The following is a 72,089-nucleotide window of genomic DNA, read 5'->3' on the forward strand; positions in this document are numbered from 1 at the left end:
ACTGGTGAATGTCCACTGGAAACATTTAGTATTTAAACTAGCCTGAACTGAGATAAACTCATAAGAATATCCTGTCCTCTAGAAAATGTTTTTGAATGTTTGGAGATCCTCAGTGGAATGATGAATGAGACAGGTGCTGCAGGGTTTAAAGGTAACATCCGAACAGCTCTGAATGCAGAAAGTCACATGATCTGAGTCAAACATAAGAATCTCTCACTCAGACTCTCATATCACCACCCTTGGTTTAAAATGGCAAATTGAAAATGTTGACAGCATGAAACTGATTTGATCACTATAGCGGGAAGAGACTGCAGCAGCATGGAATGGTAGGCCTAGTTGTAAGAGGCAATATGGACAAATATACACAAGCCAGTTTGTGTTTTCACACATATCAGTTGAACAGTGAACTGAAAGGGGAAAAAAGATGTTACCCCCGTTCTTATTTTTTATTATTATTATTATTATTATTATTATTATTATTATTATTATTAGGCATATTATCATATTATTCCCAGGATTTACAAAGACGAGTTTGTATGGATCTTTAATCACTTCATGGGAAAAGGCACGATACTACTGCACTTCCCACACAAGTTCGATTTTTCTAAAATGAAAGAAAAACGAAAAAAAAAAACAGCCGTTTTTTTGAAGGCAGCCTAATTGTGGCACTTTTCAAATGCAATTTCATCATTTTTTGCAATTGACACCTGCTGTCTTCTCTGAAGAAGGAAGCTTTCAGAGTCCGTTTCAGAACTCCCCATCCACTTTATGAGATGACTTCCAACTATTCAGAGCATGTCACATAGCGTTTCTTTTACGCAAGCAATAAATACGTGTTTTTATTGAGGACATCAATCCAGTGATAATGCATGGCTATGAGATATAGATTGCTTTATTTAAAAATCCCGAGGAGATTGTTTTATGTCACAGATGTAAATCACGTCTCCTTCCCCCCTCCCGTTGTATAGTACACTGCTTTGTTAACTGTTACGAGATATATGCTAATACGTTAGAATATTTTATAGAAGCCGTAAAAAATTTGAAATCCATAATTTGTTAACGTGTTCCATGTGAGAAAGCACAAAAAAACCAAGCTATGAATACCAATTGAGATGTTCTTTGTTTAAATATAATCTGTCAGGCACCAAAAGAGATGGAACTTTTTTCCTATTGTGATATTAACTCTTTTATAACTATATCAATGGATCTGGGAAGAGCTTTCCCCGAATGGATACAGCTGCAGCGAACTTACCCTGGAACCTCACAACTTGCAAGGTCTTGTCCCAAGGTGCAATATCTGCTCCCTGTCCTTAATTATGATTCCTTTGATTTACGCATACGTGGCTCGCTTATCTAATCTATTTAATCTAGATAAGAACCCAATCAGTGGAGGGGATAAAAATAAGCCATTCATATTTAATGTCCACCATGCCCTGGCGCTAATGAGGAGCCACGGCTAACAGTGTTCCAGAACTGCCAACACAATGGATGTTATGGGCAACAGAACTATATATCTAACCTCTGCTTTAAGGAATTAAAGGCTATTTTAAACTATAACCATTTCGCCGTCGGGGTTGTGCTGTGCTTGTTAGCCCCGCGGACAATTAAGAGAGAAGGGAGAAAACAGCAAGCATGGGTGTGGCGACGGAGACGACTGTGAACCGCCTTCCTCCCCCCTCTCCCTAACGCCAAACCGAGGAACCGGGATTGTACATTATCTCGCCACAAATTATTTCTCGTTTTACAAGCCGTGACTTCCCGGTGGGAGATGCCGAGCTGTAATGCTGTGCGTGCTTGCAGGCCCCCCGCTTGGCTCCTGAAGGGACAGTCCTGACCGTGCGGGCACTTTATTATCCAGCCGTAGCAGGGCTCTATATCACCCACAGCGAGGGAAGCCAAAGGCACGATAAAGAGTCCCTCGCACCAGCCTATTAATTTTCATATTTATTATTCCTCCAGAAACACTGATCGCTCACCATCAGACGCTGTTTTCGTTAAACACTGCCAACACCTGGGATACTATTGCATGCGTTATTCCTATGGAAGAGCTTTATGCTTTGCTACCTGAGAGAACATTATATTTTTAGCTTGAAAATATGCATGCATTTTTAACGTGCATGCAGGAAATTCTGATTATTTGTCCAAATCACATTTCCCCCTTTTGCCCCTTGTTATATAGTTAAATGGGGAACAACACTACCTAAAAAGGGAAAACGAATCTGCTTGTATTCAACATTTGAGGTTATATTGGTGTTTGTAGGGATGAATGGTCTATGTTTTTACAAACTACTTGATTTACATATGAGATCTAACTAAACATCTTTTTTTAGTTCATTTACATATTTTCTATTTTTATGTATTGTGGGCTCCAGAATTATTGGCACCCTTAATAAAAATGAAGGAAAAAGGCTGTATATAATAAACAACACAGATAATGATCTATATATTATATTCAAACATATAGGAAAACTATATAATTTTATTTCAATACTAAAATGAGAATTTCCTCTCATGTTTGAATGTTCTAAATCTTTTCTGAAAACCATCATTGTAAATAAAATCAAACAAAGTAATTGTAAATAAAATCTTACTTAATTTAGGTCATCTCAGTCTAAATGAACTATATTATGTCATTCCATCACTTCCTACTTCACTACAGTACAGAAATTTGGTAACAAGCATGCAAAATCTCTTTGTCATCCATCACCATGGGAAAAGCCAAAGAACAGTCAATTCAGTAAAGACAGATACTTGACCGTCACATGTCTACAAAAAATGGTTCAGTAAGTCACTTAGCACTGTAATAATAATTTTTTTTAAACATATGGAATGGTTGAAAACTTGCCAGGAAGAGGACACAAGTGCATTTTGTCCCCATAGACGCCGAGGAAGATGGTGAGGAAGGCCATAAATAGCCCAAGGATCACATTTAAGAATAGCAAAGATCGGTTTTATCTTGGGATAACCAAGACCAAAAAGAACCATAAAATGGCACCTCCATACCAAATAAACTCTTTGGAAAGGTGGCATTAAGACAGCCCTTAGTGAGCGTAATAAGCAAAACCAAGCTTCTGGGGTTTGCCAAATGTCATTGGAATTATGACTGGAAGAGAGGGCTATGATCAGGTACACACTATCGACATGTTTGGTGACAAAAGAGGAATGCTTACAAGGAGAAGCACATCATACTGTCAAATATGGAGGTGGGTCAATTATGTTTTGGAGATATTTTGCTGCCACTGCCAGTGGTCCAGGGGCACTATTTAAGCTCAATGGCAAAATGATTTCAGCAAAGTACCAGGACCTTTTTGTAGAAAATCTTGTTGTCTTGGTCATGGGTAGATTGTATTGCCAGACACTAACTCCAAACATACATCAACATGTACAAAGTAATGGTTCATAGAAAATAACATCCATGTTATGCAATGACCATCTCAGTCTCCAGACTTAAATCTTATCAGAAACCTGTGGTCTGAAGAAGAAGAAGAAGAAGAAGAAGAAGAAGAAGAAGAAGAAGAAGAAGAAGAAGAAGAAGAAGAAGAAGAAGAAGAAGAAGAAGAAGAAGAAGAAGAAGAAGAAGAAGAAGAAGAAGAAGAAGAAGAAGAAACTGGCACAATAAGAATGGCCAGCCATCAGCTAATCACTGCTCACGATGTGATGCTGTACTTTTCGATGGGGCATTTTCTACCTTGTTTAGTTAAATGATTAATTGAAGTGACCTAATGGCATCAGAATATCTTTTCTTCTTGTTGTTGATTTTGTCTTAGTCTGAACAGATACAAGGCTTTCATGTAAATTCTAAAGAGCCTGACTAAAGCACAAGCCAAGGACTTCCATTGATTAACAGGCATTATGAACACACTATAATTATAAACGCACTGATGAAAGATTAAAAAAATTTTTTTTGAAATAGTATTGTTTCTTTCTTTGCGTGTTAGAGAGGGAGACACAGAAAGAGAGAGAGTGAGCGAGCAAAAATTGATCAATTGAAAACTATGCAGTGAACATTGAATCCATCCATGTGCAGTTTACCAGACAGATACTAGTGTACTCAGCTGCTTGGAGAAATATTTTTTATACATTTTGTATCATTTCCTTCTGTATTTTAGGAAAAAGGTGATTTCATGAGGGTGACAATAAATTGTATCATTAGTCAGGTGATTTTGCTAATCCAGTAGCCTACCTACGGGGACCCCCCCAAGGATATTAATTGTAATGTAAGCTAAAATCCCTGTGGATCACATGCTTTATAACAACTGGTGACCCTGCATAAAGGACTAGCAAACATGAAACATGAACTAATATTCATGTAAATTAAGACTACTAGCGTAGTTATAGGATGCAATGTGTGCATCAATAGAGGTACAGCATTAAGTGAGGAATGCATTCACTGTTACCCTACAGCAGGGAGACTCAAATCTGGCCCTTATGGGCAGTAGTACTGCTGGTTTTCTCTTCTGCCTGATAGTCAATAGAAGACCAATCATCTCACTGACTGTTCAGAGATTGTACTCCCCTGGTGCAACAGTTTAACTCAATCCCTGCAGAGAGGGGCGAAATGAAAACCAGGTATAATAATGGTCCTACACTATGCACAGTAGTGCAGGCCCTACAGCTAAGCACAGCAAAAAATGGCAAAATAATGATCTTGTAACATTTATTGCCTTCATCCACCAAATCTGACCTGTCATTTTATATTGGGTTATTCCCCAGTCTCAAGTAATTGCAATATTGTACAGTATCTCATTTCAATGCATTTGTTTTGCAATTCATTGTTAATGTTCTAAATTGGCCCAACCCTGATATAGTAGTTGAACATGAAATATTGTTTTAATATGTTAAAAGCACCCATGTGCTGCCACAAGTGCTGGATCATTAGTCTTCATTGATGATGGGACTGTTGACAGCAGTAGCAGAATGAATTCTTAAGTGTATAGAAGCATCTTACCTGCTCAAGTTCAAATAAATGCCTCCAAACTCATTGGACAGTGGTGTATGTATTTTGTTGCTGCAATATCTATATTCAACACTGTGTTTTATACCATTTCAGAAACACACAATTCCACTTTTGGAATTCACAGTTTCTCATTGTGTGAACAGAACAGTGGTGATGAAGATACCTTATGAAAGTGAACGTTTATCTCTTCGTTTATTACCGGACATCGGGTGAGGGCTACAAGAGCCGATTCATTTCACCGTTCATAATTCAAAATTCTTTAATTATCGGAATATAATTAGATGTCTGAAAGAGTAAACTCATTGCATTGTTTCATAAGAAATTGAAATATCAGCTCTTTTCCAAGTTTTGGTCCTAACTTTTATTTCTGTCATGATTACAATTGAACAAAGCTCAAACTTGGTTGAGCAAGAGGGGGAGACAAAAATGTCCAGCATTGATCTTTCTGAAGGGACTCCTTAATGGCCTGTGATGAGAAGAAAAGCTGCTGCAGTACCTCGGTACCAAAGTTGCTGATGAATGAAAGCAGTGGATGAACTCGTTACATGCTCTCTCAGACATATTTTCCTAGGCTGACTGTTCCACCTCTATTGTTCTCTCTCCTCCAGTTCCAGCCCTTGTCACATCTGCGGTTAATCACAGTCCCCCATTTAGAGGGCCAGAGATTCCTTTCCGTCTCCTTCCCAAGCAACAACTTCCAGGGAATGTTGCTGAAGCACTGTCAGCAGTGCGTCTGGCATCCTTCCGAAGTGCCCTCCTGCCACAAGTCCCACACCCTGGTCCTTGGAGAGCCGCAGGGTCTTCTGGTTTTAATTTTCAACTGAACCAATTCAGATCCAAGAAAGCAGTGAAGACAACTTTGAGTAATCAACTGCCCAGTTCATTGACCAATTAGCTGCTCAGCCAGCTAAGAAAACCAGAAAACCCTGTGGCTCTCTAGGCCCAGGATTGGGGTCTGTTGAAGTCCTACTCTGCGAGTCTCAGGATGTACTTGTGCAGCTGGTTGGCGAATGCTTCCAACGAAAACCTTTCCAGCACCCTCTGCCTGCCGGCCTCCCCCATCTCCCGCTGAAGCCGAGGGTTCCTGACGAACTTCTCCATGGCCTCAGCAAAGCTCTCTGCCTCGGGCTCGCAGAGGAAACCCGTCTCCTTGTCCGCGATGGACTCCAACGGGCCGCCGGAGTTTACGGCGATGACCGGGCACCGGGTGTACATGGCCTCCACTGGCACGATGCCGAAGTGCTCGTTGCTGGGCGTGTAGAGGACGCAGGTGCTGTGGTGCAGCAGGGAGGTCTTCTGCTGGTCTGAGAAGGAGCGCAGGAAAGTGATGTTGTCCTGCAGGTTCAGGCTGGAGGCCAGAGCTTTCAGCTCTGCGTAGTGCTCCCTGTTCTCTGCCACACGCTCGTCATAGCCGCCCGCCATCACCAGGTGGACGCTCCCCCACTGCTCTGGGGTAAGTTTCCTTTGGAGCGCGTCTAGGGCCTGCAAGGCCAGGGGTAGGTTCTTCTTGCGCTCGTAGCGATTTATTGACAGAAACATCCACGTCTTCTCCGGTACCAGGCCGTCCAGGTCCTCCACCTCGGAGTCGAAGGCCGTGGGGTTGAGCGAGGGGTAGAGGATGTCGGTGTGGATGGCCGACAGGCTCTTGAAGGTGCGCCTGAAGACCCCGGCGGTGAATCGACTGTTGACCACCACGCAGTCTGCCATGCCAGTGGTGCGCTCCTCGAGCCAGTCGATGGGGGCCCGATAGAGCCTCTTCAGGGCAGAGCGACGCTGGGTTAGCAGCTGGTCGGGGAAGTGGCAGTAGAACAGGACCTTCTTCCTCTGGCGGGCCAGCCTCAGTACAGGGATGCAAGCCGACACCTGAAGAAGGTCAATACAAGGACTGGTATTGTATTTTATCAAGCATTTATTTGGCCTTTTAGCCATAACGTGCCAAAAGGCGTTCACAGCACAAGAACAGTTTAACCTCAAGATCCTGGATTTAACTCATTCTGACTGTTCTTGCCCATGTGCCATCATAAGTACTGCACTGCCTCAATAAATAAATGACAATAAACATTTTGTCCATTCTAGACATTGTGTCCAATGAGTGTCTTTTTATCCATTGAAACTTTTGAAACTAGGGATGAGTCAACATCAGTATCAGCTGATAAAACGAAACATTTCCACAATCAGCCAATGGCAATGGTCAGCTCCAATTAGGTCCTGTCAACCCTGTAAACAACAACAATGCCCCAACCCACAGCACCTCGTTGAAATCCCTCCCAAAGCCACATAAAGAGCCCCAGACATTAAGCCTTGTGCATACATCCTATTAGTCAATTATCAATGATGGTAATGGCACCCCCTAGTAAAGATATATTATTTATTCCACAACTGTTAAAACATCAGACAAGAACAATACTCATCTTGGGGGAAGTGAACAACAGAAAGCAATGTCTCACCTGGTCACAGAAGACAACATCAAACTCCACCCCACTGAGGAAGATGAGGTAGAGGGCCACATAGACCATGCGCAGGTATGCGCACAGGGCGTGGAAGTAGCCAAAGATGCTGGTCGGCAGCCAGTCGCCCACGCAAACCACGGGGAGGTCAGGGTCACGGGTCTCGGAGAAGCAGTGCTGGGGGTCATAGTGGGCGGTCCAGATCTGCACAGCACAGCCTTTGGAGCGCAGCGCCACCGCAGCATCCACCACCAGCCGTTCTGCCCCCCCGATACCCAGGTCCGGGTGCAGGAACACCACCCTTACCATCCTGATCACAGACAGAGAACAGCCTTTTTATTAACAAAGCCAAAGCAGCAGTGTGAGCAGTGCATATCTTGTTCATTTCATTTCAAATCCATTGTGGTGGTGTATAGAGCCAAAAAGAGGAGAATTGTGTCGATGTCCCAATATTTATGGACCTGACTGTATATACGGTACTGAAGGTGGGTTCCATCAGACAATTTTCTATCACAAATGACTTGAGTTTTTAAAGAAAGCTATAGGAAGTTGAACATTGTGTACAGTCGTTACATTACAGCACAGGGGTCAATGTGACAGATAATGCAGAGATGGCTACAGAAAGGTTGAGTGGTAGGCTAATAATCAGAAATGGCGCAATCTTATTCTGTATTTTTTTATTTTATAATTGTTCTTTCTACCTTTCTGTTCTGCAGGCTCCTGGGTTTCTTAAATATAACATTTGCAAACTGAGCTTTTACTTTTGTCTGCGCCCTCCCTTTCACTGGCCCGTCCTCTAAGTCTGGCAACCGAATCATGTCTCGTGGGTCACTTACTGTACAAATACAATCTGTCCTGTCAGGCTCATAACCTTACAGTGCAATGATCTCAACCATGTTGACTCGCTGTTCAGACATTATTTTGCTTAACAAGGTAACAAGTTTACAGCCCTTCTACTCCACATTACTAACCATATATTGCTTAAATAAGGTACTTCCTCTGATCATCCGACAGTGCAAACTCTCACCTCTCACGACAGTGCAAACAAAATATGTCTCTGACATAACAGCCTTCTTCCACAATGGAAGAAAGTTGCAGTCTCATTTTGCTGTTTGATACCTATCCCTAAAATGACCTTAAACAACACTTCGCAACAACTAGAATATGCTCCTATAAGTTATCTTCATAACCAGGAAGTAACACTAAATTAACTAGCTCGACGTGATTTCAATAACCAGACATGATACAAGGTATTGACAACAAGGTACATAAACTATAAAGTTACAGTTAATTCCCAAGGTGACGCTGGCTTGCAAGTAAGATATGAACTGTACTATATTACGTGCACATTTGCTGTACGAACTTACCCTTCTTTCTCTTTTAATAACACACGTCGCTTTAGGATAGCTTGCAAAAGATCCTTTCCAATTGAGCTTCAGACGTCTAAATGCCACTACTGGACTTAAGGTACCATGTTGGCTCAAATATATTTTAGGCTGACGTTAAAAACCTCCAGTCTCAGAGCCAAAATGATATCAGTTTCAGGTATTGCCGAAGCTTCCTGTGAAATCACTGGGATTTGTCTCTAATGTTGCCTCTATAATCATACGAAAATAATTAACGTTATATAGACTACTGTAGGGTAAATTAATAATATAAATATATGTTGTACAAGACTATATATGAAGTTGATGTTTTGAATATAACAACAATGATGTGATTTATTTTAATTATATATAATAAGTTCAGGCAGTTATTTTGGCAATCCAAAAGGGTCCTTCGTAGTGTTGTCGTGGCTTTTCAGACGGTCGTCATCATTCTGGGTTTTCTCTTGTGGATGTGGCTAAAATCTCGTCCATTTGACTTGGAGACATCAGCTGGACGGTGGACATCTTTTTTAAGTTGTTTTAAGGACACCTATACATAAGACATAAAATGGTAAGAATTCTATTTTTCAATTTCAATGTATAGTGTTTTCTCTCAATCATACTAGTGTGTGGACACGCTTTAGCTTACATGCAACCTGGGTTGTTTGGTTGGCGAGTTGGATAGCTAGCTAATTTCCTCTCCGTTAGCTAGTTTTGGAGCTTAATGTTTCTACCTAAGCCAGATGGAAGCAGCTAGTGTACATAATACAATAGCATACTTGATTCTTTGGATTTAGTTTATTATGCTCGTTGTGTCTGTATTTTGTCGTGATACACGTTTTTAAATTCGGTGAGAATTCGCTTTAGCGGTAGCTAGCTAGCTTACGAATTGCAATTATACTTTGCAGACGTGGCCGTTTTTATTGTTGGTCAGGCAAACTAATGGCTGTGTAATAATCGCAGTTGTATATAATTAGCTACATGGTTCTTTACAACGTAGTCCTGAACACCAATATTGAATGAAATTGGGCTCTGTAGCTATAAACTTGTAACGGTGAGTTGGCTGCAGTGGCCCTAAAACCGCTAAAGATACGTGTTATTCATTCATTTGAGTCGTAGCTAACTTTAGACGGCGTAAAAAAGAGTAAAACGCACTGTTTTAACAGTACGTTAATTTTCTAGATGTCACTTAATCTAGTCAATTAGTGTGTGTTTTATTGAGAAACTATTGAGTTGGTGTCATTTAGTTTTTAACCAATGTACTGTAATGCATGTTTTTTTCTTTTTCTTTTTTTTCTTCCCCCACTGTCTCCTAGCCTGGCCCTGCCGCAAGTGCTACAAATGTGGGCGCATCCAGCCGGTCCCCCAGCAAAGCTGTGGCCCCCAGAGCGGCAGGCTCCACAGTCAGACAGAGGTAAGGCCCGTACCTGCACCATTCACCAGTTTGATCCTCATAGCCTGGCTTAGTATAGTGTTTCCTAATGACTGTGTGTAGCAGTCGCTGCATGGGGCATGGCTCTTATCTAATGTTGGCTGGGATTGGTCAGCGTGTTTTGAAATGCACAAGCTTCTTGAGGATTGAAGACTATGAAACTTCTGTGATACTTCACGCTACACCAAGTAAATGGCGTTATGACAATCTATGTGGTGTTTATTAGTCCATCAATCCTGACTCATTTCATTGAGTTTTCTGAGACAGCTGGTCCAGAATGCTGCAGCCCAGCCCGCCTGATCACCAATCAGCCCAGGTCGGCTCATGTCACCCCGCTTCTCATTGGCCTCCACTGGCTTCCCATTGCCGCACGCATCCGTTTCAAGGCCCTAGTGTTGGCATTTCAGGCTGCTAAGGGGACTGCCCCACCTTACATACAATCCCTGATCACTCCCTACTCCCCAGCTAGACCACTCCGGTCTGCCAGCTCTGGTCGACTTACGGTTCCCTCTCTACGTGCACCTGGCGGTCGAGCTGCACGTTCACGCCTGTTTTCCGTTCTGGTTCCTCAGTGGTGGAATGACCTGCCTACCACTGTCAGAACAGCAGAATCCCTCCCCCTATTTCGACGCAGACTCAAAACCCACCTTTTCAAACTCTACCTTAGTCCTCCCTCCTGATTTCCCCTGCCCCTCCTTTCTGATATCCCTATCCTTGTCTAACCCCCAGATGCTCTGACTTATGGTAGAACCTATGCACTTGTAAGTCGCTTTGGATTAAAAGCGTCTGCCAAATGACTAAAATGTAAATGTAAATGTAAAACTTAAGGCGGTAAAGACTGGTTAGGATTAAGTAATCCTTGTAAACTAATAGGGACTGTTAAAACCAGTCTTTAAATTACTTGCTTTAGGTTTGCTTAGTATACTGCAGCTCAGCGGATACCCTGCTTGTCTTTCCCTCTCTTAGGAAAGCCACCAGCAGTGGGACAAGGAGTGCGGGACGGACAGCTGCCTCAGCGGGCACTGGGGGCATGTGGCGCTTCTACACTGAGGACTCTCCTGGGCTGAAAGTGTGAGTAACACACACACACACACACATTCACACCCTTGCACACACACTCAATGTCAAACTTGCACTCACTTCTGCACTTTTGTTTCTTGGCTTTATTAGCCCCTCCCTATGCTACATCCAAAACTATGTTCTCAAAATCTTTTTGTTGTATGCACTTTTGCTAGCACATCTGGATAAGTGCGTATCAACTATACATATTCTCCCATGCTTCTCACATCTGCCCTTTTATCAGTTAGAGACATGGAGGTTATTCTGTCGTAAAAAGTTGCTGTGAATATTCACGCAATGAGCAATTCCATAGCTATTTATTAGACTTATTTTTGAGATTTATTCTTCTGCTGTAGCCCATCAACTTAGAGGTTTGTCACGTGTGTTCAGAGATGCTCTTCCGCATACCACTGTTGTAATGTGTGGTTATTTGCATTACGGTCACCTCCCTGTCAGCTTCGACCAGTCTGGCCCTTCTCTGACTTTTCTCAATTAACAGCGTGTTTTTGCCCACAGAACTGCTGCTAACTGGATGTTTTTGTCACATTAGAGAACTGAAATGAAAGGCATCCAAATAAGTGGATAAAAGATATATTTTAATAATTGTTGATCTAAATACACTCAATTTTAATTTATTAATTTATGCTACCTCATAAATTGAGTTTATTTAGTTCAACAATTGACAACAGTTGGGCTAATGCCGTTTCGGCCAAACACTTATTTGGATGCCTTTAATTTCAGTTCTCTTGTGTGCTTTTGGCTCCCTGGTGGTATAAAATGGGAGTGGGGGGGTTAAAAAAAAATTCAGACTATTCAAGGAGACCAGTCAAGCGACTGCTGTCCTTAACAAATGCGTACATATAAAAAATATCTGTTTTTTGTCTCCTGCTACAAATCTACAAAAAATGCAAAATAATTGTTTCTGGTCAAGGCCTTCCTGATCGTTTATTATTCTGTTATCCAAGGTCTCAGTGATGCAAGTCTTCCGTTTATATTATCATATGAGTTTATTTCAATGCCAGCTTAATGCAGTTATAAGTCAGGTCTTTCTAAATTGGATGTTATCTGCACAATGACACAAGAACTATGAGAATTATTTGATAGCCAAACATTTTATATACAAATGCCCTTTATACTGATTAATGCTACTAAGCTTCACTTTGTTTCTTTATTTGGTTAAAGGGTCAATTTACTTTGACATTTAATATTTTTAAAGATTGGAAAGTACTCATGCTGTATGTGTACGTTTATGTTTTTATAAGCGTACAACCCAACTAATAGTTTGTGTCGATCATTTATTCCCAATAAAATGCGCAAGTGCTCATTTGAATGATACAGTGCGTTGTTGCTGGCTATTTAACATTTCACTCAGGAAATTCACAAACTAGCATCACCTACAGAAGCAATGGGCCAATCTTCGGTTTGTTCATGATGCCTTCAGGAAAATCCACTCACTGAGCACTTTATTAGGAACACTATACTAATACCAGGTGGGCCTCCCTTTGCTTTCAAAACAGCCTAAATTCTTTGTGGTGTGGATTCCATGAGATGTTGAAAACATTCCTTTGAGTTCCATGTTGACATGATTTGCATCATGCAATTTCTGCAGATTTGTCAGCTGCACATTCACGCTGCAAATCTCCCATTCTATCGCATCTCAAAGGTGTTCTATTGGATTCAGATTCGGTGACTGGGAAGACCACTGAAGAACATTGAACTCATTGTCATGTTCATGAAACAAGTTTGAGACAACTTTTTTTATTGTGGCCATGAAGGGATGCACATGGTCAGCCACAATGCCCAAATAGGCTGTGGCATTCAAGCGATGATTGATTGGTATTAACGGTCCCAAAGTGTGCCAATAACTTTCCTCACACCATTACATCACCAGCCTGGACTGTTGGGTCTATGGATTCATGTTGTTGGTCAGAATTTGGCGCCACCTGTATGCCTCAGCAGAAATCGAGATTCATCAGACCAGGCTATGTTTTTCCAGTCTTTCCAGGTTTGGTGAGCCTGTGCCCATCCGTCTGCGGAACTTCTGCTCACTGGATATTTTTTTGTTTTTCCACACCGTTCTGAGTAAACTATTAGAGCCTGCGTGAAAATCTGACGCCAACAATCATGCCATGGTCTAAATCACTGCAATCCAATTTTTTCCCTCATTCTTACGGTTGCTATGAACAATAACTGAAGCTCCTTACCTGTATCTGCATGATTTTATGCATTGCACTGCTTCCTCACAATTGGCTGATTAGTTAATGGCGTTATAATAAAGTGCTCAGTGAGTGTATGTCTTTCACTTTTCACAAAATGCAGCAATGGAACCATTTTCAAGATCTGCCAATGCTTGAATGACGACTCAGATCTGTTGGTCTATCATCATATGGTTCATATGGTACTAAGTGGTTGTGATGTGATGGGTGTTGATGGTTGGATAGGGAGTTCTAGTGTCTCTCAAAGCCAGGCTTTTCATTGAAAAAATGGCTCCTGTGAAAGCCTTTCAGAACAATGCGGTGTATGCACCCTGTGGCTGCAGCTCCTGCCCCTCTGAGAGCCTGTTAATCTGTTCTCATCAGTGATGAACAATTCAAGTTTGACCAGGAAAATAGCCCTTTAACAACTGGAATGTCCAACCACGCAATTTCTCTGTCGTTAGTTTTCTCATTAGGCAACATTTCTGTGGATTCGCTCGCTCCGTTGTTGGTATTCGTTTTATTGTAGTGGTAGAAGGGTCGTTGATTTAAGTCTTCTCCTCACTTTCCCAGACCGAAGAAGCGGTCTTTAAAAATGAGCTATTCGGTCAGACCACTATAACTGAGGAAATGGGAAGCAAACTTAAGTGAAGTATAGTTCTACTGTGCAGCTTGCTGATTTTTTTAATTTTAATTTTTATCTTCTTTAAAATGATGTTAATGTTCGATGTGTCATGCGCTTTAGACTTTAACACATTATGAAATGTAAAAATGCCCCAATTTAATTTAGCATCATGGAAAGAAAATATGACAAACCCACTATGGACTAAAGCGCCCTATAGACAATCCGTAGAAAGGTTGAGAAATCGCGATGACAGTCATGTGTCTTGAAAAACAATCATACAATCTAACGCTGGTGTCGCATCCGTCTTAAGCGTGATGTAACGTGCAGGTGACATGCACCCAGAAGGGGTTAAAGATGTGCACACTTGCTGTTCTGTGTGAGTCATGGTTAAAAAATTCTGCTTGTACACAGGATGCGGTATTTCACCGTGCTTGGATTTGCTCGGGCTGCTGTCTCTCTTTGGTGCCTGCCGTGTTTTGGGATTTATGAGACCAAATAATTTTACTTATCGCTACCCTAATAGGTCTATTCAGTCCTTGCGTGGCCCGCTGTAAGTAAACGTACACTAAAACATCGCCTTTTCTGGATAATCTCCATGCTGCAGTCAAAGGCTGTCATTAAAGCGGATTTGCATGAACAGTTTTTCAGGTATTTGCATTTTCGACGGCGTGGAAAACCTCATTCCCCCGCATTAGTGTCTGCGCAGACCTGTTAAGCGCCGTCTTGTAGCGGCATGTGGATACGGGCCGGCGCGCAAACTTGGTTTTACTCTGAGTCACGAGGGCTCGTCGATTCCGGGCCGTTCCGCCAGCCAAGCCTGCACCCCTCCGACATCATCAACAGGTGAAGCGAGCGGAGACGCGGCACCGCCGTATTGATGTGGAAAACGCAGATGTGATTTTAGGGATTTGGCTGCGGCAGGCCTCTGAGCTTAATTAGAGCTCAGCATTGTAAAGGTCACATCAATTAGAGGCTGCAGGAGCGGGGCTGTGGAGACCGCATCACTGCCGCGGCTCCTAGTGACCGGCTCCTGCACCGCTGTCCCTGGGGCCGCCCGCCCGCCCGCGTAATACACTCCCTAATTACTCACCCTGCGCTCTCGCACCTTTTGTGCAGCTCTCCCCGAGACTTTCCCTGCCGCTCACCTCCTCACTGCCTCCTGCCCTCGTCTGACCGGTTAGCTGAGTGCCGACCGTTTTTAGAAATTAAACTTCTGTCTTTCTTTTTTTTTTATAATTATTTTGGATTCAGACATTTGCTGCCTTTACTAAATGGAGTTGTTGCATGTCGTTCTGTGTGTCATTGGAGCAGAACTGTTGTGCGTCTTGGGTGGAATCGGCCACAGTGCCTGTAGGCGTATTTCGACGGATTCAGCGAAAGTCGTCGGCCGTTTTGTGCGACCGTGAAAATGGACATGCAGTACAAGCGAACACGGGATATATGTTTTTGTTTTTTATACTTTAATGTATGTATTTTTTTTATTTATTTCATCTAACATTTTGAATCTTGCTACATATGTCTTTGAATCTTTGGGAATGAGAAATGGTCCGCATATTTCATAACCGTGTTTGGAGTTTTTATTTTTTCCTTTTTATTTATTTTTTTACATTGCAAATGAAATCATTCAATAGACGGAAAGGGCTTTGAGGGATCAGTCTGTCTGTCATCGGGACTCTGCTATATTTTCAAATGTACTGGTCAATAGAAAAAATCCATATGTGATTTCATATTCCGCCAGATCAAATCAACCTGCCACCCCCCCCCCCCCACATACACACACAAGCTATCTGGCTTGTGTCTACCTCTGTCTGACACGACTCAGTGGATGTACTTGTTTCTTTTGGTGATGGACAGTTCCTCCGCGGGCTCTTTCCTGGGGGCTCGTCGATGAGGCCTCCCGGGGGTGCTTCACGTGTAGCGGACTGGAGAGCCCTGTGGGAAGTGGAGCTGAAGAATCGGCCGTCTAAGAGCTTTCTGCTTCGCTAGCCTTCGCGCCGCACTGACCGCCCCGCTCCCCTCTCCCCGTGCATGCGGCGGTACACTTAGCAAAAAGGACAACGCCGCCATCGCGGCCGAGGTAGCGCCCAGACTCTTACCCCACGTGTTCTCAGGGGCTGAAAGCCCCCCCACAGTAACCGTACGTCGAGATTACCTGGTTGGCTCTCGCCGGAATTAGTCTCTGCCCTAACTGAGAAAGAACCCTCCGGAACTTTTTGACCGAGTTCACAAGTGCTGAGGTACTGAAAGCCTTTTTTGGTTGAGTCCCTCTGAGACTCTTTGAACTGTGCTGCTGATGCATAGGCCTGTGGTCTTAAGTCTTTGCCTGCATTCCCAGTGAAGTGAACATGGTAGAAGATGACGTAAGAGTGAGGGTAACTTCCTTTCGTGCTCATTCATGGGTATCCTCTTCAGGAGGAAAAGTGAGGCATTTCAAACTTGTGGATATACAGTATGTAAACTGTGGTTGATGACAAATCTGGGATTGTGAAATTTGGCTTGCGTACTACTTGTGGTGCTAAGGCAATTCCTGTTTTATTACTCGCTGGTTCTGACCTCGGTGTTGGTTAGTGGTGTCCCCCAGTGTATGCTGTAGCTCAGCTGTGAGCGTGTTCTTGGCATATTTTCCCGCAGCGTTTGCGTTGATTTTCAGCACTGATGTGGTCCCTTGTCTCCCCCACAGTGGTCCGGTTCCTGTCCTGGTCATGAGTCTGCTGTTCATCGCCTCTGTGTTCATGCTGCACATCTGGGGGAAGTACACCCGCTCGTAAACTCTACCCACCTCGCCCCTCTCCGCTCAAACCACCGGACCTGGACCAAACGCCGTCTCTGCCGAAACCTTGGTGACTGCAGGGCATCTGAGGACCCACATCATGCCCCTCCTCTGTTTGGTTCATCACGAGGACCTTAGCGCCATCCTCAATTAATTTAATGGATTGATTTCTTTCCCTTTTTTTTTTTTTTTTTTACATTTTTTTTTTTTTAAACCCAGTCCTGCCCTTCAGTTCTCTTTTGGGTTTTTTTCTCCACCATTTTTTTTTCTTTGTTCATAATGAGAAAATGTAGTTTTTGTTAACGTCCTTTGTACAAAACAATTAAAGCAACGAAGGTTGTACAATAAAACAAGTCTTATGTTACTGTTGGTTGCTTCTTCTTTTTTTCCCCCGTGTGTGTGTGTGTGTGTGTGTGTGTGTGTGTGTGTGCATGGATTTGCCTGTGTGTAGGGAAGACTGGGCTGACTCTTACGCAAGTGTTTTCATGAGCTGCAGCATTTGCATATCTCATTGTGAGATGAATGCACTCATGCAAATAGAATTCCATAAATTCCAGGTGTGATGCCGGATTCGCCCGTAATTTCTTAGTGAGTTTTGCCCTCTTGCCGCAGTTCCCAGCCATTCACTCTCTTGCGTGTGTAAGCATGTGTGGCATGTATTCCAGTTCGGGCAGAATTCTACGCTGTCTTGGGGGCACGGAGCGAAGGTTCACAGCAGAATGTATCCCTGTGTTTGGGAGCGCTCAACGGCCCCAACCTCAAGCACGAATATGAGTTAAGCCGTAACTCTGTGTGACGTACATTTTATGTGCTGTGTTGTATCAAAAGGAAACGAAGGAGGGGGCCGAAAAGGATATACACTGAAGTGTTTGAGCGGGTCCAACTGATGTGTGACGGCCTGTAAAACGCTTCACGTCAGCCTGGAACCGGATGTCCGTGTCTTGACTGCTTCTGAGGCACGTCTTGACGCAAATGCTGTGAAATGCCTCTGCTATGGTTCCAGCCAGTTACAACACTGCTTGCGCGTACTATGTGCTGTTGTTTGTATGGAGCTGTTCAGCTATCAAAGTTGACAGCGCTTACACCATGTATTGTAAGGTCTGTTGGTAGAAGCCACTGTACCGGCAAATTAATTTGACAGTTTAAGGTGGAATGTTTTGAAGACCTGGAGTTGACGTAAAACCACCCTGGCACCTCTTTAGTGGCCAGTTCTAGTGCGCAATAAGGGTTTTTATGGGCTGTAAGCAGTAGCTCACGTCATATGTATGGCCGGCCCTTGCAAGTAACAAATGTGCAACACCTGGTTCATAAGGTCAGTGCTCTCACCACTGGGCTGTGGAGCCAGTTTTTGTAGTTTACATGCTATATAGAGCACGCCTTGCTACCGGAAATGCTAGCCTCCGACTGGTACCCTCAATACACTGCAGCAGTGAACATCTGTTCATCAGACCTGTTTTGACAGTGCACAACGTCCCTTCTAACCCAGAGAGTGGCTGTTGTAGGCACTCCCTTGCCTGGTGGAACACCCCTGCTCCTGTCCCCAAAAAACAATTCCATGCACCAAAACGGCTTCCAGCCATTCCCAATCTTTTTGATTATCCTCTACATTTCTCTGTATCCTCAGTATATATTTTATATAATGGTCTACTTAGGCACAATGCCTTCTGTACGATGATAACCATGTCATCAGAAACCGCATGAGTAGGACTCAAGGGGTGCATGAAGATGCTCTAACATACCCATAGATCCTCAGCTAATTTCCTCCAGATTTGTTGGCATGTGCTCTATCATTTTTTTCACAGCTGTGTTCACAATTTCCTACCCATACGTATAATTTTGTTATTTAGCTGATGCTTTTATCCATACTGACTTGGGAGTTTGTTAGACTAAGTAAGGGACAATCCCCCTTGATATGGGGTGATGGGCCTTGCTCACGGACCCAACAGCTATACAGATCTTATTGTGGCTACACCAGGGCTTAAACCACCAACCTTCAGGGTCCCAGTCTAGGCTGAAGGCTGCCCCCCCTTTTCAAATTAAATATGCAAGTTAAGTTTGTTTTTCTTTATTGATGATTTTGGAATTCCCAGACATAAACCTGGGCTTGGCTCATGGCTGCAATGACCTTTGGTCAATTTTGTCGAGCGCTGGCTAGTCTTAGTTTCTTCTAAAGTGCCCAAAGTCGACAAAGCAACAATAGAGTCCAGTGGCTAGGCTATGCAGTCACTGACACTTCATGCACCGCATTCATGTCAAAGACTAGCAGCTTTGCTGCCGACTGTTACATTGACTTTAATCAATAAATTAAGTGCTTCGTCTGTGTTGCTCCTGCTGTAAGTGAGGAAAATAGCACACTGCTAAGTCTCATAATGCTCTGCTTGGTCGTGGAGATGAAGGTAAGAGGTGGGTTAATCCTCTTGCCTTGGGCCATTCAGCTGAAGGTTTTATCACTAATCTGGCCTGGCTCAGGTACAACCAACCTGCACCTATTAATAAACAAGCCCAGAATGCATTTTCCTCCCTCTTTATTCTGCACTCTGTGGCCCACCTCACATTCAGCTGAAGAGACAGTTGTGATAAAGTGATTGGTTCCCTCCCACTTTAATCATCCATAGTTTTATGGGACCTAGTATAAAATCCACCCCAAATGACAAAAGGATACCCACTGCAAAACTCAAATTGTGATGAGAACACAAAAAAAGTTCAAAAGTGTTTTAATTAAAACAGGACGAGAGCAGAGAAATAAATAAAACACTTTGTCTCCTGTAGGAGGCGCACTAGACTGCTTTTGAAATTCCTCTCGCAGTGACGGAGGCTGGGTTGTGCTCTGTGTCGAAAGAGAAAGCCTCTTCCCTGCACTCTTAGTCCATGACAGCCCCAACTCTTCAACTCTTTATTAACCCTTTATTGAGCTTATTGCACTCCTATTGGGTTCAAATCAGTTTCAGTTTCTTATTTTTCAGTTTAGCATTGTGACAGGTGTTACACGCATGCATGCGCACGCACGTTCCCAAACACACACATTTCTGCAATGCTTTAGGCTTTAATGCAGTGCAGGTGGATCCAGAATATGACACCGATTTGTTTAATTTGCCATGTGGGCAGAGTGCATTATTCATGATGTCACTGCCGCTTTGTGCATCCCTGGGGCAGAACTGCAGAATGACAGGTTTAGGCAGTCCCTCTACGCGGCATCGCAAAGCCAGAATTATTCAGTAACTGCAATAAAAAATGGATTGCAGAAGCATGTCTCACATAAACTTAAAAAAGGGGGGACTGCCTGTTCAGGGATGCGCTTGTTTTGTTGTTGTATTTATTTTGTTGCGATATCCTTAGGGACCCTTGTGCCTCAGCCCTGCCATGATATGTTGCTTGCCCTGTGGCCATTGAATGTCACTCTGATAGTCAATTAATAAATGTAAACATTTATGGTTCACTCGTGTCTTTATTGTCCCTTGTTTGGTCTGGATTCAGTTCATATTTTGCCTTTATATTATGTTGTAACTACTATGTTCCAGTGTTGGTGTAGATATTGTGACTATTAGATCTTGATACAGGTGTTCGCTTGTTTACTGGATTGTGACAGCATCATTTCCAGGGATTTCAGGTCCCAGGAAGAAACCGCCAAAAGGTGAAGATGTCTATTCCTGTCAAACTAGAATCTGGATAAAAATGCCAGGCTTGTTTCCTGTCTTGTGTTGTGTTGTTCTGTGCCTCCTTGTGTCGAATTGCAGGTAGTGTGCTATCACTCTGTAGTGTGAATGTAAAGAGTATCACAAAAGAGTCACACCAATTCTGCATGCTTGTACTTCAGCATCAACACACAAGTGCCTTGTGTATTTGTACTGAACCACTGTACTGTATATTTAAAGCTAGAACTTTACCAAAGGACAGGGATTCGTTTTTGTGTCCGAGGAATGTTGTTTCTTCTTTGTAAGTCCCAAGCAGCTGTTTCTGTTATGTTCATTGCATCCCTTTGTACGGTGGGTAGAAAATGTACCGGACCAGGGGAGGGGGGGCCCGGGATGCTAATGTCAGACCGGACTTAACTTGCCCGGGTGGCAAAGCCGCAAATTCGGAGCGGGAACTTACTGTCACCGTGTGGTGACAATTTCCATGTTGCAAGAAGGCCCACTAGGGGCTGTGTCAGCCACCCTCACAACCCCCCCCCCCCCACCCCCCCCCCCACCCCGTGGCACCGTCAGTTTTGAGCCGGCACACCACCCACAGAAAACCATGCAGAGCTCCACACCGCCAATCAACCACCAAGCCAGTCACCATGCTGCCAGAGAATGGGCACTGGCATATTTAGCATTTAAGAGCTAAATAGAAAACACCTGCTGTTTCATTTTAACATTGTTTATTATGATTGCGAAAAGAGAAACAGTACTTAAAATATGACTTGGCCCCTCTGTCGAGGGAGATTATAATTTACAAGCCTTTTCCAAAAGGATTCTTTTCAGCGATCCTGGCGCAGTATTGAGGTTCTTATGAAAACAACAGGCAGCTACCTTTGCTTAATCAGATCAAACAAATGGAGGTACCGAGAGAGAAACTTACAGTAAGTAATTTCCAACTGTGCGAAGGTATCAGAGAAGAACAAGTGGCTGCGTATTGACGGAAAATCAAGTTCTTCGAAGCATTTACAGTACATTTGTAGGTGAGGCAGTATTCACAGATATATAGACGATGTGCAATAAATTCTTTACATACAATATGTTTTAGCTTGGTCTGAGCAGGCAGTAGACCACAAAATGTTTCGATCTAATCAGAAGATGGTGGTAACATTTAGAAGCACATAAGCTTTAATGTTGCCCCGTGTAAAAAAAAAAAAAAAAACTGTGGAAGGGAGCTTCAGGTAAGAACAGTTCTTGGAATTAAAGGCCATGTTCTAGTGAAGACTATGGCAAGTTCTTACGAACAGTCTGTTCTCTGTCTTTCTCTTTTTCTCCTTCTTCTTTTTTTTTTTTCTTGTAACCATTTCCTGTGCAAAACCACTATATGTCGCAGGGGACAGTCCCAGAGATGGGAGGCCTGCAAAACAAACTGTCAATTACACACCAAAGCCCATGCATGCGCACACACACACGCTCACTCTTACATGTGTACACACACACACACACACACACACACTCTCTGACCTGTGCACTCACATGCACACACTCATACACACACACATACACTCACTCTGACCTGTGTACACACCCATACACACATACACTCAGTCTTACATGTGTACACACACACACACACACTCACTCTTACATGTGTACACACACACACACACACACACACACACTCTCTGACCTGTGCACTCACATGCACACACTCATACACACACACATACACTCACTCTGACCTGTGTACACACCCATACACACATACACTCAGTCTTACATGTATACACATATGCACACACACACACACACACACTCATACACTCACTTTGACATGTGTACACACACACACACACACACACGCCAGACTTGGGTCAAATACGTAATTGTTTTGGATTCAAATACTTTTCTACTGTACATGACCACACATTTTTGCATGCAGGCACACACACACACACACACACACACACACACACACACAGGGCAAGAGAGAGAATGAAATGGCAACCATCCTACAGTGTAAACAACTCTTTCTCTACAAAGATGCACAAGTCACAAGCACAGACACTAGCTTAGGAATTACATATACATGACTACAGAAACTGTAACGAACAGCATGTATTGTAACACTATAACACAAGTTCATTCCTCAGAAAATGTAAACAGGTCAGGTGCCAGGAAAAAAAAAACACACACACTTCCGCCAGAGTGTCTGTGCTGCCCATCCCCCAGAGTTTTTCACTTGTCAATAAATTATTGTTGAGTACGTCTGTTCTGAGTGTAGACCAACTCTCTTTTTGTTTGTATGCACCGAACAACCAATTTGTCAAGACTAAAGAGCAGCATGGTTTACTCTTTTTGAACAGGTACCAAAGAATGCTTTTCTGTTTCTTTTTTATTTTTTCCTCCCGGAAGACAACTTCTTCTGAGATAGGTTTGTGCAGAATGCTTAATAGAGATCATTAGGAAGTCTGGTTAGAAGTGGCTGAGTAGTAGTACTTGCTTTCGGTCTCTCTGAGACTAGGGACTAGACCAGAAAGGCACTAAATGTTACCTCAAGCACCCAGTAGAGACAAAATATCTTAACACAAAATAGCCATTTGATCTAACTACATGGTCAAATTGTAACAATATTCAAATTATTCAGATAAAATACGTCTATTCTTACTAATTAAAGAGAATCTGCATGTTTTTCAATATATTCTCCACCTCAGTCCAGTTAACAATCATTACACAAGGATTATACTGTTATCATATTCACTACATTGATATGATTAGAGGGAAGTATTTTGCTGATATAAGTTATTTAAATTGTTCTTGTAAAATTAATTCACAGGCCACACTTTATTATTTTTCACCTGTGCACCCCTAGGTGTAGTGATGTATAGATGTGTCGATGCCTTCCTATCACCCAGACATATTGGCCATAAGGATGAATGTGACCACGGTGACCATATTTCTGCTTAGTGTAGGTGTGCACTGTTTGCACATACATGGTTGTAGGCCTGCAGGTGGAGGTACTTCTGCGATTGGAGTGCTTCTTGACTATTAAGGTGTAGCCTTTTGTTGTCAATGTAAAATTCAATGTTATGGTGAGAAACAGGGTCTCTGGAGAAAACAAACTCAACCACACCTCAAGACTGGATTCTGTCAGTTCATGGAGGACATGTGTTGTGTGTAAGGTGTGTGTATGTGGCGTATGTATGTTTCTGTGTGTATGTGTGTGTGTGTGTGTAATGATGTCTGAGGGTGGAAAGAGAGAATGCAGAGGCCCCTTGACCCTCTTGGGGGGATGTGGGCGGGGGGCTCTGTGGTGGGGTGAGGGAGGAAGTTAGAAGTGAGCAGGCTGTCGTGGAAGCCGTGAGCTAGCAAGGGAAAGGATGTGGACCCTACCTGCATCTCCTGTGCCCTAACATCCGCCTCTCATCTTCCCTCTCTTTCCACTGCTGGCTTAAAGAGGCTCCAGACAATGCGAAGAGAGAGAATGTTCCACCTCTCCAGTGAAGAAAAGAAAGGAAAAGAAATAAAGAAGGAAAGTGAGGGGGAGAGGGGTTTTGTCTGCTGTGGCCTGGAAATCTTTTGCGCAGTTAGACTAAAAGGCTGTTTCCAACTGCCTTTTTGTGGTTAGGGCCCAGTTTTAAGCAGTTAAAATCTGTTTCAAACAATAAAGTGCTCTACTGGAAAGCTATAAAAACAATGATGACAAATATCAGCATATTACAATCAGGAACTTAAACTGTAACTGATTAGATAATTTGAGCAATACATTTAATGAGAGAGAGAGAGAGAGAGAGAGAGAGAGAGAGAGAGAGAGAGAGAGAGAGAGAGAGAGAGAGAGAGAGAGAGAGAGAGAGAGAGAGAGAGAGAGAGAGAGAGAGAGAGAGAGAGAGAGAGAGAGAGAGAGAGAGAGAGAGAGAATAATAACATACAGTGCAGCTTTGGTAACATGCTATTCATACAGCAGTTGGAAACTGATAAAAATTAATAAAATTTTACAAAAGAGAAATATTTCCAATATTTAGTGACTGTGAGGGTGTTTGAGTATATCCTCCTAAGACCAGGCAATTAATTATTGTCCCCTGTAGGGGGCATGAGTATCTACAACCATATACGCACAGTCTACTGTGAAACCTACAGTAGAATTGGCATTCAGTAAAATTACATTTTTTGAAATATTTACAAAATATTTATTGAAAAGTATTGCAAAACTTTTTTTCTGCTGTGTCTCAGGAGGATATGTGTATTTACCAATGTACATTAATTTGTAGTCATTTGTATTCATTTATATTACAGTGTGTACGATTGTGTGTGTAAACATTTGCATTGGTGCATGTGTGTCTGTGTGTGTGTGTGTGTGGGGGGGGATGTGTTTGCCAAGTAGCTAAGCTTTGCCAGTGTTGGCTGAAGTCTGAATCAATTGTTGTTTTTTTGCTCTATCCTCTTGGTCTAACCGGTTTAGTGTGGTTGAACTGGGCTGGAATAAAGCTGTGCTCTCAGAGGGCCAGGGAGCGAGGGAAGGGCACCAGGCTGGGGGAGCGTGCAGCGGATGGGTCCTCTTTCCCTGGATCATGCGGTCGACAAAGCGCGGAATGAGCAGGCGGCCTCGATCGATTCCGCGCTCCAGTCATTGCCGTCAGCCTCCTCAGGGAACCCAAATCCCCGGCCCTCACCCCGCCCTCCCCATCAGACACCGGCTCCCTCTCCTCCCGCTCCGCCTGGTCACCGTGTTGCACACTTCAGCTGTTTCACTGAAAGGACGACGTTACAGTCGTCTGGCAGACGCTGCTGTCCAAAGCCACTTCCAATGGGCACTATGGCAAACGGCACCAAGGATAATGACAAGCACCTGAACAAGCATCAGAGTGGACAGTAAGACAATAGATGCCAAGCGCAAAGCTGATCAGACTCAGGCACTATGGACTGAATGAGATAAGAAGGACCGTCTATGTAACAATCAAACCATGAAGGGCTTAAAAGGAGGCACCACAGGTGATATTGGCTGGATAGGTGAATTTTGAGATTTTCTTTAATATTTAGCTTCTACAACTATTGTAGTTTCATAAAATATATGAACCAATGATTAGAAACAGCCTTATGTGTTTAATTTAGATTAGAAAATTAAAATGAGTTTACTTTAGATTAGTTTGAAAATTAGTTTGTCATAGGGTACCTTATCAAATGCTTTTTGGACATCTACATATACAATATCATAAGCCCTGCTTACATCAAAACACTTCCCTTACGAAAACCATATTGGCTGTCCCTTAGAATGTTATTATTTTCAAGAAATAATTCCAGTTTGTCTCTAATGCTAGATTCCAGTATTTTACATATGATGCAAGTGAGACTGACAGGCCTGTAGTTTCCTAGATCAGTACGGTCCCCTTTCTTATATATTAGTATTATATTACCTTGTTTCCAATCATCCGGTTTCCATTTTCTAAAGATTAAGTAAAAAAATTATCTCACATAACTCTTTGAGTACCCTTAAGAATATGCCATCGGGGCCTGCTGCCTTATTTGTCTTTAGTTTATGTCATGTATCTACTTCTTCTTTATCCTACTATCTCAATATTGGCTAAGACATTCTGAGTGTTGAATAGGCCTTCCAGCCTATTAGTAGCCTCCTCCCTGTTAAAACTCTCAACAAATTAGCCATTTAAGGTATCAGAAATATTTGTTCTCCTTTGTTATTCTTAATACACTTAACCACTGTTCAAATAGCCTTTTCCTAACCTTAGTTATGTTTTAACCGTAGCATGCATATTACAATATTCTGCCTTATTACTCTCAGTACTGTCCTTTTTATATATCTTATACAATTTATTCTAACTTACATATAGCTTCATTCATCCAATTTTTCAACATACTTTTCTGCACTTTTAGAATGAATTAGCACTGTGCATCAAGTATAGTCTACATTATATTATATTACTTAAATTTGATTGTATCTTTTTAAAGTTGGCACGCCTAAAGTCCTGGACTTGGAGGAGCCCCTCTAAATTTGTCAAAATACATCAAAACTTATTGTGGAATGATCACTTGTCTCAAGTGGTTCCATTACCTCTATACTGGAAATTCTGTCAGAATCATTACATAACACCAGATCTAGAATCGATTGCCCTCTTGTAGGCTGACTGATATACTGTGTCAAAAAAGGTAATTTATACCATCTAAAAATTCCTCCTCTCTTTGTCCGGTCATCAAATTCCAGTTAATATTTGGGTAATTGAAGTCTCCCATGATAATAGTCTCACCTCCCTTACAAGCTTGTTTTACATTCATAAAGAGCACTGTACTCACACTACTGTCTGGCAGTCTGTAACACACTCCAAATATCCTTACTAGGCATGTGTTGGTAAATTTCCGGAATTCTTTGCACATTAAGATTTTCTCTTAAATTAACAGTCACATCTGTTTTATGGGGTATTTTATGTTGAAAAATAGCAAACAATTCAAATTCAAATTCAGTTTCTGATATATTACATTACATGTCATTTGGCTGACGCTTTTATCCAAAGCGACTTACAGTTGATTTAGACTAAGCAGGAGACAATCCTCCCTTGGAGCAATGCAGGGTTAAGGGCCTTGCTCAAGGGCCCGACAGCTGTGTGGATCATATTGTGGCTACAACGGGGATCAAACCACCAACCTTGCAGGTCCCAGTCATGTAAATGTACCTTAACCAATACACTACGACTAAGAAACTGAATAAAAGTCATGATACAAAAATATTCTGTGTCCAAATTCTAAATATAAAATGCCATTTTGATTGGAGGTAATGATTTTTTTAATGTCATACAGTAAAAATGAAATAAACATTAGCACACATAGAGACACATCAAAAAATGTGCTTGTTGTCCCAATTTGCTAATCACAGAATACTTTCACCATCTGCACGCACATACACTGGCACACACACATATGCGCGCACACACACACACACACACACACATACACACGCACACACACACACACACACACACACACACTCGAACCCACACACATGCATTTTTGTCTGAAGCTGCCCAAAAAACTGTACTGCTTGAGCAACTGAAAGGAGCCAATGGATATTGTTGGTAAATGCCCAGCCAAAGTCCCAGGTGTGCATCTCATTCATTAAACAAAGGGGGAAAGGACTGAATTGGGAAATAACTTTATTGAACAACTGTTGCCATCTATTGAACCACCGCAACAATAACAAGTTGCATGTTTGACATCAGTGTGTGGGTGTGTGTGAACTTTATTGAACAACTGTGCATATTCAGGTAGGCAAAAACAGATTGGAAACATGGATGGGGTAGCAACAGCTTTGTAAAGATGTGTGCCAAATACATTGCAGTTTCATTTCAACTGCTGGACTAGTTTTGCATAGCCAAACAACAAGACTCACTAGCATACAAGCTAGTCTAGCAATTCATTCATAATGAAATATTGGGGGTGACATATATCCTTGTCTGCCCCCAAACCTGTGCATGAGTCTCACTCAATTTCACTGATTCAGTGAATTTCAGTTACACACTCGATACTTTACACCATTTTATTTTGGTTACAATGCACTTGAAACACGTGTAACATTGAAAAACATTAGAAATAAATAATAGAGGAAATGGTGGAGAGACGCCGTTCAGATCATCTATGGTCATTATGCTCCTGCAGACCCAGGAGTATTCATACTGCTGTTCTCAAAGTTTGAAAAGTCTGGTAGTCTGAAAGCATATATGGGTATCTGAATGGTCACATGCTGATCACTCTTACTTGAGGAGGACTGGTCTATTCTGTGTAAATATAGATAAACTTCAACCTGCAGTTGACCTGCAAACAGGCACATGGCGAATGACATCACCTGCCAGCACTCCAGGACACTAGAGACATATCCCCATTTCTGTATGAGTCCTCTAATTGTAATGAATCCAGTCACTGAGGGCTGAGATTATGTAAAGTGCTTACATCGCCCCCTCACCATCAGCAGTCACACCTTCGTCTGACTCAGTCAGTTTGGAAGGTTCCAGTAGTAACCGAGCGTTCCCCTCTAACCTTCACGAGATAAAGTTCTCAAGGTGTTCAGTGATGTGTCACTGTGGCGCTAAAGCCTCACCTGAGGGGCTCGGTGGTCATATGATAACCAGGACAGCATTTCTGAGGAGCTGTTCACATTCTGTGTGAGTCTGGATGACAGGAGGGCAAAGGCTGTTTTTTTTTTGGTTTGGAACTTGCTGGAACTCTGGGCTGAATCGCCCCGAACAGCTCGGTGTGAGTATGATGAGCCGTAAGGGGAGCGGGCCTGGTCTTGCCCCAGACTCGCTGGAAGCAAGAAAAACACGGCACCCCCCTCACTCCCCCGCCTCCTGCCAGCTGGAAGCTTCGAGGAAGGGCTTCTCCCACCGTGGTGTTTTCTGGTACAGTCCTGCACAACTAAAATAAACCCAAACAGCAGACAACACTCTTACCCAACAACCTGGGACTGCCCTCAGCCATAGTCAGGCAAACGACACGCTGCCAAGCCTTCTGAGAGTGCCCCCTCATGACTGAAAATGGCATGAGTGGCATGCCATGACGCGGGCACTCAGGGGGGTCATGTGGACCTTCCAGCGGGTGCCGGCTAGAACTAGACTGGGAGAGTTTGACCGGCAGCGTGAGGAGAGTCTCTTAAAACAGCTCCAATGGGGTGATGTGATACCAGCCAACAGGGGTAATCAGGTTTCAGTCTTGTGCTTTCTAATATTAAGGCACACTGTGAGGGGCATGGCAGGGGTGTGTGTGATTATTTTTAGGAGCTATTTCTTTCCACTCCTTGTGCAGCTGTACGTTGGGACAGGTTATGTGTGCTCCCCAGCAACGACTTGGCTGAGGGGGGCTTGCCCTCTGCACGTAGCCAAGAATCATGAACTGTACAGGAGATGCAGGTTATGAATAGGACCCCACATGGAATACTGACCTAGTCAGCCACATGACACTGGGGTCATGGGAAAGGCTGACTGCCTCAGGACTGGGGCACAAGGGCATCGGAGGAGGGGTGTCATGGCACGAGTTGGCACACTGATACTTGTGACCCTGCCACATCAAGTTTGTTGGTCTATCCATGCTGTCGACTCTCGCTGAGATGTGTGTATGTGCAGGCAAGTCTGGATCCCCTTGTCTTGCGCACTCTTTCTTTTATTTTTTCCCCCCTCGCTCATTTCGCAGAGTTTGGCATTGCTGTGTCTTTTTGAAACTTTTCACAGGGGTGCGATGCTATAAGGGCTTTCCTCCGTGTGTAGAATCACCCCTAGTGACGCGGCGAGCTCTTCGGACGTGGAGCCGAGAGTGTAGTAGCTTCCTTGGCTTCCTTCCTGGTCTGGGTGACGTCTGTCTTCCTCCTGCAACGCGGGGAGGGCAGCGGGGGGGGGGGGATTTTCCCTGTCACGTCCCCGCGTACGCATTCTCTCAGCGGTTCCCTCCGAATCTCCTCCCTTCCTCCCCGTCACTGCTTGTTTTTCCCCTCCAGCCATGACAGGCTCAAACTTTCGCTCCCGGGTCCTGTGACGGGATGCCGCTCGGCTGGGTTCGACAAAGAGCCTCCCTCCCTTTGCCCTTTCTCTTACGTTCGCTTTCTGTGAAACAAATGTTTTGGTCCTTCGCCAGGATACCACTCGAGAGCAGGCGAGTAGGATCAGCTGTGATCCAGGGGGCAAGAAAGAGCCATTTAAACACATAGGGGGATATAGGGGGAAAGCACAGGAAACCGTCTGTTGTGCGTTTAGATTGTTTTATCGAAAGCTCCGATACCAGTCTGACCGTCTGGTTCTTCTTACACTAATGGATACGAATTATTAATATATTAGTATTAATGTAATACATACATGATAATACATGATGCCTGTGCTGTCAACCTAGCTTCCAGTGTGTTCATAAACATTTTTGCAAGAAGCCACACGTACACCCGTGTGTAGCTAAATTATCAGACCTGCCAGTCAATCTGGATAACATATATATGAATAATATGAAATCTAAAATTAAATGTAAATTTAATATAATTTCCTAAATTGTGCTTACACGTGATTTATGAAAATAAGATTGACTGAAAACAGTTGCTTACATTTGTAAGTGCCGTATCTGCAGCTTATGTGCCTATGATATAGTGCACATTTCAAATGAACTTGAATTTAAACTCCAAAGTGAGTGCTGCCATGATATAAATTATTTCACGTGGCAAACTATTTATAAGATATTTTATCATATCTTAAATTAAACCCCCCCTGGGATTGATCATGCCTGAATATCAACTTAATTCTTAAAGCATGAACACAGCCCACTTCAGGGATCTGCATGTAGCCCTCAAATATGCAATATCTGCAGATTAATTTCATATACGTACATCATATACTCATTAAATTAGGATTTTATAAATAACTACTTAGTTGTGGTTTTCGTTCGGCCTTAAGTCACTATTTAATATACAATTTGATTGTAATTAGGGGAACAGAGGAGAGCCCATATACCACCCAATATACATTAAGTACTGTAAGCTATTTAGGTCTATGTTTGATAGGGCATTCTCTGCCCTAGTAGAAGTATAAAGCCATACTGTATACATTTCCACCAGGATTAGGCTTAATCCCATTTCAATTCAGAAAATACATTGAAACGCAATCATATCAAATATGATTTCTATAGGCACATATGCAATTCAGAATGTTTCAAGCGCTGTATGAACTGAGGAACACAGGAAAATGTTGATGAGAATAACAAAATTCTATAGTCAAATCAGGATGATGGCTTTGAGATTGTAATAAAAGATAGCATAGCATTAGCATCTTTGACATACATATTATTGGATGGCTACTGCCAAAATTCAAATAGTTATGCAATATGCACCCTGAGGCTAAATATCTCCAGTCAAATAATTTGTTACATTCTGTCAGTGGTGCTGTGGGTGAAAAGGTATGTAAAATGCAAATTCTACCCACGTGGTTCCTGGTTTTTGAAAAGGAGTGGCCATAAACTTTGGTCTGAATAAATACACTCAATGAGCACTTTATTAGGTATTTATTAGACATATTAAGTCTTCTGCTGCTGTAGCCTATCCACTTAGAGGTTTGACATGTTGTGTGTTCAGAGATTCTCTTTTGCATACCACTGGTAATTTGCGTTACTGTCACCTTCCAGTCAGCTCAACCAGTCTCTCATTAACAAGCTGTTTTTGCCCGCAGATGTTGAAACCAACAGGAAGACCAGAGCGTCTGCCAAATGCCATTAATGTAATGTACCTGCTGCTGCTCACTGGATGTTTTTTGTTTTTCACACAATTCTCTGCAAACTCTAGAGACTGTTGTGTGTGAAAATCCCAGGAGACCAGCAGTTTCTGAGATACTCAAAACACCCCGTCTGGCACCAACAATCATTCCATGGTCAAAGTCACTTAGATCACATTTCTTCCCCATTCTGACATTTGGTATGAAAAATAGCTGAACCTCTTGACCACATCTGCATGCTTTTATGCATTTAGTTGCTGCCACATGATTGGATGATTAAATCATTGCATTAAGAAGCTGCTGTATAGGTCTACCTAATAAAGTGCTCACTGAGTGTAAGACCTACGGCGTACTGAAGGTTTTTTCAAATCTTGAAAACTTTAGTGGAATGATCACTGCCACACATCCAGCTCATTGCAAACACCTGAAAGTAAATTTGACATTGTTGACATCAACCTTGCAGTTGATTTGTGATTTTGTCTTTAGTTCAGCATTGATTATGTTTGATCTTGAGAACAGTCAGTTCAGCCATTCACTAGAAAGTTAGATATAGATGTAGCTTGCTGTATAAGAGTAAAGAATGGCAGGGGGGCTGGTGGTGGGGGCATTTGTGGGTGGGTGCCACGTGAGGTATTGATCCCTGGAAGTGGACTGTCTGCAAATACATTTTGAGCAGGGCAGACCCTCAGACACCGGGGGCCTGGGCTGCCATGGGGCGCGGCGAGTGGGAGAGAAATATTTCCTCCCCATTCAGCCGACCCCCTCATTACTCCTGAGCGAGACCGAGCTCCCATTAATCCACACTCCAATTAAAATAACTGCGCTATAACGACCCCGCCAGGGGGAGCGATGGAGAGGCGGAATGTGCCAGAGTCTTCGGCGCACGGGGGCCGGTGACAGAGAGACTCCAGACATGTTCACGGCCATTATCCAACCTTCGCTACTGACCTGTCGTAGGGGGGGAGCTGGTGAGTTCAGACTGAGTGGCCTGGTGAAGGACATGGAAGGATTCAATTCAAATTAAACGACACGTCTCAGGCAGTCTCACACACCTGCTGGTCAGCCGAAGTGAATAATAAATGTACTTGTGCATAAGTTGGACAAATGGAGAGCGCTGACTTTTCATTATTAATTCATAACTTCTGAACGACATGTGGTGGCCACTTCTGAATCTTCAGTGCTTTGGATTACCTTAAGGCACCCATAGACTTATTTCTATCGTTGTGTAGAAGTTGCATTGGCGTAAAAATGAAACAGAAACCATCAGATATGAACAGATATAACCTGTGGTATTTTTGGAAACTCAGTGGCCTGATTGTTTGAAGGTCTTGTAAGCAGGGACCAGGCATGAGGAAATATACTCCTGCTCTGACCGCGAGATGTTTTATAAAAGATAGATGTGGAGAAAACTGCCGACTTGCAGATTTTTCTCATTGAAATTTGTTGTTGTGAATGATTGATGAGTGGCAAGCTGTCCAGGATACAGAGTGATGTGATTTTGTGTGCAGCGAGCTGCTTCTCCATGTATTATTGAGACTGTTTGGTAGAGTGGAAACACTGCAAATCATCTGTTTTGCATGGAGATAATTACATATTAATCAATCTGTTGTTTTTCTTTTTTTCTGCTTGCAGCACCTACCCTTAACCATGAGTTATTTTCACAAAAGGAGACACAAATTAATTTGTGGAAGCCATTTTTCTTTTTTGCATCTGGCATTACATCTGGTGGTGTGAGAATACAATCATGAACATCTTCAAAACAGTTCACTGTAACAAAGTGCCGTTGATTAGACATTAAAACCAAGACAGTTTGTATCTTGAAACATGGAATGACACCTGAGTACCACACAGCTCATCTAGAAACGGCTGCTTACAAAGTATTCATTCTTCAGGCACATTAGTATGGCATGTCAAGATACAAAGATTCATAGCAATAGTTCCAACTGCTAATAGTTTTATAACTATTCAGAGCCTGTAGCAGTAACTCAATGCCGCTGAATGGCTGTGACATACAACCCAAGGCCTTAGAACAAGCAAGAATGCAGTTTTCAAAGTCTGTTAAACAATGTGAGGACTGTACGGCTTAACTGGTACTCAAATAAGTTATGATGAAAAATTGTGCCCCTTGGATTTCTTGAAACAACTTTTACTAGGGAATAAATTCTATGTTTGACTTCCCGGTCCTAATAACTGCATTAAAAAAAAAATCATCAACAGTTTTCACTTACCACTTATTCATTTACCACAAAGTCAGAAGCACACATAGCATTTTCTGAATGCTGTTTTCTCTTTATTTCTATTTCCTATGAAAACTGACACTGAAGTCTGTTCTCTCAACAGACCGAGGAGCCTCCTCCCAGCCCACATCAGCTGTACAGTGTCTGTTTCAAGCAGCTGTCCAGTGGGGATTGGTTGATGCCCTCGTAGGGCATTCTGGGAAGACTGGTATGAGGGCTGCAGCGCACTTAGTCACTCGGCCGGGACCGCGAGCACATCTCCATTCGAGTCGTGTCATAGTCACGTTTAACATATTCCTCGATGCTCTATCCAACAGGGAGACCGGGATGTAGGGCAAGCATCTGGTTCGAATGTGAAACTTGGCAGAGAACGGCCCTGACTCGAGCCCTGTGATGTGGGGGGCTGTCGCCGTGCCAGCCTTGGATGTGTCTGATTGCTGGACAGATCCAGAATGTGCTTGGCAGAGGGGAACCATGTTCTGCTGCTCTGTCACCTGACTGCGGGTCTTGCCCCAGCCACACCACCACACAGTGTCTGGGGGAAGGCCACTACTGGCAGGAGGGACCTAACCTCAAAATCTACCAGCATCAACTCCAGCCTCCCCCCCCTCCTCCCCCAACCACCACCTGCAGCCAGGAGGTGCACTGAAATGAATGTGCCTCCGAGTTATTCATTTCCATGGCGATTTATGTTATGGGATGGTAATATTATTCTCCTGAATGGCAATCAATCCAAGAGAATAATCTCCGCGATTCTAAGGGAGTGTCCAAACAGAAAAATTAAATGACTGTGTGATTCCACAGCACAACACAGATAATTTGCTCCACTTAACTGTCTTTAGTCTCTTCCGCGCCACTCAATCTGAGAATATCTAATATCTGAAGCTTATTTTAAAAACGAATTTGGATAGTCTCACAGGAGCGCAAATGGAGCCAGGCGTATGTGTGCATTTGTGCACACATATGTGTGTCTGCATGTATGTAAGGATGTGTGTTTGTGCGCACGCGTGTTCTTGTGTGAATGCGTTTTCTACATTTGCTTGAGCATAATGTACATGTATGTCCATGTGTGTGTGTGTTCTTATCTGTACATGCATGTCGAGCTGAGACACAGGGACTAGGGATACGAGCTAAATACAATTTATGATACATAGTCTATTGTATCAATGCCAACATATTTATATTGCATTTGGTGTGCAGTATTTTCACCACTAATAGTGGCTATCTTGAACATGTGAATAGTGGACATGTGCAGTTGTATACAGTAGAATAGCTATTCAATTTAGATGTGCTTCATGCACTTCATGTTTTTGATGCTGTCAAACAAAATATTTTCATGTTTGTCTGTGCTATACTGTCATTTTCACAAATAGTACATTGTACATTTTTAGTTTGGACAATTTTCGGCATTATTAAAATTAAAATGCTTATATCATATTGTAATCTTACATAAAATTTACTTATGTAAAGTAAATCTGTGTTTGAAAATGCTCATCAGAAATGCTTTGTGATGGTATCTGCATCTTGGTTTCAGCCCTGGATGTAATCTGTGTTTTAACCTATTGCAATGTATCTACAGCAGTGAGGTTGATATCTAAACTAAGTGTATACTTATCCTAAGTATCCTTCACAAAATAATTCCTGACCATGCCAGTGCCCTCAATACCCTCACTGAAAAAACCCTCCCACGTGTGCATGCTTGTGTGCGTACGTGTGTGCTCGCGTATGTGTGTGTGCATGTGTGTGACCACAAACGAGCGTGTGTGCGTGCGAGCACGTGTGCGCGCGCGTACACACTGTAAATACTGTAAAGCAGTCCAGAGCTGGAAGAGAGATAAGTGGGCCATTGCTGGTTTTCGGAGTGGCCCTGTGGGCTGAGGCCGAACAGAACCATTAAAAATACAGGCCTCCTTCGAGGGCCGGCTGCCAGTTCCTGCCACAGCGCTCCCCGGCAGCCGCGTCCTCCGTGTGGGAAAACACGTGGCCCGTGCCAGCGACAGAAGCGACAGCGCTCTCCATGCGTGCGCCCAGGACCGTGTACCCGCGCCGCGAGGCTCCCAGGGTCATTAATGATGCATCTTTTACAGAGTGACACGGTTTCACTGCCCCGCTCCGCCAAGCCGCGGGCCTGGGAGCTCGGAGGAGTCGTGTTTCGGGAGGCGGCGGGAGCGGTGTGGCGGCGCCGTGCGTTTGGGGCGCCCTCCTCCAGCCAAACCGTCCGACCGGGGTTACGACAACGTCTCTGGTGACTCAACGTCCTCGGAAAAACCTGCTCTTTACCGACGCGCCTGCCTTTTAATCTCAGTCCAGTTCCCTGGGCTAAACTTTCTTTTACCGCTGATTCACGCCAGTGTGGGAAGGGCTCAATCTTTCATTTCAGACGTTTATGCCGGAATATGCGGTTTGGCCTTATTGCGCACTGACCTCTCCAGTGGGTGAAGGATGGTGTTTGGTGGGGTGGGGGTTGGAGGTTACAATTCCAGCTGTCTGGGGTGTGATGGGTTTGGAAGAGAGGTTGTGAGCAGGCACGCTGCCCTGCGCGCTTCACCCCGAAGCCTAATCACCGTGGCAGGACGTGCGATTAGGGCACTGGAGCAGATCCGCGCGGCGCAGTGGCTGGGGGCCAGCCCCCGACCGGGAGGGGGACAGTAGCTTCTCATCCATCTTTCATCCCCGGCTAAATAATTCCGCGGCTCCTGCTATTCCAGCCGAACAGCACGTTATCCTCACCAGCCCCGGTCTGCCTCCGGAGCGGAAAACAGCTTGTGTCGCTCAAGCCGCTCCCACCCGGAGTGAACACAGGGGGCAGTGGCACAAGAACTGTGGGTTTCACGCCCGTCACCCGGGTAACATACCGCTCGGTCGGGATCAACAGACTGCTGTACACTAGAACTGCATCAAGTGGTGTACATGATTTGGATTCAAAGACTTTTCTACGTTTTGCTGAGCTTGTCTTGGAACCAATGATACTCAAAAAGTACAAACCCTACATTCTAGTCCTCTTGGTTGGCTCAATTGCACCAGGCAAGATCAATCGAGCACAGGAAGGTATTTGAATCCAGAATGTACATTTACATTGGTTAACTTGGGAAGTTCTCCTTAGGGAGCCTTAAATCAGAAGACCAGAAGAACCTTTACAGAGTAACAGAAAGGCAAAAATGGGTGAACATCAGACCTTCAAACCCTCTATCGGTTATGTCCATCTTTCCCTTCATCCTGCCCAGCGCTGTTCCTTCATAAATGTTTCCTCTTATGGGCAAGAACCCAGAAACTCACAAATGGCTGCCAAAAAATGCAATGTAGCTTCTGTGACTGGTGACACAATGAAAGTTTTGTCTGGGAATCGGCCTGCCCAACTCTGCGGCTGGTTCCACCACTTCAGTGTTCACACTGAAAGAAAGGGTGTGAAGAGGAGCCTTCCTTTATAGGAGCATAGAATGTGTCAACCAAAACGATGACAAGGGGAGGAACTTCTTGAGTATTTATGAGTTTGTGGTAGTGTGCACTTCTGTAAAATTAGAGTGCACGTCAGACCAACGTTCCTTCAGCTGAAAAATTCTTGCCTTCTTTATCCATCGTCCAATGCGGCGTAATTATGGTCAAAGCGCTACCATGAACCCATGATCCCGAATCCACCACTGCTCTCTTACGACCATGGGAGAGGGAGGAGACTTCCCTCCTTTCCTGCACCATGACCCTGTCCGACATTTCGTCAGATAGTGATGTAAGACCCTCTGTCCCGTAGCGGTTCTTGGTGCAGAACATCTGGAATGGAGCAGATGAGGGAGGTGCAGATCCCAGGGGGATGTTGGAGGCAGGAACTGCTCCACGTCTCTAGAAGAGGGGGGTGGGCTTCTCGGCTGGTATGATGCAGTGGGACAGAGGATTTTTTTTCATAAAAAGAGGGAAGGGGGAAGGGCCGAGGGAAAAAAACGAGTCGACAGTGAACCGCACGGCCACTGGCGGGCTGACGTCTTTCCTCCACGCCTCTTACGCTCTCGTTTGTTTTGGTTTGGTCACCAAGGTCCGTCAGGACTGTCGTGAGCCCTGCCTCGGCGGGGAGGAGAGAGAGAGGAGCTCTGGCTGGCTCTGACGGCCTTGGAAACCCTACGGAGATCACCGGCGTGGGGACAGTAAACCCCCCGAGGCTTTCCTGTGGGGTTACGTGCGCCGAAAACTTCCTGCTGCCGTGGGCGTGGAGATCTCCACTGCCCTTTGATTTCTAACCGATCTTATCAAACAGACTGCCAAGCAAAGTTTCAGTTACCCACACTAATTATAAATCACTGATAAGCACTTTAAGACAACAATGACATACAGTACGGTGACCTTTAATCACATTTAAGTGTAACTTACATCAGTGATGTGTGCTCTCCTGAATACGGTTCCGGTGGAAAACAATCTAGCGAATCAGGGTACTTTACCATGACTGCGCTAATTACGACCTCCGATTTCTCCTGGACGTAACATATGCACACTGTAAATGTGAACCGATGTGGGATAGACGGTTTAAGCGGTTCTCTTTACATAACAGGATGTCATGTATTATGGGACGAGCGCAGCGTGCCCTAAAGACAGAATGATAGAGTGACAGTGTGTCCCGTGGGTCTTGAGTGTGTGTGGTGGTGTTGTTGTTCGGTCGGTGCTCTGGGGGGTTCAGCAGATGTTTGCTGCTCCTTCTCAGTCCTCAGTGGCAGCCTCACTTTGTGTGACAGGCCTGTCCGGTCAAATCCATCCCCTCCGTGCACCCAGGCTCTTTGTCATGAGAAGGCAGATCGTCCTCTTTCCGAACTCCCAGAAAGAAGGGGATAGGGTGGCTGGGAGCCAAAATCTAAACAACCAAGAGGGCCCTGCTTAGCCTGTACTCCCCCTTCGGTATAAAACAGAGATGGTTTGGGGGTGGAGGGGGGCAGGAGGGCCGTGACACCATCACATCACTGATGCTCCTGGGATTCCTCTAAGGCTGGTTTTGTGGATTCTTTAACTCTGAGTTCCCAAAAGAAGGAATGTGAAGGCTGAACAGAAAAACAGCGACAGCCAGTTTCTGGTGCCTAAATTCTCTGGAGAAGGCAAAAGCTACAGAAGTATTTCTGCTCAAACTCGAGAGGACCCAGTATGTCTTTAGCCTCTTTCAGGTAGTGAATTGAAGCTACCAAAGATTGATCTGAAAAACAAGAACAATAGAGGAATAACAGCTGGCAGAAAGGACCTTTTCCTTTTGAGCAGAGGCAGCGGTAATTGAATTGGAGCCGACATGATTTTTTTCCATCTCAGAAAATACAAACAGCAGAAGCCTCTTTTGCTGAGAAAGCAACCTGCAAGCAGCCCTCCACACATGGCCATGTTTTTTGTTTGGCAACAACGAATGTCAGGTAGGGGCAAAGCAAGGAGAAAAACAAGTGTCGGACCCAGGTGGCTACAGAGGGTAAATAAAAGGCTCCCAGCTGACGCGGGGCATTGTTGGGTAAACACATTCTGTCGAGGTGCCTGGTTGTGATGACGGAGGGGTAGGGGGCAGGTTCAGCGAAGTGCGACAGACTGAGTGCAGGGCACCATACACCCCTATAGCCGCTCTACGCACTCTGGAAGTCCACACACACCGAGCCTGTATTGTGCTGCCAGCAGCAGTCATAAGCTCTGCTGCACACGACCCTGACATGAAACAAAGCATCACAAAAGATGCAGGTTTACACAGTACTGTATAAAGCACCCCCGCCCCACACATACACACACACAGGCATATTACGTATTGTGCGTATTGTGTATCACTTACTGTATTTGTGATATAGAGGAGTGAACATTCAAATCATATGATTATACTGAATATCATTTTAGGTATGATTATAATTTGCATGTTTCCTCTAAAATAGATTAGATTAGATAGATAGATTGATATTTGATTTGAATATTTGAGAGTGGCAGGGAAAGCAATAGTTTAGAGATACATTGGGCTCCAGAATTATTGGCACCCTTATATGAATTATATGCACAAAAAGTGCTGTAAATAATAGTTGTTGATATTAGCCTTATTTTCCAACATGCCTAGAGTAGTGCACTTTATTAATGATTCAATTGAATCAACCAATGTCTTACATTTAAAATATATATAGCAAGTTCCACATTTATTGGTACCCCTGGATTAATACTTTGTGCAAACACCCCTAGCAAAGATGGCAGCCACAAGTCTTTTCCTGTAATTTGAGATAAGGTTAGAGAACACATTTGAAGGGATTCTTTACCAATCCTCCATGCAGAACCTTTCAGAATCATTGATATTCTTGGGATACTCCCATCTTCAGTTCATGGGAGTTAAGTCTGGTGACTGAGATAGCCATTGCAGAACATGTTTTTTTAAATCTATTCTTGGAATCCCTGTCCTGTTGGACAATCTACCTATGACCAAGACTAAGCAATCAGATGTTGCCAAACATGTTGTTGGTGTGTACGGCCAAAACATTACATTTTACATTTTGTTTAATGTGCTCAGTAACTCTTACTTACTCTTAAGTGTGCCAATAATTCTGGAGCCCATTGTATGTGGAGTCTGGCGAGGAGCAGGATGGGCCAGTCTCTGGTGTCATGGTAACCAGAGGAGCCCTGGCCAGCATCAGCCCACCCCTCTGTGGGAGACGCTCAGTCAGAGTTCAGGCTGTAACCTGCCATGCCTTCATTTTAGGCCTCAGTGTGTGACTGCATGTGCTCCTTTACTGACAGCCATTTTGGGCATTGTCATTTCACTTACTGTACACCATTTCAGTTACAACACATGGACTGTGCTTGTTCATAAATCACTTGTTGTTTCGTTTAGTCCCTGTCTATGCCCAGCATATACAATAAGTGTGCAACATTTTTCATAGATAAATGTGAAATTTGACTCATTTATCTTTTATCTACTTCTTAGGTTTTTTGCCATGGCCATGGCCAATATTATTGTACTTCTTTAATAAATAACTAATCCCCCTAATCAATAACCTATAGCCATTGACTATTTTTTAGCTCTATTTTTTAGTCGCTTGTCTCCTTGCCATATTTCTCATTCAGTCACCATTCATTCAGAATAATGAAATAGCATTTCATTATGAGTTCAATGTAAGGACAAGTATTGACTGAATTAAAGCCAATATGTGGAAATACACTCCTGAATGCAGTATAGCCACCTGCTGCTATTGAATGGGTGGAATGGGCTCACAATTATGACCAGTGCTCCAAATTGGAGAATAAGGGAAATATAGAGGATAAATATTTTTATTTTGTAGTGCAAAACCTTTTCCATGGAAGAATAAAACATGACCTCCCCTTCATGAATATATGAAATATAAATTAATGTACCATTAAATTAAAAGCCAAATTATCAGTAATCAGTGAATTATCCACAAACCTATAGCCAATTCACTCATCCCCTTACAATGCATTGCCACTGAATGCATTTTTCTCCTTTAAAAGATGCAATAACAATGATGATAATTATCATGATTATGATGATGATGATTATTATTCTTATTCAAGCAATAAGGGAGGTAACAGATTAACAGAGAATACAAATTAGATTTTTCCAAACATAAACCCTCCCAGTGACTTGATTGAAACCTCCTGGAAATCATGCAATGCATTTTTAATGGGAATGACCTTTGAATGACGCAGCCTTGGCCTGAATATGACCCCAGCTCTGATGTCATGGCATGCTACTCTATAGCCCTGTGAAGTACAGCACATCATTTTGCTGGGTGGGTTTGGCCAAGGCTTGTAGCCAGCTAGGCTGGTAGCCAACTCGATTAAAACCAAGAACTGCAGCCAAAACCAGTCAAAACGTACATTGATGATATAAGTATACGTGCATTTTAAGCTAAAGTTTGTAGAAACCAAACATCAAATCATCAAAAATAAACACAGGGAAAGCTGTTTCGACACGGGTCACGCTTTGCCATGTACCAGTGGCATGAGGAGCAGGTCTTCCAGTGTGTGATCTTGACCTACTTCATTCTTGATTTATGGAGCGTAATGGGCGAGCAGTACCCAAGGCATCACAGGTCTGCTTTGATGTGGTGGAGTTTCGGCAGGCGCTGCGCCTCTGCTCTAGCTTCTCAGCATCTCCGTTGCAGCTCGCAGTCGTCATTGTTGTCAGCGGTTATGTTCAAGCTTCATTTTCCAGCGTACACTTTTGAGCGCGCCGGAGACAATGCAAAATACTGCGGCCCGATCCCGAATGGGTAAACAAGTGAGAGACCGTGCCCAGATAACAGACCCCAGAGGAACAGTGGATTACCATCATTATTATCATTATTAAGTGCATAGGCTGCGCGGGCCTCTCTCTGCAGTCGGCATGGCATGAATCATTTCCTCTCATAGCTCCCAGTGGACTTTGAAGTTGTATTTATTTATAATGTGCCTTTCTCTCTTGCCAGCAAAGGCCTTAGACAAGTGCTTTTGCATTGAGCTTTCCTTTTCCAGGGTCAACACTGAAGGCATTGTGTGGTTTAGGAATTGGAGCATTTAAGGAGAGGTGAGTGTATGTGTGTCTATATTTATATTGGGGCTGAAAGTATGTAAGGATGAAAGGATGCAAATATTAATTTAATATTAGCAAGAACACAGAAGATCAGACACTCTACGCACTAATTTCTGAGAAATTACGTTTTGACATTCAAGGTAAGTGATTAGATCACACGAGCTAGGCGGATAAAACATGTATCTTTTGGGCATAGTGCTATGCAAACAGTTCATCAATTCATTATTTAGCTTAAGGCATACTATAGAGGATTTTCCTCTTGAAAATATTTGAAAACAAACATGCTCGGTCATTACTATGATAGGATGTTGGCAACCTGTGTCTGTGTTCACTTCTGCCCAATACCTTGCTAGTCTACTTGTATTTGTTATTCTAAAAAAACTGTTCAGGACGTGTCTGGGCTTGGCCCATTTCTCTTTCTGTGCTGTATCTGAAAATCATATGGACGAGAGGAGATGTTATGTGTATGGATTGGCTACTACAGTGGTGCGTTAGCTGTGTTTGTGAGAGATAGCCCTGGTGGCTAATCATTAACAAGTGGCTGGCCAGAATTCGGTAAGATTAGGTAGCTGCTGTTATTAGAAAATTAAATTCAGTTTAATGATAGCTGGGTGCCCCTGCACAGTACTTCTGCTTATTTTCAGGAGATTCTACAAGTGTATTCCTCTCCTGGGCTCATGTCAAAATCCAAAAGACTCCCTGATGTTCAGAAGACTTGAGATGTTCAATAAAAATAACAGCGACAATTAATTGATGTATTTGTGACTATGCATACTTATATTATGTTACAGATTTGTGCAATGCTTTCTTCCAGGCAGGCTAGAGCAGACTGAAGTCTATTGGTGTTGGGCTGGCAGTGGCTAGCGTTAGTTAATTCAATCACCGCTAATGTTTTGCTAAAGTTCGCTACATAACTTTTCTTGCAGATCGGATATGTCAGTCAAGCATTTTGGCAGACTTTTGACTGTCTGACTGCTATGAATGCTGCAATTACAGCATTATTGAAGAGATGTGATTCCAGCAGTCTGCATGAAAGTTAGTCAAGCATTTTGGTAGAGCTATACTTGCGAGTGACTGCTTGACTGGTATGAATGAGCTATTGCTGTCCTTTTGAAAGACACAAGATTGCAGTAACTATAGCTGCTAGCGATATACAAACATGCGGAACGTCAATTGTCTTTTCAATAGCTAGCCTAATAGCTTGTGAGGAAAGCGACTACTAAATTCAGCAGATGTTTTACGGAACATTAGACCATGGTTTTCTAAGTTCATTGCAATCACAGCTATCACACGGCAATACTGTGTTACAAAACTAGCCAGAATCACCTTCAGGGTGTAGGTGGTGTTGAGAATGGGAGCATAGACATTTTTTGAGTGTAAGCACAGGAGGGAGGCAAGGGAAGAAATCTTGCACAGCATGCCTTTAGCATAATAGAGCTGAGTGGGGCATTTTTTAGCAAAATTAGTATTTACCAACACAAGTCAATGCATGTTTTGTTTTTGGGAGGGAGGGCTTTGTTTGTTAATTGTTTGTATGTTTTACAGTTATAGGTCACTCAAAAACACGCTCATAAAGAAAATGCATTCATTGGGGGCAGCCAGCTATGATGACAGGGGTGAGTGGTGCACTCCCATTGTCCTATAGCACGGTCTACATTCTACAACCGGACGGTAACTCTTTTACCTTTATTTCCTGTTTAAAGAAGCACAGGACTATGCACTCTTTGCTCTGTGAGCTCAGTGATGGGTCGGTGATGTTGGTAGCTCCAGGGGGCCCTCAGATCCTTTACAGATCCTTGTCCTTCTGCTGCTCTTTCAAGACCTGGAACAGTGCTGAAAAGAAATAAATACAAGCCCAAAGCATAAGTGATCTGAATTAGTACATGGGATGCTTGACCTCCGCACTAATTCTATTTATGCATCACAATTACATTTAATTAATTTAATTATAGCAGGCTACTGCTGTGCTGTAATTCGTAAAACAGGATGTTTGTCATGAATATTTACACTAAAGGTTGTTTGTATGACTTAGTTAATGTATAATAATGCATCTTAAAAGAGTGAAAAGGGTCTTTAAAAAGATGTGGGTATGGTACTGTACGCCCAACTGAACACTTGCCCAGTGGGTAAATTCTCAAAGATTTGTTGCTTTTTCCCAGAAGTATTAAAATTCAAAGCCTCTTTAGACATGGACATTTTCAAAGGAAAGCCATCCATTACATTTAATATGAATCCGAAGCATTTCTTTGAATGTGCTTTTCATGCTGACCATAAAATGTGAACGTGTGTGTCAGTTTCCCACTGTCGCCACTAGGCCATACTGTTTCCTGCACCTAGTCCCAAGCCACTGTAATGCACTCTATGGACTGGACTGCCACTGACACTACCTGCTCCAGGTGTTCCTGCAGCTGACCCAGGATCAGACTGTGTTAGTGCTCATGGTTAGATGGATATATCTGGGATTGGATATATCTGATCCTCAAACAGTTGATCAAACAGAAACAACTCTGTGTAATGCAACTGAATATTATAGCCCATTTCATAGAGTATGCCATGACTACAAATTTTGAGGAAAAACCCAGAACATGGTGGAACAGAGAACATTATATAAACAATCACATATTTTCTCTGGCCTTTTGCAAACAAATATTTATTTGATTTAAATCTTTTTGAAAAATATTTTCACAGAAGTTTTTTTTCCTACTGAAGGGCTCCCTATATGTTTGCTAGTGACCAGGTGCCTGGTATGATTTGTCATTTACAAATTAAAGTAAAGAGCAGGAAGAAAGCAAAGCTTTAAGGATGTTAAATAATATTAGGTTCAATGCGATGGTCCAGCATTAGTTCAATGCAGTGGCGGTCAGAGGCTGGGCATGCAATAGTTTGAACAGTGACATCCCATGCCAGGTAATCTGTCTCTCTCCTGCTTTTTGCTCAAGTGCAGGTCATTCAAAATCTAACAGATGACCCAGGTCCCTCAATCCCACAATCACAGCAGCTTGTCAATTCTATAATGGTTGCAGAGAGAGAGATTTCATGGGAGCTAGAATGTATGTGGGGATTCTTTTTTCAATGGAACAGACTGACTCCTTGGGATGTCTAGCTGGCACCCAAGCGATGACATTCATCTTTGTGAGAGCCGGTGGTAGAGACAGCCACTTCAATCAATATGCCTTAAGGTCTCTTTCAAAGCTTGGTCTGTCCACCTCTGTCCACAGCTGGAATGGCAATAACAATGAATCCGTTTGTTCTTGATATAACCTATAAACACATATTACGGCCCATGTAAGAGTTGCCATGCACCATCAGGAGGTTCAGCAGCCTATGAAAAAAAGGCTAAATCCGGTCTAAAATTGCATAAATGTTTTCATCGAAGTTATGGGCTAATCCTGGTCTATTGCTGGCAACAGGTCCATTGCAGGTGACTTGAAAAACTGTATCTAGAAAGTTATTTTACCCCCACAGAATTCCACTCTGGAGAAGAGCAGGGAGCTTATCAGTGCTAGGATGCTTGGCCCCCGGGGGTGAAATTTTAATGCCAGAGTCCTCTGTCCACCAAGGAGCCACGTCCCAACCCTTCGGCTGCCTGCATGTCCCAGTCAGCTGCTCCTAAAATGAGTTACACTCCGGCCTGAGACCTGAAACGCTATCTGTTAACCCATCCCCCCCCCATCTCAGTACCCTGCCGGTCTCAGTAATGAAGAACCAGGGAGAGCACTTCTTGGCCGAAGAGAGGGCTGTAAAAATAAAGTGGCATATGATGCCAGGGCCGCGTGGCAACACGGTGGTGACACAGACAGGGTCCCCTTGAATAGAGGCAGTAGGTTTAAAAATAGCTTTTGTCTAAAAGTGGAAGCCCTGTATATATAGTCAGTCGGTGTCACTTTACCCTCCTCGTGGTGAGAACCCTGCCCTGTTCCCCTTCTTTAACAGTTTCATTATGCTGTGAATGCGTCACTAAGCACCGGGAGGAAAAAAAAGAGAGACAAGAAAATAAATAACAGAAAGAAAGAAAAGACAGGAGTCTGGCAGAAGAATAGTTATTGAAGTTCGCTTTGAAAGGAGGTTGCATTATTCAATGGGCTCCATAGTGATGATTTTAGGAGAGAGCAACTGTGTGTGTGCGTATGTGTGTGTGTGTGTGTGTGTGTGTGGGTTATGTAAACAGGGCCAGGTTTCCCTTTGCTAGTGTTGCTTAGGTCTTTGGACTCACTTCAGGTATCCAACAGGATAGGTCTTTCAATGCATGCTTAAAGAACTCACACACACACATAAGCACACACACACACACACACACACACACACAACAAAACAAGGGCATTCTCCTGTTTGGCTTTTCCATTTGCATCTGAAAAATACAAAGAGACGGAGCTCTGGACTAAGGGGACACTTGTAGGTATAGTATATACTGTATATATATATTATTATTATATAATTATAACAATACCCCCCCCCCCCCAGATTTTGAGCCCTTTTTCTGTTACTGACGTCCAGCACAAAAAGTAGGAGCTCATACTTTTCAGTTCCAAATGCCCTGGGCTACTCCAATGACAGCGACTGACAGAGGGCCAGAAGCCTTTTTTGCTTTTTCTCTTGGCTGAACAACCATCCAGTTTTTTAAGAGCAAGCCACACATGGTCTCACGTGACGTAATAGCTCCTGGTTTTGTTCCCGCTGTTCGTTTCTCAAGAAGATTCCTGACTGGGCCCTTTTGTTTCCTCAGCTGTTTTATAAATAAAAGTGGAGCAATGTTACACTTGCGCGGGTGCAATACAAGCCTTTTATTTTCAATGGGGCTCGGAACGTGAACTGGTACTGAACTCGGCTGGAAAAAAAAGAGGCACGCCACACCACGATGCACACCACGTCTCTCACAGACTACCGGCACTATGTTTCACACAGGGGTATCTCCATGACAGGCCAATTATATTTTCTTATGCAATACTCCTATGATGCTTAAAACATGATCAAAGCAGCTTTCTGTGACAGCGATACCTGTTGCGTCTGTCTTAAACTAAATCGGATCAGTAAATTTTTTTATTAGGGCAGTAATGCCAAGCATAGCTTGTCCTGCCACCTTCTCCCATGAATATGCTCATTCAATTTTATTAACTTACCAAGCACAAACTCCGCTGTTAACTCCATGGTGATAACATTTGAATGTTTGAAAGGTAAGTAGGAACCCTGGTTAGAGACCCATACCAAAAGTAATTACCATCAACAGCGGAATTATTGGCACCCTTCATGAGCAAAAAGGGCAGAAAATATTGAATAAAATAAAGAGTACACATGATGATTTAGAATTTCTGCTCAAACGCTTGAGGAAACACCAGTGTCAAAATGAACGGCATCCATGAAGAATATTTAAAAGAGAAATAAACAAAATGGTGTTTGTGATGCAGTTCTATTGATGCAGTTTTTATTGATGGCTTTTCAGCATTTCCCATTTCACTGGGGTATAAATATGGTTCAAAGCATCAAACCAGCAACCTTCCGACTGCCAGACAACCGCTCATACCTCTAGATCTAATGTTGTGATATTGAATTACATTTTTCATCTTTTCAGTAGCGTTGATGTGGGGGGGGGGGGGTAGTGGTGGGTAGTGGGTGTAGTGATGATGGTAGTGGTGGGTTCAAGCCAGAGGTCATACGGCATGGAGGCAGTGCTTTAGCTGGTCTCCAGAAATCCCATGATTGATCGATATGCTCAAAAGTCATCCCTCCAGCACCCTAAGCAAGCGTTTCTCAGGCCCAGTTGGAACGGCACAATTCTTAAAGTCTTAAAGTGAGAGGGCAATGCTACCATCGGTAACCCCCCTTACCCACGTGGTGTTTGGGCTGCTGGAACAGCACAGAATGTAATGGAAGTGCGTCCAGATATAGCAGCAGGGAGCTATCGGAGTCACGGACACGTGGCGCTCCTTAAAGCTTTTCCCAGATCGTTTTTCACTCCCGAGCTGTTTTAAATCGAAAAGGCCTGGCAGGGGGCGACCCTTCAGGGTTGTAGGTGGGAGCCGGAGGGGGAACACGGGACAGGGGTGTGTGAAAGGGGAGCAACATCGGGTCCATCTGACCAGTTTTAAGAGGGCCGCAGCTCATTTAATTGTGTGATTTGCACCTGTTTCTCCATCAGCACACAGTGGGTGTTCAGCACGGTGCCCCATGCTCTACAGTCACATGAGCGAAGGAGAACCCAGGAACACAATCCCAGGATGCAGCCTGTTTTCCTGGCGTAGCATAAGACATGTTTCTGCCGCTTACCAGCCTTCGATCGAGCTGAGCCTTCGGTTTCTGTTCCAAAAAGGTTGGGTTTTTTTCTTTTTGGAGGTCGGCAGGGCAGTGTCCTTGCTCGTAATAGACACTTTGCATGATGGAGGCCCTGTTCACTGAAGAACCCTTTCAAATTTACCCTGCTCCCCACCCTTCAGGAAGTGGAGAGCTCTCTCCATCCCCACAAGTGGCCCTCTCTTCCTGCGGAAAGAGAGAACAGTAGTGGGGTCTCATGGCCACTACCGCCATTTCCGAGTCATGCGCAGTGGTGCCCCTTCTGCAAATGACAGAAATATTCAACACACTTTTATTTCCTGAATTTCAAACGCGAACACAGTGTGGGAAAATGTCATTGTATGAGCCTGTATTAAGAAACATGCTTGTGTATGTTTTTGTCTCTTTTTAATAATGTGATTACATTATTGGCATTTGGCAGACGCTCTTATCCAGAGCGACGTACAGTTGATTAGACTAAACAGGAGACAATCCTCCCCTGGAGCAATACAGGGTTGAGGGCCTTGCTCAAGGGCCCAACGGCTGTGCGGATCTTATTGTGACTACACATGATTAGAACCACCGACCTTGCGTGTCCCAGTCATTTACCTTAACCACTACGCTACAGGCCACCCTATGATGCAGAGGATGTAATTAGCTAGTTTGGGAGGAAGCTACAGGAGATAAGGGAGCTATCAAAGGAAATCAAAATAGAATATCCACAGAAGACAGACCAGCAGAAAAGGTTGCCAAGTCAGAAGGCTTTTTTATGCAGACACCAAATTGCGACAAAACTGTGTGGCCACTAAAGTTATAGCAGGCTATAGCTGTAGCTTTAGTGATACAGTGAGCTCCAGAATTATTGGCATCCTTACTAAAAATTAAGAAAAAAAGCTGCATATAATTACCAACATGGATAATTTATGTCCAGACATATAGGAAAACGATATTTCAATACATTTGCTCTCCTGTTTCAATGTTTTTTATTTATTTTATAAAATCAAACAAAGTGAAATGGCAATACTTGGCATTTTACTTTCATTTAGTTAATCTCAGTTCTCTAAATGAACTATATGATGTTATTCCATCACATCCTGTTTCATCAGAGTATGAAGTAAATCAGAGTAAATGAGTTAACAAGCATATAAAATCCCTTTGTAAACCATCAGCATGGGAAAAGCCAAAGAACTGTCAATTCAGAAGACACAGATGATGATCAATAATAGGCACAAAAACATGCATAAATGGCTAAACATACCAGTTAACACTGTAAATGCAATAATAAAAAAGCTTAAAACATATGAAATGGTTACAAACAGGAAGAGTATGCAACTGCATATTATCCCCACGGATGGTAAGGAAGATAAATTAAACCAGGAAAAAATGTTTATAATGTAACTTATGAGCATAAGGTGTGGAACTTATAGTGCTGGAATTGCTACACGGATCACCCAATATGGATGTATATACCTTCAAATCATAACTAACAGTCTGCACTTTAACCTCATATTGATTGGTTTGTTTGAAATCCAATGTGCAGGAGTACAGAGCTGTGTCCTGAATAAAAGGTTACCCCTCTAAAGTCTATGACTGCCCCCACAATCAGAGTAGTCTAGTACCAAGGCTTTTGTGTGTGTGTGTGTGTGTGTGTGTGTGTGTGTGAAGGTAACAGATTTGAAGGTGACACCTCTTGTGCAAAAAAAAGAGTGTGCCAATCTTTTCCTGTTGTGGTCAGTGGAAATAAATTATTCACACCATGGATGGATCATTCCACGAGAGCCATGGAATAGTATGAGCTGAAAAGTCACATAGTGGTGGGAGTCACATGGTGGAGGAGATGGGGTAGAAGACACCATTGACTATAACAGTGTGGGAGGCATGTGAGGCCATTATCATGCATTCTGCCTTGCTTGACCCTGCCTGTAGAGAGAGGCTTCACCAGGGTGCAGTCACGCTAAGTGTGGGCTGGCTTCTCACACACAGGGATGTGTTATATGTATACCCACTCCCCTCCAGGGAGCAAGAGCCTGCCCTTGTGAGGGCTGTGGTGTGTTTAGATACCTTCTCCATTGGAAGCAATTGTGAGGCCAGGATCATTGAAATTTCACCTTGCATTGGCAAAGCTGGACAATACCTGAAGGTGTACCTTCAACATGAGCAACACTCCTCAATACCAGGTGTGAAAACAGATGCTGAACATGGCATGGCCCATGATGGCCCAAGAGGCTTTTTCATTTAAAATATGCTATCCTGCTGTAAAATCCAGCTATGACCTGCTTGACCAGGCTAATTGAGCTGGTCAAGCTAGCCGTAAGCTAGTCTAGTTGGGTATGAGATGGTCAACCAGAATGGGCAATCTGGTCATAAAGCTGGTCTAGCTGGGTATGAGCTGGTCAATCAGCTGGTACTAGTAGCTGGTCAGAGCTGGTAGTTGGTAACCATAAAACATAGCTTGAGCTGTTTTTTCAGCAGGGTATGCTACAGTATATGCTAATGCTATACATCACCTCATACACAACCATGGGTTGGGGGCCAGAGGTGCAAGAACATAGAGCTGACAGTTCTCCACTTATCAGCTCATCAGAGACAAGAAACCTGTGTCTTCTCTTGGTGGTTTCTTCAGGTGGGCATGGGAGGTCGAGGTTGGACAATGTGCTCCCTGGGCAGGTCCCAAGTCACTCACCCATATCCTCGCTAATCTCCCACTGAAATCTAGCCCTCAGTTTAGCCTCCAAACACACCCTCATCCTGGCAGCATGAAGTGCACGAGTCTCTTCGTCCTCCGTTGACCATGGGGGGGAACAAACTGCGAATGAAATAACATTGCAAGTGTTGTGAAAATAGTGGAGGACCTGATGCTGCCCAGTCCCATTGTAGGTCCAGTGACAGAGCCTACCCCACACTGGGGAAGCAGTCTACAGTTTGGGAACAGGAGGCACCCAACACATTCCTGTGTTGTTCCTCCACACCCACCAGACAGACATTCGCATATGAGGAGGTCTTACAGCAATTTGAGAGACAGAGCAGAACAGATTGTACAGAGTGTTCCTGGACTCGAGGCTATAGGAAGAAATGCATTAAGAAAAGACAACCTCTCTTTCACAAACCTGCATTGCAAGTTTTCATTGCTTGCTTGCATAGAATAATTTCGTTTGTATGAATCTTGAACAAGCCTGGCCAGATTAACATTACACACCATTACTCATGCTTTGTAAAGAAACCCAACAAAGCGGAAGTGATCCTCTCCCTTGGGCTGTACCCCCATGTAAAATACATGTATGAAGGACATAAAAAGACGGAGTATACGAAGGAAATGTGCACTTCACACTCTGACTCTTTCCAACCAATATTGATATAAAGAAAATAATGATAATGTTAAGCTTCAAAGGGGACCCAAGATAATATGAGCAGATTTTGCTAAACCATCAATAATGTTTATCTTAGTACATGTGATATATTACTATTATCTGAATCTGGTTGATTGCTTCAATGGATGGTCCCTCCAAAATGAAATGCGCAGGTCCCCACGACGGAGACCCTGAGGAAGGCCACGCCGCGCGTGTAACTGGACCCGGCCTGGTCGCTACGCTCCAGGAGCTGCCAATGTTTCATATGAAAACACCCGCAGAGACAGCTGGCGCAGGCGGAAAAATCCCTTACCGCCCCAGCGGACACACACAGAGAGCTCCGACCGCTGAAAGCCCGGTCACAGATGACCGGGGACAGCCGCTAACACGGCGTAGCCACACCACATGAGGTTTTACAGCAGGGCTTTCGTTTCACGCGTAGTAACCAGACCTGGTCAGTCTCTGCTGCTTTCACCCATCGCAGTGTGATTTCTGCTACTGCTAGTCTAGGGGGGAGGAAGAAAGGAAGGATGCCTATCTCTGTTTACTTCAGAGAGGAGAAAATAAGAGGGGTGGCTTTCGACCGATCAATGCAAGGGTTAAATGTTTAGGGGACCAAGGCCACGCTGCACATTGCACACAATTCTGATAGTGCACACTTGCTTATGCCGCTGTGTGTCTATGCATGTGCATGTGCAAGCATGTGTGTGTCTATGTGTCTCAGCATGTGTGTGTCTACGTGTCTCAGTGTGTGTGTGTGTGTGTGGGTACGTACTGCATTCTCTTCCCTCCAGCTCAAAAATATAATCTGTTTTCCAGGTAGTGCACAGACCGATTTTTCGCATTCTAGATACATAGGAACAGAGGGCAACCACCGGGCAGTGCAGGGTGGGGTTAAGGGCCTTGCTCAAGGGTGCAGATCTTATCGTGGCTACACCAGGGCCAGAAACATCTATCTTCTCGGTCCCAGTCATGTACCTTATTCACTAGGCTACAGACTGTCCATAATCCCTTTATATCCCATACCAATGGGAATGCACCAGCCAGTCCAATGTCAATATGGACTTTAAGTCCGTGTATTTACACCCACACTGGCAAAGAGATGGAATTCCTGTTCATGGCACACAGCTTATTATGTGCTGTCCTTCCGTGCTTAATAGTCATTTATGAGAACATTCTGACATTTTATTGGGGTGTTCAGAGAGGTGAACACACACAGTGATATCTACCCTGTGCCTTGTACTGACGGATTCCCGCTTTTTCCTCTTATGGGATGTCATCATGTAACAGGACACATACAGCCCAGGGAGGCATGGGTGAGGCACAGGACATCAAAATGAGTCTTACCTAATACAACCTGAAACAAATTCCTTAAACCAGCAGGCTATCTCTCCCATTCCTTTCCAATTGATAAATGCAACTCCTTACTGTCATCCTTTCAAACACAATCTAGTTATCTAATAGACACAATCTACAATCACCTGGCCACACCCTCCTCCATCTCTATCCCCTCTGGGAGTTTTTCTCTCCCCTCTTACTGTAACTAAGACTTTTTCCCCACCTTAATTTCTCCTTCAGTTCTCATCAAATTGTTCACCAGCATGAAAACTGAACTGCTACCTCTGCCCTGGATCCCATCCCCTCAACCTTTGTTCAGGTTGTGTCCCTTCACTGTGTCTCCCTTCCTCTCTGTCTACCGACTCTGTCCCCTCAACTCTTAAACTCGCCATGGTTACCCCTATTCTCAAGAAACCAGAGCTTGACCCTGACAACCCTAACAATTTCAGACCAATCTTCAAATTCAATCTAAAATACCGGAACGTGTTATGCTATGCGGACAACACCCAGCTCCAGTTCCACCAAAACTGTCACTGCCCTTACCCATTCCACCATAAGCACCTGTCTCACAAAAATCTAATCTTTCAAATATTTCAGGCAACTTCAAATATTTTGGAAAAAAGAGGCATTTAACAACAACAAACTTCAATGGCCTCATTTTCACATACATACATACATTTCTATGTACAAATTGTGTGCACAATGAAATTCATGTCAGTGTTGTCATTTAAAAAAAAACTTGAGTTGATGTGAACCTGTGCTCTCTGGGCAAGGTCCAGTCCATTTTCTTCCTTATTTTTTTGATAACCTACCATTGTGAGTTGAAGCTTCTGTGATACAATTGCTTTATATTGGAAAAGGAGACATAGTAGGCCAGCATATAAAGCTAATTGCACACATTCACAGGATGGAGCAATTAAGCTTGTTTACATGCACATTTCATGGTCATTTTTGATTTATGGATAAAATGTGTGTACACTGGATGTACAAATTCTTATTCATGCACACAGCAATATATAATTATGCCACTTATACTCACAGTTTTACAGTAGATCAGAACATAAGATCAAATTTAGTTTGAAATGAAATCAAAGCCAATTCTATGAATGGTGAATTGAATGGCTCTATACAGTTTACAAGAGCTTGCAACACTAAAAGCAATGAAATAAGGTCATAAAAATGACTTAGAGAGCACTGGTTTTGAAGGCCATCCTTTTGAACCACAGCACTCATGCTTGATAAAACCACTCAGATACTGAGCCTCAGATCACACATTCAAACCAACAAGGACCAAATTCTGTGAATATTGTGTTAATAATATCTGTAATGATTATCAAAAAAGGCAATGAAAAATGCTGTTGTTAATCTTGCATTCAAGAGAATCATTTTAAAAATTATTTCAGCAATTGTATCACAATAAGATTATATAATATCTTAATGTGATCATTTTGTGAATTTTCTTTTGTAAATGATGTATAAAAACAGCGGTATATGATATTAACATTGTTTTTAACAAAATGCAAACAAATTGAATAAATAAAATGCAATTAACATAAGAATGCAAAATAAATAGAATATCTAAAGCCGGGCCACCCAACCCTGTTCCTTGAGATCTACCATCCTGAAGGTTTTCACTCTAGCCCAAGCTAAGCACACCTCATTCAACAGCTAGAGATCTTGTTGAACTGATAATGAGTAGAATCAGATGTGCCAGATGAAATTAAAACCTACAGGATTGCAGATCCCAACTAGGTTGGGCAGCCCTGATCTAAAGTATTTTCCATTTATAATCCAAGCTTTGACTTTTATTTAAGCTATTAGTAATACATAATAACACAGCTAATACTAACTGAGATACTGTGTCAAACCAATTGATACAATGCTCAGAATGCTTTAAAGTACAGCATTGATTGACTGATTAATCGATTGGTTGATTGGTTTTTTGCTCTGAAAAATTCTCACTGACCACAGTGAAGTAACTTTGAGATGAGTTACTAGTTCTGAAACATTTGACAGCTGCAACCTGAGCACTACCTCCAAACATTAACGCTTTTGTTTTCAGTAAAGGTGTTAATAGGGGCAAAGGTGTGCATGCCTGGAGCTTTTATTTACTTTGTCCTCACAATATGTAATGTCTACTAAACATGTCTACTGATATTAGCATGCAATGTGATCACCAATGCAGTCTTTTAGTACACATGAAGTTGTTAAAATGTGTATCTCAGTGTGGTGTGCATTAATATACATAGGTATGTCCAGGTTTCGCTGAACGTATTTGCAAGCTGACTTTTCAGGAAGTAGGGCACACTTTTTAGGTGGTCCCACAGAGAGGAAGAGGTGGAGCCATCTTTGGGTCCAATCACAGTCCAATAAACAAAAGAAGAGGCGAGAGTTTATTATAACACTATCGCCATATCCTTGGATAATAGTATGGAGGATATGTTGGACAGTCTGAAATATGTTTAGTAGACAGTACATAATTCGAGGAGTAGTTTTGGGCATGCTCACACACCAAAACCCTGGAAATAAGTATTTTATCAACACTATATTTAATGACACATCCAGTGTATTCAATTTACATATGCAATAGTAGGCTGTTTTGGCCTGTTTATAGCCATGGTATGTTAACATTAGATCTGCTAAGCAGAGCACAACAAATCAAAGACAAATTTAAAAAAATTTCTCCATCAAAAACTTCCATTTCCAGCAAAAAGCTCTATTGAAGCTATTCCCTGACAGGCCTCTAGTCAACCTCCCAACCTCCTCGGTGGTATAATTCATTTCAGAGTTGTGATCATCCCCTCCAACCTCACCATCAAACTGTAAGAAATACCATTGTTATGCCCACGGCACTGTTGCCCGGTTCAATGAAGAAGAGCTGCACATGTGCAATTTTGACAATGTTTGAAATAAAAACATTTTTTATTTGTTTAAATGCATTGTACATTTGTACAAATGTTTGAAAGATTTAGCTAAATATACAAGGATCAACTAAATATTGTGCAAATTCAGTTAAATGTTTTATGCATTTATGCCAATATAGGGAATAATCAATTCTATTCCAATCAATTCTATTGTATTCTATTCCATTTATCCCATGTTTGGGTCAAATAGATTGTTTTCTTGGCTGAAAGTTACTGTAGAGCCGGGGTGCCCAATCATGTGCCATGTAGGGCAGAGAGTATGCAGTATGCATCTCTTTATATAAGGGGTACCAAATCGTGGGTGCAACACAAACTGATTTCACAAATTAGTTGAATCCTCTCTGGTTGAAGGTGTTTTAATTAGTGAAATCAGCTGGGGTTGCATCCACGATTGGGCACCCCTGATGAAGCAAGATGTTCATTCCTTATTCTGAACTCCATGCTTAAATTTGACATAGTTCCTCAGCATTCTCAGTCGGTTTGCAGGTTCACGGTTAACCTGGTTAATGATGGCCTGATCAAAAAGAGATGAAAACATAAAGAAAAGAAACTATGCGCACATCTTCCCACCTAGATGTTGACTCACAGCATTCTTCACCTGCCTCTCCACATTTCTGGGATTACATTCGAATTCCACACTCCCCTACAGTGATGCTAGTCACAGACAGGCGGCATTCTTTCGGTTTTTCTCTCCTCGCCTCGCGCCCATCTCCTCCCATTTCAGATCTGTGCACATTTCCTTGGCAGGAGCCCAGGTTGTGATCGGAGTTCACGTGAGGCACCTCGCAATCTGAACAGGACTCAGGCAGCATCAGCCAAAGGAATCAGGAAGTAGGATGGGGGAGGTTCCCGTCAGGGAATGTGCAGAATTCTGCCGCTGGAGACACTATGCAGCCCACAATGGAATTCCCTCCATCTGATTTCTGACTGGTTTGTGGGAGCTTCCCATCTTAGACAGGCACTTCCATTTTCGGGCCCAGAGTACTCTGATTTTCCTCCTCGTAGGGATATCTCTCATATCTGGTATGAGATTCAGCCTATTATGGTATGAGGAGATAAGTGTTTGTATCACAGGGCCCAGATGCCTGATTTGATATTTGTTATTATATCATAGTTACCAACATATTATCACTCTGATGGAACTCCTAAAACACCTAATTAAAGGAAACAGCCACTGGAAAAAACATGAACTTATAATGCAGAGAATGGCTTGAAAATTGCTTATGTTTTGCTATTTGTGTCTAAAAGGTTAAGGCCTTAGTTTACACAACGAATGACGTGGTACTGTCAGAACGACCCATCTTAAATCAAAAGGCTGCATGCATTGCACTGTGTGTCTCATGCTTTGTGAACTTTATGAATGTATTACTGCCCGAATACTGCCCATAAACCTTCTGAGCAAAAAATAGGAAATATACAGAAAATTAACCAAGGAACATTAACCCCTCGACACCAAAATGAGCATGCAGGATCATCCTGATGTCCAGTTATTTTTTATTTATTGATGCATGTCTGTGTTTATCTTATTCATCAGAGACTTGCCTTTATCTAGGGCAATATGCATGGTATAATTGCCCTAGTCTGTAAACTAATTGTATACTAGTCTGGAGAAAATGTAAAGCACTGGGTGTAGGGGGAGTTGTTTTAGAAGATGAGACACATTATGCCTGACCTTGGATCACCCAGTACTGGTTATGAGATATTGCCATATCTAAACTGGTGGGCAGCAGTTCAGAAGGGGGCTATCGGTGAGGCCCATCAGTATCTACCAAGAGATGACTATCACCATGCCGGAATGTTCTTTGGATGAAATGTGAGAAATCAGTTGAAGAGGAACATGTCTGGGAAGTGGCTGTTTTCAGAGAGGGGCCAAGAGACTGTTGGAGCCAGGAAATGAGCAAAATGTCCCTCCAGATAAGGGGGGGTGAGTAAAAAAGGACTCCTCGCATAAACCCGGTGTTCCACCGATTCTCCATGAACACGGGACTAGCGCCCTGGCACACGGCGTTTATGGGAGATAAACCAGGGCGTGCGTTCACAGAACATTCCGCTGCTCAGCTGCTCCTCCAAAACGAGGTGCGTGGCGCATACCCTGCCCTCGAACATTGTCCAGCTGTCGGAAGCCGGGGAAATTCCTCAGTGCCGGCTTCCAAAAGCGGCCCTCCTTTGATGCCTGCCGTTCTCAGAGCCCACTGGCGGCACAGACTTGGGATTAGTCTCTCTGCTGCGAGATGCCGGAGGTCCCCGATCATCTCTGCCAGTCAAACTCCAGAATCATTCCCCAAAGTATTTGGATGATTGAGCCAAGCCACAGGTAAGCGGTAGCCTCAGAAGATTTACCACACCCCTGGTGCCAGTGAGGGGCCTCACCCTATGTTCACGATCATCACTTGGTGGATAGACCTGCTCAGCCTGAATCTACAGTACAAAGGGAAATACCTTGTTTAGGGATTCACCGTGACACAGACTTGCCCCTCCCTTTTCGTTCCTATGTTCTCTGGCTTTTTATTGACATGGTGTGGGTTTGGTTTTAACTGTCTTCTAAATAGCCTGAAACCTCAGGCTGGCCCCTCAATTCCCCCAGTGGCAGCATGCAGTAGCTGCAAACTGTGTGTAATCCCATTAAAGACATCTAGCTAGTCACAACACAGGATCACTTGGCTCCCAGCAGTGTTATAATGAGGGCTCTGTCTTAGGGCATATGGGCAGGATTAAACAAATAGAAATTAAAGAGTAATCAGTGCTCATGATTCATACAGTGGGGTCCAGAATTATTGGCACCCTTAATAAAAATGGAGAGAAAAGGCTGCATATAATAAACAACATGAATAATTCTCTATATTGTCTATATGTTTAAACATGCGGGACAAAAATATACTTTTATTTCAGTACATTTACTCTCTTGTTTTCAGAAAATCCCAGGTGCCAAAATGATTGGCACCCCTAACAATTATTGTAAATAAAATCAAACAAAGTGGAATTGGCAATACAATTTTACTTTAATTTAGTTTAAAGGAATTATATTGTGCCCTTCTATCACTTTCTGAGTATAAAAAATGAGGTAAAACACATGCAAAATCCCTTTGTCATCCCTTTGTTGACCCATTTCCTGGACTATTAACTACAAACTGCCTTATCTCTGCAGATTCTGTTTGCTGGCTATTGACCTCTGCCTGTCTGACCTCTGCCTGTCTGTAACATTTCGACCCTATTCGAAATGTTACGCCTTGGTCTCGCATCTGGGTCTGGTGTTCTACGTGCTTGATAGAATGTAATTGACCATCACAAATCGGGTAATGGGTACAATAAAAATACATACATGGTTAACCATACCACTTGGGATGTCCTTGTATTTGCAGCATACACAAAATCAGATTTTACCACATTGCAATAAAGTCAATGAAAATCAAGGAAAATTACTTAAAACAAGTCGTGACCTATAAGTTGAAGGGGATGTTTTCTCAACTAAGCAGCTATCACTGAAGTGTATGTTTAAATTCCATGCCCTTAGGTGTCAGACTATAGTTGGTTATAAGCCCAAGACGGAGAAGTGTTGGCTGAAATTCAAAGGGCCCAACATGGCTGAACCGAGATCAAAGCCATATGCTTGTCTTCCTTTTATGCCGATGTAGTCGTTGAGGCTGGTGGTGGAAATGTACTGACAGGAGCTCCTCTAACAATGCCTTTGCCTCAGGGCGCCCAAGTTCTGCTCTTGTTGTGGCATTATGTGCAGACCACACGGTTTATACGTTCCTTCCACTGTTTTCACCACAAAACAGTGTGATAATGGCTTCCTCTTAAGTGTGGAAAATAACTTGGGCTTAGAACTATAGGAGATCAGGCAACATTCAGCGCCAACACAAGCCTCTGATATTATTCCACAATACTCAGCAATACTCCAGCCTGCTGGACCAGGAATCTAATCCTTGAGTATGAAGGCTTTTGGCCTTTAGACAGAGTACCATTTATGATGGAGGTGCAGAATCTGCAGATCACTGACCAAACGCATTCCTCCGTGCACCACTACAGCTGTATTCATTACTGTAAATGGGCCTGTGTGAAGGTCAGGGTTGGGGTCAATTCTGCTACAGTTCCATTTGTTCCATTAGTAAAATAAATTGGAAGTCAATTGATGACTTAAAATGTCTTCATTTTCCATTTGAATTATAATTTGCTCAATTATTTTCATTGTTTTCAGGTGAATTTCATATTATTCCTTGAATTTGCTGATTCAAAATATAGTTAACCTTAACCTGACAATGGTGAAAAAAGGAAGAACCTCTGTACACTCCACTGCTGTAGTAATATAACCTCTCTAATAATCTTTCATATATCATTTTCTCTCAGCAGGTGAGTGGTTCAATGTACATACAACTCGGGGGCACTCAACAAATCCACTTACTGCCAAAAGCTGTTGCCTTCAAGAGTAAATTAGACTGCTCTGACAACTTAACCTCCACAGTCTATCATTCTATCCCAACCCTCCAACTGAAACTTGAGAATTTAATGTTGTGTCAAACATAAATAATGTAGATTACCATCTCCCAATACAAGCCACAACTACTACTACAGCTGCCACAACTACTTAAATTTCAACTTCCGACTACTATTACTACTACAACAACTACTACTTCTACAACTAGACTTCCTGCTAATAGTATTGCAGCTACTATTTTGACGGATCCTCTGAGTAAAATGATCAAGTGACCTTCATGTGAAGGAAACATTGTCCTTGAATATGGAATCTCCATAAAAGACAGAGAGCTGTGACACCCAGCATTGATACAAAAATGAGAAAAGCAACATTTACCTGAAGAATGTTTCAGTATAATGGTAAGCCTGAGCAATGTTAGATTATTATTGTACTTAAGCTTCGCTATTATGTCGAAGGTGCACAATAAGGGCCGATCCATTTCAGGACTTCCTGTCGACTTCTTCTTGAATTTATTTAATTAACCTAATAATTTATTTATCATCTACAGCTGCAGACTGCATATACATTGCTATACATTTTTTAACCTTATTCCAATATAGGAGTATACCAGCATTTGTATATATGGCAGTTTAGAAAACTGAACCAAGGTGACCGATTGGAAGAAAAACCAGCACATACATCAGCCGTCCAGGATTGTTGTGCAACCCTGTAGATAGAGATTTCTATGAGCACAGAGTTGTAGGAGTATTAACCACAGCTGAAACCTCTCCATCAAAGTCATTTATTTCTGCCAAAGGTCAAAAAATGATTTGAACGTTTTTTTATTAACCCTAGCCGCCAATAAAATTCAACATCTCTCATTGAAAATTCTAATGAATCTGCTTTAAAGAAAAACTCCATCATGTGAGCAGCAGTTTTTTTTACACAGAGCAACCCCAGTCGGTACCCCAATACTCAGTGCTCCTACTCCAGCACACATACTCAGTACGCTTGTGTGTGTATGTTGGAGAACCCAAGCTTCCCCAACCCCTTCCTGGAGTTCACTCAAGGCTCTTTTACCTCAGTGGAGTTCGTGGGGGGGGAGCTGTGGTTCATCTGGCCGGTGGAGCTCAGGGAGTCACGTGACCCTGCCGGCAGATCGCGGCTCACGGCGGTACGGCCCCCCCGGGAGAACGCGGCGCTCGGCTCCGTGAAGCGCCCGGGGCGGCCTCGCCCGCACCGCGCCGCGCAAGCCTGTCAGAACTCATCCCCGTCTCTGCCGTCCCCCGGGCGCCCAGTCAGATTCTGTTCCCCGCTCGCTCGTCTCAGCGGGCGGCCCCCGTCGCGCTGCCGGGCCTCCCGTCTGTGGCCGAGTCCAACCCAGAGCGGGGAGAGAAAGGGAGGCTGAAGGAGGTGTGGGGAGTGAGGGAAGAGAGGAGGAGTGCAGGAAAGAGAGGGGGGGTGAAGGAGTGAGGGAGATTTGCAACAATAGAGAATGTGTTCATTCGGAGAAAGTCCTCATTACGCACTTACTGCTTCTTCATCTATGGCTGCCTGCTTATCTGCTCTTTTTTTTAACTAGGGACAGTGCACTTTAATCAACATTTTCAGTTTCCACATGTGCCGGAGTTAGTTATTGAGCTCATTTTTATCTGTCGTAACTAACCTGCATGTCTTTGGACTGTGGGAAGAAACTCAGACACACAGAGAACATGCAAAATCCACACAGAAAGGCTCGGGCGGCGGTCAACCCCAGGACGTTGTGAGGGAACAGTGCACCATGCCACCAACGGATTGTTTTTTTTCTGTTACGAAAGATTAATCTTTACACAAGGCTGATTTAAGGAAGAGTGGGTGTGGATGAATATCTGTCATCATCCTGCTCACTAACACACACACGAAAGTAAGAGCACCATCACTGTCACTTGATCAGGGGTCAGACTCTTTTGCGTCACTGGCTTTAAAATATGTTATCTCCAGTTCCTCAACGGCAGACTGTGCGCATGTGACTACGAAAGATGTGCAGGGGGTTGCAGGCCTGCAGAATTACTGCATTGTAGTACCATGTCATCGACTGACAGCGTCAAGTTCAGTCCACGTTCAGCCTTCCCTTCACAGCACGGTCTCTCACACTATAGGACATTGTATTTTCTGCCACTGCGTTTGGTAGAATACTTAAATTCCCTGTTTCCAGGCAAGTAATGTCAAATCCAAACCAGCAGGGTACCCGTTGATTTAAATCCACAAATCGGAACTGTCTCCTGAAATATGAGCAGCACAACCATATTTCCTAGTCATTGCAATTCTTTTCCACATACACAGTTCTTAGCTTGTTATTATCTTATTGTCTGTCATAGACAGAGCTATTAATAGTGAGAGGGAAACTTTGTGCATCTGAGGTGTCAGCTCAACCGGGATGTCGTGGTTTAGAGTGGAGGGAACTACAGGGGTGGTCTGCCCTGTCCCCACACCCTTCTAATTGGATCATCAGTATGAGTTGTAATCCAAAGCTGAGAGTGTTTCCCTGTAACTTACTGCGAGGTCAGCAGCGTGTCATCCGTCTATCTCAGCAGACGTCTTTGTCACAAGCACATGCCGGTACTGTGCCTTCATCCCCGGCTCACCACCAACAGGCCAGCCTGGATCAATGGCTGACCCGACTGCATTTTCCCTCTACATAGCAATATCGACTGCCGATCCCATAACAGCTTATCCTCTAAGAATCATCAATAGTAATCAATGTAGGCCTGGTGTGCAACTCATATAAAAGCAATACTTTGATGGTTACCCTTGTTTGTATTTTAGATACTGAGTGGCAGGAGGGCTGATACAAAAAATAAAAATAATATATATTTAGTTTTTCTGTAAATTAATGGGACGGCATGGATGGTGCAGTGGGTAGCACTGCCGCCTCACAGCAAGGAGGTCCTGGGTTTGAATCCCCGTCGGCCGGGGCCTCTCTGTGCGGAGTTTGCATGTTCTCCCCGTGTCTGCGTGGGTTTCCTCCGGGTACTCCGGTTTCCTCCCACAGTCCAAAGACATGCACGTTAGGCTGATTGGAGAGTCTAAATTGCCCGTAGGTATGAGTGTGTGAGTGAATGGTGTGTGTGTGCCCTGCGATGGACTGGCGACCTGTCCAGGGTGTATTCCTGCCTTTCGCCCAATGTATGCTGGGATAGGCTCCAGCCCCCCTGCGACCCTTGTCAGGATAAGCGGGTTCAGATAATGGATGGATGGATGTAAATTAATGCTGAATATTAATGATGGTAGTTTGTCATATGTAGTTGTATATAATTTTATAATTGTAAATCTCAAGCAGCCATGCAAATGGAGAAGAGTCCAAATAACTAGACCTGGGTCAAATATGTAATTTTGAATTTAATTACTTTTCTGTGCTGGATTGATCTTGCCTGGTGCAGTTGAGCCAACCAATTTTTAAATAAAGTTCCTTTGTAAATGTGATGCAGGTTTGTTAGAAAGCATTAGGGTGAGTAATCATTTTTGGACACCTTGGGCATGCTTCATAAAACATATTCTCATATACATGAATAGAACATAGGTGAAGTTTAATTTTCTTTTTGTATCAAAAAATCTGTTTTAATAGAAGATGAAGCTTTTCTGATCATGCATGTGTCTGGACAAAAAGGTTTGTATTTGGAGAGATTTGGTGACACTTGAGGACATCTCAACCCCCCAGATTGGTACACAGAGCAGATCCAGCAGTACAGGACAGATTGTATTGTATGGGATATGTTTTGATCACCCATGCAGACATGGGGAGAACATGCACAGAGAGGCTCAGGTCCTAGGACCTTCTTGCTGTGTGGCAACAATGCTATCCACTGTGCCACTGTGCTGCCCATAAAGGATAATTTAACAGAGGAGAAGCAGGGGTGGTGGAGGGGTTTTAGACTAACAGTCTATAGCACGCACACACTGTTTAGACTGGCAGTGTGCAGTAGCTAAATGCAGAAGGAAGTGCAAAGAGTAAGGGGAGGCCATTTAAATAGACCGCTCTGATATGTGAATGGACTGTGATAGGTGAACATCACCTGACTAAGCTGATTCAGCCAGATCCGGCGTGACTCTCGTGGCCTACCAGAACTAACTATGCTGCATATTTGCCTCAGACCTTTGCCTCTGACTTTTATGCAGAACATTTCTCTGCTTAATACAGCCATGGAACACAAGAGACACTACAGCAAAAGGGGCCTCAGAGTTAGTGAAAGAAGAGGGTTCACTGTTTTGCTTCTTTGACCAGTTGAACTCGACCTTATACTGATAAAATGGCATGTAAATTAATTCATGGCTCTAGAGATGCAAGCACTGAAATGTCTAAGAAAGGTTGTCTCTCTGGAGGGCAATATGAGGGTATTATATCAATCTACTTAACACCACAAGTCATGATGCCCTGGGACTGCCATGCCAGTATTGCAAAGAATCTGATGTAAGATCTGTTCAGAGGTGGTACTCAGTCAGGAGCAGTCATATAGCTCTTACCATGCCATTTCATTTTTCTTTCTATTCATGTCTGAAACAAAGAGCACACCCCAACCATAGTTTTGGTTTCAATTGACCTAGCTTCTAAGGACAGATAGTACTTCCTGACAAAGGTTCTTTATTGTTGTTAAAGGTCAGCATACACTGCCTTACGACTTTGTTTATTTTTAAATTGTGCTGTTACGTACATGTTTAATTTATTTTTATTTATTGAAAGTGGTGAACACGTAGCCCATAAGGTTGATGTTGATGTTCCTTTCATGGTGGGCGGAATGAGTTTCCTGGATTGTGAAAGCAGCCGGGGCGAGGGAAACATGGCCTTTCCTGAGATGGGGTCACAGCTCCCTGACCCCATTCTTGACGGCCATTTCTTCTGCAGCACCACACTCCTTGAGCTATGGCCAACAAGTTGGCCTGAGCAAAGTGCAGGTTCTATAACAGTGGTTCTCATTCCTGGTCCTGGAGACCCACAGGGTGTGCAGGTTTTTTTTTTCACCTGAACATCATGACTTAGGGCGACATTGGCTCAGGTGGTAAGAGCAGTCGTCTGGTAATCGGAAGGTTGCCAGTTCGATCCCTGGGTGTATCGAAGTATCCCTGAGCAAGACACCTAACCCCCAAATGCTCCTGACGAGCTGGTTGGTGCCTTGCATGGCAGCCAATCGCAGTTGGTGTGTGTGTGTATGAATGGGTGAATGAGAAGCATCATTTGTACAGCGCTTTAGATAAAGGCACTATATAAATGCCAGCCATTTACCATTTATATCAGCAACCAATTAACTGTGTAATGAACTACTTGATCAAGTAAATTCTGAGTAACAGCAAAGGCCCAATGATGATCAGATGTCTCCTCCCCTATCCTTTCTCGTCAGTGCAGAGAAGCACAAGGTCAAATCTTGTTTTTGAACAAGCCCCATTTTGGCTTCCCTGTCCTTTTGCTTCTTCACCTCTGCTATTACAGAAGCTAGCTAGCTACAAAAGCTGCACTACCGAAACCTGATCTCACCCCATAGGCTCTGTAGCCACACCCACCCTTCCGCACACCAATAAAAGCACCATACCCAGAAACATCGCAAACATATTAGAATAGCAAATACAGGTAAAGGAGTGAAAATATGGCAAAGATGAGCAAAGACAAATATTGCCTGGGCATCATACTTATGCCTTATTGTGGCTATTTTAGCATATTTCTGAGGTAAAAATCCTGCATAACATGCCTTTAACTTACACAATGCTGGGCAGATCCACATTAGATTACATTATTGGCATTTGGCAGACGCTCTTATCCAGAGCAATGTACAGTTGATTAGACTAAGCAGGAGACAATCCTCCCCTGGAGCAATGCAGGGTTAAGGGTCTTGCTCAAGGGCCCAACGGCTGTGCAGATCTTATAGTGCAGTGGTTCTTAACCTTATTGGAGGTACTGAACCCTGCAAGCTTCATCAGTGCATTCACCGAACCCTTCATAATTGGAAAAATAAAATATGATTTCTTCAAAACATAGGTATATATTTTTTTGGCAAATAAAATACATACCTATGCTTTTATCAAACCTCCTGGGGTTTGATCGAACCCAGGTTAAGAGCTACTGTTAGTGGCCACACCGGGATTAGAACCACGGACCTTGCGTGTCCCAGTCATTTACCGTAACCACTACACTACAGGCCACTCTGCCCACAGCAATCCCCCTTAATTTCCATACAGCTGAAGAGTAAGGAATTGGCTCAGCCAGTATGCCAGCATGGCTTTGAGAACCTAATAATGCTGTAAGGGCTTGAACACATCCGCATGTCTATAGTGCCTATAACTGTAACTATGTTTGATGTGCTAATAACAGCAATCACTATTACATGATGTAAATATAATGAAAATTGTGCTGTAATACAGTTTCATATAACGTAAATATAATGTAAAACCATGTAAATCCCATATACCTGCACAGGACAGGCCTGGTTTTCCTTTGCGTTTATCTGTAGATTCCATGCCACACAGCACCTGTTTGGATGTACGTGTTTCACTCTGTACAGCTATGGCTCTAAACAGTTATCTTATCCATTTCTAACACATTCTGCTTAGACCCTACCTGTGAGCAACTGACTGACACAAAAGATGAGCACAATTGCTATGCTATTACTTATCAGCTCAGATTTAGATGATATTGGAAAACCCACAAAAAAAGATTGACAGGAATGTGTCTAAATTTTATTCTGTTCTCATATAATTTCTGGTAACATTTCGAATCAGTTTCTTATCTGACAAGTGACATTTTAAGAAGGTCACTTTAGAATAACCAATGAAGTCAGCACTACGGAAACTATGGGATGTTTTCATTAGCCGTGCATTGGTATATCACATTAATTGGTAAGTAATAAGTTTACATTAGCAACTTATATTTGGCCATTATTTTTCAAGTCATTTTAATCTTTATTTCTGTTCAGTGTTACCTTTTGGATCCTGTGTGCCACGGTATATAGTGCTAGCCATACATGATATAGTTAGCACAGTATGGCACATTATAGGGGAAAGGGGTACTACAATGCAGTCAATGGATTCCAGCACAGCAAAGCATAGCACTCTAAACCATGTTGTTCTGCTCTTTTTGTGAAAAACAATTAAAAATAATTTCCAGTTTTTTTCACTAAAAAAGAAAAGGATGACTATTCATAGATTGTGAAGAAAGAATGTTTTCTTCAAACAGACAGCATTCACTAGTAACCCATCAGAAATAAATGAACTGAGTCATTGTATTGTGCTTGGAACGTTTTAAAAAAGAGAAACACCATAAAACAAAATAATGAATACGAAAGACACAAACAGTCATTCTTTAATTTACAAAATGCATATCACACTCCAGTTTTTTCCTGTCAAGCGAAGTGCTTCTGAACATCGTCTGCCAAAATACCCCGTTCCACACAATACACTGGTGCTCAAAAGAACTATATAGTTTGTCTATTGAAACATGACAGTCAGTCATGGTTGCATATTTTTGTCTAGTGATTAATGATGAGATATTTACCAAGGGCAATGGTCTCTAGTTTTTTGTGTAAAGAATGCAGAAATTACAACTCGAATGTGGAGAAACAAGAATCATTATTAATACAACTATAATATATAGTTACCTTTCATATATCATGAACTATATTGTTACTATTTTATGATATTTTCATTGACATTTTTAAAGCCATATCTGCAGTCACTGAAGAGCTTCTCTTAGGGGGAGGTTCATCCCTATAACAGAACCTCAGCCTGCTGGTTTTTGCACAAATGTGTTTCTCCACCTCACTGGATACTCCATATTTGCACCACCAGGACCAACCTCTCCCGAGGCCAAAGTGTTTTATGTACGTCAGTGACAGAAACAGCCTGTTCCTGCCTGGTGTGACCCGTGGGGGGTGAATGGAGGTTTGGGGGGTGCTGGGGAGGAGGATGTTGATCACTCCTGACAGCCCACATCATGATACCTGGCCCAGAATGCACTGCCCCGGGCGTGGGGCCGTGTGAGATTCTGACAGCTGCCAGTTTCCTTGTGCCCCACGCCTGCACCAGAACTCCAGCATGGAGGTGCCCTGGAGCAGCGGCAAGGAGTGGGACAGCCCCCCCCCCCACTCCCCCACTCCCCCCCACCCCTGCTCCCTGCTCTGTTTCCACCATGTCCTCCAGCCATACCCATAAGGCTTTGCAGCCTTCCATTCTCCCCAGATAGACATGGGGAGAGTCAGGGTTATGCCTGCAACCAGGAAACTAAGACTACAAGAGACATGGTAGCCATCCATCAATCACCAGATACATTCAGAAGCAAAGAAAAGTCTACTTATTTTGGGCCTCATTAGATTTGCTCAAAGTATTAGTTTGAAAATAATGTCCCTGTTCCAGGATTTGTCCAGAAATAATCGCTGCAAATCTGCTCCTTTTCAAGAAAATAGTTTGAAATGTTGTGTGGTCAGGCAATAATTTTCTGAAATACGCAAATGTTGTCATGTTGTGTTTTCACCGAGTGGCAGTTGATTGAGGTCTCCTCCTGCAGACATGCTAGCCATGATTAAAGGTAACTAAGCTTGCACTACATTTCTGTCCATATCGCTATGCATGCTGGGGTGTTGTTTGCATCATTAGTACTTGAGCTACACCTGAGTGCTGGCCTCTGCTTTGCATCTACATCCCTCATTTGCTCTGATGCTATAAACTTTTTTATAACCTTTTTTATAACCTCTTTCTTTCAGCGTTTGTAAGTAATTTTTGAAAATAACTTTCTGTGAAGCAGTTTAAAAGTTTTTTAAAACTTGTGTTTCGACCCAGCAAGGACATCTTCCCAGAAAACAAAATAGTCTGATTTTGGCCTATTAGAAGAACACACAGCATTTGTTGAGGTGTTAGGGGGCGGGGTAGTGTGGGGGCATTTAGCTCTGACCTGCTCACTAATAATATGGGCTCTGTTTTTTGTAAGTTTTTTCTGATGTTTTTCCCCCCTTTGGTCATAAAGACGGTCACAGTTGTGCTTAGAGTCAGCAATAGTGCTTATATCTCGTTACCTCAGCCTTTTCACTAGGCCCACTGTGCTGATTCAAAGACGCACGTCACTAGGAACAATGTACTCTGTTATACAAACCCCCAATGGAAACAGGATGCTGCCTTATCGCAGACTGCCTGGAAAAAAGCAACTAATACCTCAATAACCAGAGCACAGTCTTCCAGAACAAACCTTCAAAAGCGGTCGTCTCACATTGTTTCGCAGAAAAAAAACGGAGAATCTTGATCAATCGGTTAGTACCGTGAAAGAAAAACTAAAAACTAAAATAATTAACTTTGGCTAAGCGGCAAGGAAATGAGAATGAAAAGAAAAAAAACCCCCAGAGAAAAGACTTCATCTCGATGTGTGACTTTATGTCTTTATATAGCATGTAATGTAGAAAAGGGGAAGCATTTGTGGTCAAGTAGCTTTGTGACAGTTTTTTCTTTCATCACAAATGCAAGCCCAAAAATAGCTCTGACAAAACAACACATTTCATTCATAAAAAGTCACCCACCATGCCCCGCCCCCCACCCCACTTGGCCCGCCCATGTGGCCTTGTCTTCTCTGCCTGAGAGACAGAGGGGGGAAGCAGAAGTGCAGTCATGTGACCAGCAGCCCAGCCTGCAGAGGAAGTGGTTGAAACCCTGGGTTGTCAGAGGAGAGAGTGACATCACGTCACCCCCGTCAGCATTGGTTCCAGTTCCTCGGTTTCAGGCAAAGTTGGAAAATACAAAACGCGAGTGACGTCGTACGGTGGGTCTTCACTTTCCACCACCAAAACCCCACCCCCACCTCCCTCCCCCCCCCCCCCCCCCCGCCGCGCTGTGTGCGAGCGTCGGTCTGCGTGAGTTTGTGAGCAACAGAGAGAAGTCGCCAGCTGTCTCTTGCGCTTCCCACGCACTGTACCGTTACAACAAACAACTTTCCAACTTTCAATCTGCCAGAAGATTCTGCCAGCAAGAGCCCCTGCCTGCTTGAACATCTATGATGCACAGGGACAAACATGTCATGGAAAATGGCCAATGGGGTGGTGGGGCAGGGGAGTGATGCAATGAGGGCACCGCATGCTTTTCTGTTACTGAAAATAAGATTGCCCGCCCTGAGAATTTCGGAGTTTAGGGTCCTGCTTACTCCATAGCAGACCAGGCTGAAAAAGTGGTTTGAAACACGTCAACCCTTTAGGCACCAGTTTCATTCCTGCTGATTGCTGACAATGGAAAATGAAATGTGTACAAATATTCCCAATAAACTAATATGTTTGCACGTTTTTGTTAGCGCTATGCTTCTTTGAAAATTCTCTGGAGTGTTCTGGAACATCTACTGGGTTAAAGTGTTTGAAATGCATATCTGCCACAGGCCTGCTCCTCTGTATGCAAGCGGCCAACTGGGCACCATTCCTGAACCACAGCAATGGCACTACAGCGGCAGGACATGATTGTGCCTTTTTAAAAACGCAACCATTTTTTATTTGGGGTAGGGGGAAGAGGAAGTCTCTCACTTCACTTTTCAATTTAAATTAGCCTCTCTCCTCCAGAGGGTGGAGGAACTGTATTTTAGTCCGTAGCGCCCTATACATGGTAAACAGAGAGTGTCCATTTCTGGATGATGTAGTGCGTCTTTCAGCCACACAAACACACCCACACAGGCCCTCCTACATATGTGCGTCTGCACACTGGCCAAGTAATCCCACACTATTTGGTTTCAGCTAAAGGCCCACATCTCTGCTTTCAGGCTCACAGATCCTCTATTTTCTTATGTGCAGCAATATATAGCAGTAATAAGCATTCAGACTAGCTCATAATTATTATAATAATTATTAGGAGGCATCATGAGGCACTGATAGTAGATAGAGTGTATCTTTCTAAGCATTCATTGTTGACATGCAATACCTCAAAGCATATATTTGTGTATATATTCATATGTGTGTCTGTATGTGTGTTTAATAAAGGAAGTGACTTAACTACTGGACAACATCCCACTCCATAGTCAACATGATTATGCTGTTCACAGCTTTAATAATTGGGATGAGAAAAAACCTTTCCATGCGTCCATGGTCTTTCCTCTTTGAGATCTGGCATAAATAAAAAGATTATTAATTTTTTTTTTTACATAATACAAGTGTCTTGAATGCCTTAATGTTGCAGTAAAATATTTTAAAAAATAGTATTTCTTTTATTATTCTTGAATGTCCCTCATAGTGTGGGTTTTAGCATAATACAATGTATGGTTGTTGAGATTAAGACCAGAGACTTGTATCCAATACAGGGGACAAAAATGAATTGCTCTGAGATTAAAGGTAATTCTAGTCTGTACACTAGAGGTAACTTCAGTTCATGGGTGAGAAAG

The 72,089-nt window shown here is 43.1% G+C and overlaps 2 protein-coding genes and 1 long non-coding RNA gene across 3 annotated transcripts; 2 read left to right on the forward strand and 1 right to left on the reverse strand.

The window, feature by feature from the left end:
• Window positions 1-5,294: 5,294 nt before the first annotated feature.
• alg2 (ALG2 alpha-1,3/1,6-mannosyltransferase) lies at window positions 5,295-8,931 on the reverse strand. Its single transcript, XM_061257040.1, has 3 exons — window positions 8,772-8,931; window positions 7,405-7,714; window positions 5,295-6,820 (listed from the first exon to the last, which is right to left on the reverse strand). Exons 2-3 carry the CDS (start codon window positions 7,711-7,713, stop codon window positions 5,924-5,926), a joined length of 1,206 nt encoding a protein of 401 aa, XP_061113024.1. The 5' UTR covers window position 7,714; window positions 8,772-8,931; the 3' UTR covers window positions 5,295-5,923.
• A 259-nt stretch (window positions 8,932-9,190) lies between these two features.
• Window positions 9,191-17,216, forward strand: sec61b (SEC61 translocon subunit beta). Its single transcript, XM_061250106.1, has 4 exons — window positions 9,191-9,342; window positions 10,088-10,185; window positions 11,170-11,274; window positions 16,763-17,216. Exons 1-4 carry the CDS (start codon window positions 9,340-9,342, stop codon window positions 16,848-16,850), a joined length of 294 nt encoding a protein of 97 aa, XP_061106090.1. The 5' UTR covers window positions 9,191-9,339; the 3' UTR covers window positions 16,851-17,216.
• Window positions 17,217-31,672: 14,456 nt separating this feature from the next.
• Window positions 31,673-35,414, forward strand: LOC133132281 (uncharacterized). The gene is made up of 3 exons (XR_009709141.1): window positions 31,673-31,903; window positions 34,044-34,148; window positions 34,258-35,414. It is a non-coding gene; the product is annotated as an uncharacterized LOC133132281 (long non-coding RNA).
• The last annotated feature ends 36,675 nt before the right edge of the window (window positions 35,415-72,089 follow it).

The sequence above is a fragment of the Conger conger genome, chromosome 1 (assembly GCF_963514075.1).
Source record: "Conger conger chromosome 1, fConCon1.1, whole genome shotgun sequence".
NCBI classification, from domain to species: domain Eukaryota; kingdom Metazoa; phylum Chordata; class Actinopteri; order Anguilliformes; family Congridae; genus Conger; species Conger conger.

Coding starts and splice junctions, on each gene's coding strand:
- sec61b (XM_061250106.1), top strand. Junction 10,186..11,169: donor GGCTCCACAGTCAGACAGAG/GTAAGGCCCGTA, acceptor TCCCTCTCTTAG/GAAAGCCACCAGCAGTGGGA. Junction 11,275..16,762: donor GACTCTCCTGGGCTGAAAGT/GTGAGTAACACA, acceptor TCTCCCCCACAG/TGGTCCGGTTCCTGTCCTGG.
- alg2 (XM_061257040.1), bottom strand. CDS start 7,713: ATGGTAAGGGTGGTGTTCCTGCACCCGGACCTGGGTATCGGGGGGGCA. Junction 6,821..7,404: donor ATGTTGTCTTCTGTGACCAG/GTGAGACATTGC, acceptor GACCTTCTTCAG/GTGTCGGCTTGCATCCCTGT.